The sequence below is a fragment of the Arvicola amphibius genome, chromosome 15 (genome assembly GCF_903992535.2).
Source record: "Arvicola amphibius chromosome 15, mArvAmp1.2, whole genome shotgun sequence".
Taxonomy (NCBI): Eukaryota; Metazoa; Chordata; class Mammalia; order Rodentia; family Cricetidae; genus Arvicola; species Arvicola amphibius.
In genome coordinates, this window is record NC_052061.1 from 12170069 (window position 1) to 12242157 (window position 72089).

Consider the following 72089-nt stretch of genomic DNA (forward strand, 5'->3'; position numbering starts at 1 on the left):
ATGGGCAGCAGGGGGCTGTGATGCCACTCTGGACAATGGCTCCTCAGAGTCATGGCACGGTGCTGTTGGTACTGGGGGTGGCATGTATCAGGAAGACCCTGTGACTACAAGAATGGCAGAAAAGTAGTGGAGCTAAGGTCAGGAGGCCAGGAGTTGAACCACACTGCCAGAGAGGAGTAGGGGAGGCTTGGTACTATTTTAAGTTAACCTCATTAAAAAAAATCTCACCATTAATTGCATCTAATATATATATATATATATATATATATATATATATATATATATATATCCTCCTCTTTTTTCTCTTCCCCAAAAAAGGTTGGGCTCACAGTGTCTTTCACACACTACAAACTTAGAATGATTTACACTTCATCTTAAACATGCCAGCCTATACCTTTAACAGAAAAATCACAATTGCTAAATTTATTTTTAAAACAACCGAAAAGACGAGTCTAACTTGGAGACTCGGTGTTCCTGAAACCAATTCATTCATTGAGCGCTCTCTAGGTGTGGCGTCCTATGCGGGGGCGTGGGGTTAGAGAGATGGGTGAGACCTCCTGGAAATGGACTCATGCTTTTAGACACTTTGCCAAAGGTGTTATATGGATGGTATGGTGTCTGTGTGTACGCAACAAAGGAATCAAACTCAAGGAAGCCAGGCAGGTGAGAAACACCTGGGGGGTAAGCTGTGTGCCCAGTCCTGCCCTTCCCCACCCAAGGGGAGCAGCCACGCATTGTATCCACCCTCCCCTGACACCCAGTAGGAAGCACACATGAGGGCCATGCAGTGTGCTGTGAGTGGGCCACTTGCTCTCCTCTTGCTGCTCTGTCTTTTCCATTCCTCTGTGAGCACCCCGAAGGCAGACACATCCTCCCCGTCTAACACCCTCATGGCACTAAGCACGGGGAGGAACACCACAGGCCAGCACAAAGCATTGTTTCCAGAGAGCAGTGCTAGAAGGGTCTTCAGAGGTGTGGGTTTGGGAGATGGCCACATCACGTGAGTGCTAACCTCCATAACCCAAACCGTTAAGAAAGGCGTGACTCTCAGGCACTGTGCACAGCACTGAAAATGTTGCAAGTATTCAGAGCAGCGAGCTCTTATTCCATGCCTATAGCTGGTGTGTGTGTGTGTGTGTGTGTGTGTGTGTGTGTGTATGTGTACGTGTGTGTAGGCCAGAAGTTGGCAGCAGGTATCTTTCTCAATCACGTCTCCATCTTATTTTTTGAGACAAGGTCTCTCACCGAACCTAGACCATTCGTATTGGCTCGACTAGCTGGCCAGTACATCTTTGAGGTCTTCTTGCCTCAGCCTCCCCAGTGCTTGGATTACAGGTGCACTACTGAGCCTGACCTTTCCGTGGGTACTGTTGATCCAACTCAGGTCCCCTTGCCAGTCATCTCCCTAGCTATATGGTTACAATAATATTATCCATTTGGGAAGAAGCAGTTTGGATTTTGAGACTTTCGGTTTGGTTTTGAGTTGGGCTCTCACTGTGTTGCTCAGGCTGGCACAATCCTCAGGCCTCAGCCTTAGTCCGCCAGGAGTTGACTGCATGTGCCAGAAAACCCAGCAAGTGAGAACGCTCGCTCTGTGGAGGAGTCTGAAGCCCCCACAGACTCTGCCCTTCCCTGATTTACATGGTCCAGAGACCTGCCCCACCCTTCTCTTATTCCAGCCGAGAAATTCCTGCTCTATGATCAAGAAAAATATGCTAGAGAGTAGCCTTGCCCACACGAGGGGACTCTGTTGTCCAATCAGCAAATTCCTCTCCTCCAGGATTCAAGGTAACAGCTCATGTCTGCACTGTTGCCATGGCGCCATTGGATTGCTTGGCATTCGGTGAGAGCATTTCCAACCTCAGACCCCCGGTGTTTAAGAAGTGTTCTATTATCTACTTGGGAGCTGGAGAAGAGGCCATGGCTGAGCACTGAGAGCCCCAGTGAATGGAACGAACAGACAGGGGAATGCCAATCCAAGGTCACCACACAACTCATTGGTATACGTGGATTCTGATCCTAGAGGTCAATTTCTTATGGGCTGCGCCATCAATTATAATTCAGTTTCAAAGGAGGTTAGAGGTGAAATTAATTCCTTATACAATTGTCTAGATGGTGTCTTAGTTAAGAATCTTTTGACTAGAAATAATACACACCAACTCAGGAACAGAGAAAGGAATTTGCTGGAAGGCTGGCGGGGCCCTCTCAGGGAATCCTAGAAGGACAGTGCCAACGTCATTTGGAAAAGGCTGCAACAGAGGATCTCTAGCCACGCTGCATGTTCCTGATTTCGGCTGCCCAGCATCAGTCACCCTGTATGTCATTACTTCGATTTCCTCCTGAAGGAGCAGCATTTCCTTTTGACTACAATATAACCTGGTAAAACTATAGAGAAGCCCCCCCACCACCCACCAGTTAAGGAAAGCCACATCACAAAGGCCATCTTGGTATTGGCTCCCTAAGGTGTGAGTCTTGGTCACAGTTTCGGGTAGTCAGGACTCACGTGCTCTGGCTTCGGCTCCCACACCAGTTTGATCCTGCTCTAAGACTAGTTATAGCCTTAGCACTCCTAAAAGCTCCAAGGCTATCCTAGCTCTACAGATTTCAAGTTGGTGGGGTCTTTGCTTTGTTTTTATTTCCAACAACTTTTTGGGACGCTCACACGGGACAAGCACCAATTCTAGTAAATAATTATAGTTTGATTTTTGCTGAGCCCTCATAGCCCCCTGGCCCCCACTCTGGGAAGCTGGTCCCCTTTGGCATGCACCAGCCATGCTCTATATCTCATAGGCAAAGTGTTCAGACGAGAGAACCTGACAGGTTTAGAGTCAGGTGTGCACTGGGAAAAGTCAGGGCCATGGACTAGGGACTCTCCTGCTAGAGGCTAATGCCCTCCCCCGAGGGGGGATGGATGGGTAAGGCAGTTCTTTAAAAATAAAAATGACCAGCATTGTGGACTGGACTATAGAGAGCCCTCTGCCAACCAGAGAACACGGCAGGTCATGCTGAAGCAGATCTGTGGTTGAATCTAGGGTGGGCATGTGTCCTCATGAGGCCAGATGGCTTGGATCTAAAGAAGGTCAGGCAGCCATGGTGGCTGAATTTGGGCTCAAGCGAAACCACCCTAAAGGCTCTGGTGGGAGCCACACTTTGCTGTGATAAGAACCATAGCACCCTTCAGTTAAGCCTCCAGGAATCCAGTGCACAGGCGCACGTCAGCTAGGAGTAATAACCAAGTGTCAGATTTCAGAGCCGTGGTGTCTTTCCTATTGTTGCTTTGTTCCTTTCATATGCCAAGCCAGCCGTGTGACAGCAAATACGAATGATTTAGACATTTATTTTGTTCAATTCTGTTATTTCCATGAGAATAGGAACCAGTTATTTTCTTCCAGGGACATTCATTGCCCCAGTCATTGTTGGGATTATTACCGGAAAGAGCCTTGAAAGTCAAAATTCCCAGTCTGTTTGCCTGCTCACATTTGTTTCGCTCAAATATTTGCTCTCACCGCTAACAAATAAAGATCTTTGGCATGGTTGGATCACACATGTTTAAGAGGCTAGAATTCTAATATCCTTAGGCTCACAGGTTACAGAACAACTACTCAGAAGCGGGAGTCCCATGTGTCTCTGAGACAAAATGCTCAGGGCACGTCCCTCAACCAGCTGGAACTTAACTGCCCAACCTCTCTATTTCACCAAGATCAACACTTAGAGGATGCAACATACAATCTCAAAGGCAGTTTTGATTCTTGCATTTTCCAAAGGATCAAGTTGAGCTCATGTCATGGCTTGGTGGCTGCAGGTGGTCCCTGTGGCACTCTAGGTCCTTGGATTTCTCGTTCTGCTGATCAAGGAACAGGATTCCTTTTGTGTCGTGCACAAGTCATACAGTAGTGCGTGTGCTGTTGTTAGGACAGGGTTAGCTCAGTGGTGGAGCATGCCTAGCATGTGGTGCCGTACACTCCCCCCTCAGATATGCAGCTTAACTTTTAAACATCCTTAAAGTCATACTCAGTGTTTTACATGGAGGAGTCCAGTAATGAGCAGTGCCCTACGGCTACCCCGTGAGTGTGGGAGAGATGGAGGAGGTCTAGACCTGGCGCTCCCATCACCATCTGTGTTCACCCCGTGTGAGCACTGTGGCCTGACTGACTCTCTCGTGTTCTACTCACCGTGAAGAAACCGAAGCTTGAAGGTCCAGTAACACACAAGGGACGATAACCCAGTTTCATGGCCAAGTTCATGCTTTTCCAGAAATGCAAGGAACAACTGGAATAAGATAGGAGGCTCGGGGAATCTAGGGTGGAGTAGGATGCAGAGCAATAGTGGTGGAGGGGGAAGAAGAGACGCTGCACCCAACTAGGAAAAGAGAGAAGGACCAGGACAACCTAGGGAAGACCTGACTTTCTGAGGAGGAAGTAGAGAATTCTGTCTCTTTTTTCTTTTTCTTTGAAAAAAAAAACTTAATGGACAAAACTTACAAGTAAGATTCATCAAGACCGATGATGACTCTGTCTTAGCCCATTTTGGAGGCTATTGCAAAATATATCAGCCTTGGTAGCCCATAAACAACCTTTGAAGGCTGTGGAGTCAAAGATCTAGGTGCCCGCAGTGTAGTGAGGCTTCTGGACTTCAACCTGAGTCAGGAGCAGGAAGCAGACATTCAGATTATAGCTGGCATTAAGCCTGCTTGCACACAAATACATGCATGCATGCATGTATGCACGTACATGCACTTTCATTCATAAATATCACATACTGGCATGTGTATACATGTACACATACATGCAAATGCATACACACACACACACACACACACACACACACACATCTACATGGTGACAATTTGTTGTCCTGAATGGAAGTTCTGGCTTGGAATGGAGTGGCCATTAGAGCTCTTGAGAGTAATGGTCTAATAAGAGAGGCATCAGTGAGGAACCTGGCCCTCCCATCACTTCAGCTGATAACAAACACAGTCCATACTTTTTGCCCTTTGCCATTCCACCATGTGAGGACAAGGTAAGAGGATGCTGACTTAGAAGCAGAGAGCAACCCTCGTTAGACACTGAGTCTGACAGTTCCTTTATCTTGATCTCAGCCTCCGCAGATGAGACAAATGTATGTTCCTGGTGAACTGTATAGTCTTCCCCATTTTGTTATCAGTCTGGATATTTTGTTACAACAGCATAAACAGACTAGGAGGTGAGCAGGATCAGTTGATGAGGGACAAAGTGGCAGCTTTTGCCTCTGACTAGAGGAATTCCTTACCTTGAGCAAGAATGTCTGAGTGACCACCTCAAGGATGACCAAGAGTAAGGTCAAACAGATCAAGATGAATGGTCTTCATTATTATCTAAGAAATCAAGCATATGCCAGCCCGAAACTCTTATTTTGACAACAAATGGGCTGCCATGGATTTGCCTGTGGAATAAATCTGTGTGAATTTGGCCAGCTGACCTACGCTATCCAATAGCAGCAGTGCAGCAAGCCCACCGTAATTATCAGAATAATAATCAGAGCCTCAGGCACTCTTTACTGAGCACTTATAACATGTTGGCGTGGCTTAATGCTTTGCATAAATATTATCCCATTTAGTATACTAGGTTAAGAAATATAGCTGGGAAGTCACAGAGTTAAAACCAGACCCAACTCTGAGTCCATAGTTCATGCTTTTAAAATGATACATGTCTGTAGACAGAGGCTGCTCCTTTGTTCCCAGCCACCTAGACCTGAAATAATCACACAGAAATTATAATAATTGCAATACTGCTTGGCCAATAGCTTAAGCATATTGCTAGCTAGCTCTTACATCTTAAATTAACCCATTTCCATGATTTTATATTTTACCACAGTGCTTGTGGTTTACTGGTAAGGTTCCAGGCATGTCTGCCTTCTTCAGCAGCTACATGGCATCTCTCTGACTCCACCTTCTTTTCTCTTCTGTCTCTGCTTGGAATTCCCGCCTTGCTCCATTCTGCTAAGCCATTGGCCAAAAAGCAGCTTCTTTATTAACCAATAGCAATAAGATATATTTCCAGCATACAGAGGAGAATCCCACATGACAGGTCACTCTTAGTGTGTGGCCACCACGTCCTGCTTCGGAACCGGCTAGAGCAGCTCAACCAAAATAGGCTCTGGGCTCCATCCTGGATCAACATTTCTGCAGATCCACTGGGGATTCCTCAATGTTCACCAAGTTTGAGGCACTTGGGTACCTGTGCCTCTGCTCTCATGCACCTTTTGCCTTTGGGAGGGCCAGTTCTGCTCCTGGCTCCTCTCTATCCAAGCTAGGCAGACTGACAAGTTATTGACCTTGTTCTGTAAGATTGGAAGGAACCTACTAGGGCATGACCTTCATCTCCTTGTTTGTTAGGGGGTGAATGACTGAGACTTGGGGACGATGCCAACAAGACCCAGGATTTGTAAACCTCCATGAGTGTGTCTTAGCCTTGTGTTCTATCTCCCCAAAGTGGTAGGACCCCACTTCCTTCTGCTGGTCCTTTCCCCTTCCCAGGACCACATGTGCTCCTTATCACTACAAGGTAAGCTGAGCCTTAGCTTTGGGGTCATGTGGAAGGACATATGAACACCCACAACCAGATAATATAACCTGCATTTTCAAAGGCATCATGGTCTGTCTTGCACTTACAGAAGAAAATTGTCCCCTGAAGCACACACAGGCAGCCATATCATTTGCTTTGGGGCCAATGAGCACAGACTCCCTCTTCATCTGAAAATAAGTACCTACACCGATCAGGCCTCCTTTCTCTACTTCCATGGTAGTCCTGGGCTCCTCCATCTGTATATTCATGGTCTCCCATGATGTAAACCTTTGCACACCAGCAATCTCCAGGTGTCACTTCCTCCTGGCTTTGTGGTTGCTTGCTTCCTCCCTCTCATTTTTTTCTTTTTTTCAGCCATCTTCAAAACAGCAAAGAGAAGCCTCTATTTGGCTCTGACAGCATGATCTCCCAGTGCCCCCTTGCCTTGTGTCTTCTGTCCTTAATCAATATATTCAAATGCCAGGCCTCCACCACCACTGCTGACTTGGATCTCTAAACTGTCCTGGACCAACAAGATTGTGAGGCTGAGAGATGTCATGGAGAGTGAGGGCTGTGGGCAGTCTGTGAAGGGGAATCAGTGATAACTAACTCAAACACTCTCTAGTCACCCTGTGAGCCAGAGGGAAACCCAGGCTGGAACTCCTTCCTACCTTGGGTGGCTTGCAATGCAGGACAAGCCCATCATAGATCAAGCACAGAATGGTCTCCCCAAGAGCCCATGGCAACCAAGTCCATTGATTTGTGTACCATGAAATCCTCAAAGGAAACATTGACATTCACAGGGACTTCCAATATGTCTTTGGTAACTTGGATCAGCAGGGGCAGTCACCCAGAGGGTATCTTTTGGCTTCTAATGTGGTTTAGATGTGTGTTCCACCAAGGCTGGCTTCTGGAAGCTCTGCACCCAGGGTTGGCCACCAGGAGGTGGTACAACAAATATGAGTCTCTGCAATACATCCTTGGGTTGCTGGACATGTGCCCTTGGGGAACTCAAGCCTCTTCTTTCCTCTCTGCTTCTTAGCTCATGAGATGAGAGGCTCGTTGAACACACACACACGCACACACACACACACACACACACACACACACACACACACTATGATATGCTACCTTAGAGATCCAAAGGCGGGGCCACTTCATTGCTTAAAACCACGAACTAAAATATACCTTTTCTCTTTATAAACTGTCTTGAGTATTTTTGTCAATGGCTGAAAGCTGACTAGTACTATGTCCACAACCTTGTCTCAGCCTGTTTCCGCAGCTCTACGGCAGCACGCCCTCCTCCTCACAGTCGGAGACTAGGAAGGAAGTGCTAGGGTGCTTTGAAAAGTCTCCCCTAAGAGCTCAGCCTAGGCCACTCCTAACCTCACTAAAGCTAGCAGCAGTTCTGTCTTTGTCCTCGAATTGCCACTCTGTGGAGACCCGTGCAGCGCTGTGCTGTTTGCAGAGCAATTTTCATGTACTAACATACTGAGAAAGTTAAAATTACAGGTGGATGTGAGAGAGACGGCCTGGGCGGCTGGTAACTATTCACAGGTGTAGTGAGGAGCAGTGGGCTGCGTTCCTGCCGCCCGGCTCCCAGCCGCCTGGCTATCTTATGCCCCGAAATAACAACACACAAATTGTATTCATTTAAACACTGCCTGACCCATTAGTTTCAGCCTCTTATTAGCTAACTCACATCTTGATTAACCTATTTCTAATAATCTGTGTAGCACCACAAGGTGGTGGCTTACCGGGAAAGATTCAGCATGTCTGACCTGGTGGCTGGATCCATGGCGTCTGACCCAGAGAGGAGAGGCATGGCGATTGCCTCACTTCCCTCTTCCTCCCAGCATTCTGTTCTGTCTACTCCACCCACCTAAGGGCTGGCCTATCAAATGGCCAAGGCAGTTTCTTTATTAACCAATGAAATCAACACAAAACAGAAGACCCCTCCCCACATCACACAGGCTCTCCATTCACAGGTATCACTTCTACTGGTCACACATGGGTCCAAAGGTTTTGTTCCCAAGAGTTCCCTGCTCACAGGTGGTCCAGGACTTGCGAGGAAGGTGGAGTGGGTTGTGGGTAACCCTGTCTCTTTTTCTTGCTTGCAAAGTAGGTTCTTTTACTCTATTTTCTTTGCTAAACAGAGCGTGGGTTCTCAGCTGGTGGAGACCGCCACTTCTACTCAGATTTTATTAGAGTCAAACCCCACAACCAAAAGCTCTGATGCCTGGTATGGAGTCACAGTCTGGATTATGAGGCTGTCTGCTTTTCCTTAGCACATAGCCCTGTGTCTGTATCTTAGTGAGGGTTCTGTTGCTGTGATGAAACACCCCAGCAAGAAGGAACTCCGAAGGGAAGGGTTTATTTGGCTTATATATTCTAGGTCAAAGTCCCTTGAAGGAAGCCAAGGAAGGAACCTGGAAGCAGGAACTGAAGCAAAAGCCATGGAGGAGTGCTGCTTACCAGTTAGCTTCTCATGACTTGCTCAGCCTGCTTTCTTAAACAACCAAAGGCCAAGCCAAGCTCACCCACAGTGACCTTTTCCCTCCCATACAAATGTTCATTTTTAAAAAAATGCCCTACAGGCATGCCTATAGGCCAATCTTATGAAGGCATTTTCTCCTTTGAGAACTCCTCTTCCCAAATGACTCTAGCCTGTGTCAAGCTGATATAAAAGTAACCAACACCTTTGGCCCCTTGTCAACTTGTCATAAAATTTCCTTTTTTTTGCTTATCCGCATTAATATTACTATCACAATATAAAACATCCCAGCTTTTAAAGTCCCAGTCTTTAACAACTCTAACAGTTTAAAAGTACAGTTCTTTAAAAGTCCAAAGTCTCTCTAATTCTCCAAAGCCTCTTAACTGTGGGATATGCTAAGAATTAAAAAAAAAGAAAAGGCAAGTTAAGTGCTTTCTTTTCAAGAGGGAAGAACAATGCACAGTTATAATCAAACCCAAACAAAACCGAAGTCCAACAGTGTGAAGAAAAGCTCAGGGCCAGACACCCAGAACTCATGATCTGCTGGACACTGAAGGACCCAGGCAGCTCTCCTTCTCCAGTTCTGCCCCTCACAGCACACAAAACTAGTCTAGGCTCAGGGAGGCTCCATGCCATCCCTGTTGCTGTCCTTGTTACTGGCATCCCATATATGCTGGGGCCTTCCTGGTAGCTGAGGCTACGTCCTCACCAAGCCTTAACTACTCTTCCTGACTCCTCCAATCCAGAGGCTTCTACTGCAGTGAAGGCTGAACCTTCGCTAATGGCCTCTCACAGTGCAAGCCTTAGTCACTCTCTGTGACTCCCGGATGCTTTCCAAACTAGCACTACCTGGGAAATTCTTACATATTACCAAGTTTGACTGCCAGCACCAGGTACAACCTTGGTCCCTATGGACCACAATCTCTGTGTGCTGATACTGAGGAAACAATTCCCAGGAGATTCTGACTAAGAGATGCTGGCCTTTTTTTTTTTTTTTAACTGACATCTGATTCTTCAGCCTTTGCTGACCAGTATCAATTGTCCCAGCAAGGCAAGGACTTCACTGCAGGGGTTGTGATTTCGTGTTAATCACAACCTGTTCTTCACCCCCAGCTAACCACACCACAGATTCGTCACCCAAATTATTACATAAATTCCCTTGATACAGTCTTTGCTTCCTTTTGAAATGTCACAAGCCAGGCTTCCATCATCCGTGTTGCTTCTGGCATTATCTTCCCAGCTACTACTACAGCCCACTAAGCTTTGAACCATCAATGTCTTTTCTAGACTAAAGATCCAAATTCCTCCCACAACCCTCCCCAAAGCAACGTAGTCAGGCTTGTCACAGCTATGGCCCATTCTCTGGTACCAGTCTCTGTACTGGTTAGCTTTCTTTTCCTTTCTTTCTTTCTTTCTTTCTTTCTTTCTTCCTTCCTTCCTTCCTTCCTTCCTTCCTTTCTTCCTCTTTTCTTTATTTTTTTGAGAGTTTTTGAGACAGGGTTTCTCTGTAGCTTTGGGACCTATCCCGGTATTTGTTCTTGTAGACCAGGCTGGTCTCAAACTCACAGAAATCCGCCTGCCTCTGCCTCCCAAATGTTGGGATTAAAAGTGTGAGCCACCAGTGCCCAGCCCTAGTTAGGTTTCAATTGCTATGGTAAAACACCATGGCCAGAAGCAACTTGATGAACAAAGGGTTTATTTGGATTACACATCCCGTGTCCCAGTCCTCTGAGGGAAACCAAGGAAGGAACCTGAAGGCAAGATCTGAGACAGAAGCCATGGAGGAGCGCTGCTTACTTGCTTCCTCAGCCTGCTTTCTTATATAATCTAAGACCACCAGGTCAGGGGTGGCACCGCCAAGAGTGGGATAGGCCCTCCCACATCAATCACTAATCAAGAAAATGCCTGACAGATTTGTCTACAGGCAAATCTTATGAAGTAATTTTCTCCATCAAGAATCCCTCTGCCCAAATGACTTTAGCATGTGTCAGGTTGGCACAAAACTGACCATCAGTCTGTCTGCAGTCAGAGCTGCACTATGGGGTGTTTTTAAAGACCGCTTCTGCCTGCCCAAATACCCACGTACCTGGTGGTAGAAGGCCCCATATAAGGGACATGTTGGTAGGGAAGATGAGTCACCTGGATGAGGGGGTTCACTCTGAAGCAGAAGGTGCCCCTCCCAAAGTCCCAGCCCATTTCTGTCACAGTGGTTTAGCCAAGAACTGTTAGGTCTTCTGATACCCCAAGAGAAGATTAGAATACGAGCTCTGATGTTAAGGTCATCAAGCTTCCAAAAGAATCAAACCGGGAGTGATGGAGGAGTAGCTTGAGAGAAAACGTACCCATCAAGAGCACTTGTTGCTCTTGTGGAGGACCCAAATTCAGTGCTCTGCACCCATGCAGTGGCTCACAATCAATCCTACTTTCAATTCTCTAGAATCTGAATTCTTCAGTTACTAGGCATGCGTGTGGCTCACATTCACACATACGAGTAAAACATCACACATGCAAAAATATAAAAAAGGAATTAATTAAAAAATCAAAAAGTGTGTGTGGGGTCATCAGCATGATACTTTGGGGGACTCACGGCTGTCCATGTAACAGCATTGCGCACACTCAGGCCCCAGGGCAAACGTTTGCCGTAGCTGGAAGCTCACACTGTAAGTCATGGGGGTGGAGTGGGGTGGGGCCGTGTTGCTGTGTTTTTCTGCAGCATCCCAGTCATCTGAGCCTAGAGCAGTGGAGCTGCAGAAAGAGCCACCAAAATGATTTTAGAAAATCTACCTATGAGTCAAGGAAGTGAGGGTTGTTCTCCTAAGTTCCTCTGGCCCACAAATAGACGGTCGCCTTTATTATTTCTTTGTGTGTATGTTTGAGTGTGCATACAGGTGTGTGTGTGTGAAAATGTGTTTATGTGTGTGTACCTGTGTGTATGTGTGTACATGTGTGTTTGCGTACGTGTGTGTGCACGTGTGTGTTTGTGCATGTGTATACGTGTGTACATGTGTATGTGTACATGTGTGTGTGTGTACATGTGTGTTTGTGTGTGTGTGTGTGTGTAGGTCAGAGGTCAGCCTCAGGTGCCATTCCTCAGGAGCAGTTCATCATGTCTTTGAGGCAGGATTTCTCAGTGGACTTGGGCCTGTCTATTAGGCTAGGCTGGCCAGCCAGTAGACCCTAGGGCCCCACCTGTCTGCCTCCCCTGCCCTGGGATTAAAGGCATATGCTATAGGGCCTACTTTTTCCATTCCACCCATCACTCCTCTCTCCACCATCAATACACCTAGGCTTTGTGGGACGCTTGAATGTAAATTGTGGGTATTTGTACATTTCTCCTAAACCAATCAGCCCAGATGCCGTTCCGGGGGTTCAGCGAGGATGTTGTTCACTGGGGTGCAGCGGGGATGTTGTTCACTGGGATTCAATGAGGATGCTGTTTATTGGAATTCAGTGTGGATGTTGTGCACTGCGGTTCAGTGGGGATACTGTCCATTGGGGTTCAGCAGGGATGCTGTTCCCTACAGTTCAGTCCTTTTCCTTGAATGGCTAACTGTGTATGAAAGGCGTAGATCCTGTGTTACCCTTGAAGCAGTTTTGACAAGTGTACACACCTGTATAACCCTAAGCCCTCTCAAGATACAGAGCTTTCTCCCCTAGAAGCTCCCGTTCCAAGGCAACCTGTGCCCCCACTGATCAGAGGTAATTTTCTGATTTTCCCTCAAGTTTCATTTTTTTTTTGCTGTAATAAAAATAGTCCTTGAAAGGCCAAATAATGAAAACTGTTCCCAGCTAACTCATATCCAAATCTCCAATATTTTATTTATTGAAGAATTTTATTATTTTACAAAGAATTAGGTTTTTGTCTTGTCATTTTTTTAAACATTGTGTTGTTGTGTCCCCTGCTCTGCCATCCCAGCCTTGTGCTCTCCCACTCTGGGGAGCCTCCTTCCACTTTTGTGTCACCTGTGACCTTTTGCCACCTCCACCCCTCTGTCCCCTCTTATCTAATTTCAAAGTCTATACTCCCAATCACAAGCTATTTACATAGCAACATTAAAAGCTAGGATCCACACACTAAGAAAGGAGGATTTTTGTCTTTCTGAGACTGGACCGCCTCACATCCTATAATTCCTTCTTTGTTACCCACTTTCCTGCAAATCTCTTGATTTCATTTTTAACAGCTGAGATTTTACCCAGTATTTGACTTCATTAAGGTGACACTGTGTGTAGAGGAGGATGGGCTGAGGGCTGATGCCTGAGGATATTGAGTAGCCTGCAGTGTCTCTGTTACCCCGCCCTCCAAGAAAAGCCACTTGAAGCTGCTGTCTTGCGGTCCTGCTTTGGCCAGCAGGAAACTGCTTCAGTTTGGAAAATTTGCTTTCCTCTGTGAAAGGAAAGAGTATTGTAGGTTCTGAGCTACCATTAACTAGAAGGAAAAAAAAACTCAGTTACTGTTTGTTTGTTTATTTATTTATTTATTTATTTTTTTCAGGAGAGGAGGGTGGTTCATATCAGACATGTGGATAGTCCAGTTTCATCTCACAATTCTCAATAAACCTAGCAGGTCCTGATTGTCTCAGCAACCTCTGGCTACTTCCCCTGCATGAGGCCTGTAATAAAAGTCTGTAATTTTCACCATGCAGCGGGGGCAGGCTTTATGGGCTGAGGGGACACCGAGAGTTTCATCTCACTGCCTGGTTGCCACAGGCTGCTAGCCTGGAACAGCGCTCACCTGCAAAAATGTCAGAAAGAATGAGAGACCTGGCCCCCATCTGAAGAAGAGCCACTGGTCCCCAGAGATTGGGGTTGTGAGCTTCCTGCTTGAGCTGTCTCTCCAGGCTGTCCATCAGAGCCGTACAACTCATTTTCAGCCTTCCAGACTCCCCAGACACTCAGCTGCTGCCTGGGGTCCCAGGATGAAGGGAAGCCTCCCAGCACAGCTTCTCTTGGTTCCACAGTTGATTCTGCAAAGCATGCAGCCAAGTCACAGATGGGAGCTGAAGAGCAGGGGTGAGCGGGTGAGCAAACCAGTCCTGTGCTAAAGCCAGGGAGGCTTAGGGTCCAAACCAAACCAATTCTGAGGATGCAAGGGCTGCTAATTATTATGCTGATATAATTGCAGAATTGGGACAGAGTGTCACCCTATCTGGTAACTGGAGGATGTGACCAGATCCTTGTCAGGCCAGGAGTCTGATCCTGTTTTGATTTTATTGGTTCATCTCTTTGCTTAATTGACCAGCCCGAGGCTTTTCTTCAACTTCTGGCTATATGAGTAGGAGCCGATTTGTCAGTGGGAGAGGGAAGCAGCCAATGTTGTGATTCGGAGTGCTCAGGAGTGAAGGCAACTTAGATTCTAGCTAGCCGCGGATCCCATTTGCTCAGCTGTGACACTCTAAAGAAGACACTAAACCTCCATGAACCTCAGTCTCCACATTCCCTAATGTGGCGGTGATTGAACACCCACACAGCAGAATTGTAAGAGGCACCAATGAGATCCCGTGCGCTGGAACTTGACGGTGGGTGAGTTAGTGGACAGTAATTGCCTCTGACCGCTTGTGATGCCAACTCCTTGTGTTCTACTGTGCATCTCCACCCTGAGCTGTCCCCTCTCCTGCTTTCCTCATACTATCTATAAACAAGTTCTCAGTGGTCCTTTGCTGAATTCCCAGACAGTAGATTCACTGTGACCTTGTTTCCCAACATTCTTCTTCTGCAGCCCTGCACCCGAGCGTGGCCATTAGTTTCAGACAGCCAGTTACTGCTCCCAGAACTGACACCAAGGCTGTCTTGACCTCAACCAGCCACAGCAGAAGTCATTACCACCCTAAGCAAATGACTGTCTGCTTTTGGACAGAGGGCATAAAAGTGGGCATGTGGTAAGAGCCAGGGGCGGGTCAAGGGTTCCCTTCTCTGCTGTGAATAATGCTTTTTGTTAGGCTATGGAATAGGCTATGATTATAATTACCCATCCGTAGAAGTATTGACTGAGCCTGAGTCCCTGCCGTGAAATTCAAGTGTATTTGCTGCATTGAATAGGGATGAGACTCAGTCCACTCCACAGGTGGCTGAGAGCAGGAACTGTCTATTCTTCATATGGCTTGAATCCAGAGTTCCTGCCCCACTAGGCTAGCTTGGATTCAGGGTCAGCCAAGACAGGATGGATCCCCAGCCTCCAGAGTCTGCCGAGCTGCTGATCCTTCCCTCGGTGAAACAGTCTCCATCCTTGCTTCCTGAGTGTTCCGCTCCTCGCTCACCTTTCTGGATCACAGTGTGATGTTACTTCCGAAGTCTCTTCCAATTGAGTGGCAACGGAAGTAAAATACAAGGGAAGAGTAGACAGCAGGGACTGCCAAGAAGTCTTAGGTGGCAGCCATGAAGCTGCAGGGAGGATTCTGGGAATCTGATCCTTTGCTCCGCACTCCACCTCCTTTCTCCCGGAACCCAGGGTCTTAGGCATGCTGGGTAAATATGCTGCTACTGACCGAGCTACAGCTCCAGTCCAGAATCTTAATCCTGTCTGATTTTTGGTCCAAGAGAAAAAACCCAGCAGCCTCACACTGAAGGCAAAGGCTGTGTAAGATGGAGCAGGAAGACAGGGGACAATGGGGACAACTGAAGCGCTGGCCCTACAGAGCACCACTGGGGACAGGGCTTGGACAAGTCACTTAGCCCTCCTCAGTCATGCATGGTTTTCCCTGAAGAAGGGAAGCAAGAACCGCATGAGAATTCCATAAAGCTCCCTGAAAAGCACCTGCAGGCAGGCCACTGTGGCCTCAAAGTGGCCCCTCACATGTCCTAGCAGGGGCAGGTGGCATTCGGCTCTAGACAACTGATGCTTCTCCTCAACATCTGCCAGGTTCTCTGCAGAGAGATGTCAGCACACAGAAGCAAGTAAGACATTTGCTGGAAGGGAGGCCAGCAGCTGCAGAAAACACACTGCTTCTCAGAGTCGGGTCTGTTATTTCAATGAACCGCTAAATGTCAAGCGAATGTTTTCCTCCGGCTTTTCGACCTCACCAAGATCATCTCTCTGTAATCCCAGGGAGAAGGATTTGGCAGTCTTGACTCACAGGCTGCACAAGAAAACTTGGGGGGGGGATGGGAGTTAAAGCTAACCAGGCCCATGTGAAGACAGACAAATCTCTGTCTTATTAAATACGTATATGTATTTATTCATTCAGATGTTTATCAAGTCGCTGATATTCTCCAGGAATCTAAGGACACCTGGATAAACACAGGAGATAAGCAGCCCATCCTGGGAATTCGCATCTAGAGGGGGCACAGATGACACCAAGGGGAAGTAAATAGGAAGCCGGAGAGCAGCAAATGCTAAGGAGAAGGACTGAAGCCGGAGCGAGGAAAGGAGCCATGAAAGTGAGGCGGAAGAGTAGGCAGGGCAGCCGGGGAGATGGAAACTTGCAGTTACCCTGCCTTTCTATAGGCACACAAAGCTGAATGCTTGTCACACAGGCCAGTGCGTGCAAGGCGGTGTGTGCAGTTTTTACACCACTTCTATTGCTAGACACCAATCAGCCTGTGATGAAGGTCCAGGGATTTGGGCATCGGGAGAAGGACCCCACTTGTGCTCAGCACACCAGAGGGAAAGGGTTTGGGATGCCTCAGCCTACCCAGAGAGAAAGGGTTTGGGATGCTGGCACCTAGGAAACACGGGGAAGGGAGGCAGCAGGGTCCGCGTTCACACACTGTGTCACCCTGTGGGAACTCGAAGTGTGTCTCTGCGGAGCTGTTAACAGCGTTTGTTTCTGGTAAACACCTTTGTTCCTCGGATTGACTATTTTTAAACTCTTCAAGCTGAGCTAACTTCAGGTGTGACATTGCGAAGCAGTTGCCCAGTTTTCTTAGTTGAGTAGGGGAGGAGGGGCAAACGAGTGAATTCGGAAAGTGAGTGCATTTCTAGAAAGTTGACGGCACAGTAAGCTGGAGGTTGTGTTGGCGTGTGAGACACCCTGGTACTCCTCTGGGAAGACTTAAGAACGACAGAGAGAAAAGGATGGGTGAAGTGGCAGGTGGTACCTTCTCGGTCTTCTTTCCTCAATGTGTGACCACTCTTCACTCAAGCGCCTGCAGGATGTAGTCCCACCAAGATGCCTATTGCCCCACTGGAATCACACTTTAGGATGTGCAATCATTGCGTTTGCATCTCAGTTTCCTATTACATTTTGAATCTCAAAGATGACTCTCTGAGATGAGGTGACAGCTGGATTTTTAAGAAGCATATTTTCAAAACCCAAACATTGCCAGACTAGCTACTGTGAACCCTCACTGCAGCTTCTTGTGTAGCTATGGGCACAGAAACTTCTGGAGCAGATACAAAGATGCTCATTGGGAAGGAAGTGACAGGGGCAGTCCTGGGAAGGTCACACAAGCAGAGAGACAAGATCAGATGCTCCTTAGGTTGAGGAACTACAGAGGCATGGCTGATCGGGGGTACTCCCCTGCGTTTGGAACTCTTCCGAGTGAAGGAACTTGCTTCTTTCCCCTTAGGACACAGTTTGGAAAATATTGTGAGTTCCTGAAAAAAAAAAAAAAAGTCCTCATGTGAACACTTTGCACAGGACGTAGTTTGGACCTGGAATAGAGATGATGTAAGAAGCACGAAGGTTGTCACCCCTGCCTCTTCTTGATGCCAGCGGGTCATGGAAGAAGCATAGCTCTCTTGTTCCTTCGTGGGATGGGCTGGTTATTGGGTTGCATGGTAAGGATCTCTAGAGCTTGGGGGGAGCTGTGCCAGCTAGGAGCAGGAAAGGCTCTCTGGGGACATGCTTCACCACCTTGACTTCAGTAGTATGTGTCAGAATTTGATAACTCTAAAGTCAAAAGGCTGGCAAGCCAACCTGGGGTCCACTTCATCAACTCTACCCTTCCAGGCTCCCCTACCATTGACCTCAGCATCGAGTGTTAAGGAACCCTTGATGCTGAGGTGCCTGTAAGGAGGTGTAAACCCTTACACCTATGATCATTTGTCAGGATGTGACTTTTTTTATACTTTTGAGGGAAGCTGCAGAATTGTTCTTACACTTTAATTGGGAGAGGGAGTTCAGACATGAAACAGAAAGAAAGGAAGGAAGGAAGGAAGGAAGGAAGGAAGGAAGGAAGGAAGGAAGGAAGGAAGGAAAGCAAAACAGGAAAAAGATAGGAGGTCCCAAATGAGCGGGGTGGAGCAGCCAGTGAACATGTGGAGAGGTGAGGGGTTAGCGCTTGGCACAGTGGAGGCAAAGAAAGGGCTTGGGCCAGAGGGATAAGGTGCATACGGAAAAAGGCTATGAAGGACCTTCTTCCTGCTCTGTGACAGGTGTGGAGGACAGCTCTGTCCTGATGGTTTTTACAGTTCAATTCTAGAAACAAATAGTGTCATGTTCTGAGGACCTTTATCTGACTCTTACAGAAAAGAACATTTTCCTGGAAGCATTGTCACCCTGGTTTTACACGACAGCCTTGCTTCCACAATCCTAAGGGGCACAGAGGAGAAGGCGGAAGAGGAGACCAGGAGGGTTTTCTCAGCAGTCCCTGGCCTCTTGTCACCATTTTACAAATTAAGAGAATGTCAAAACATGAAGGACCGAGAAGATCCACTTAACCACCTTGCAGTCACCCCCAGGTATCCGTGCCGGACTTACGACAAGCATTGAAGGCAAAGTACAGCCTGCCCTTTAAAATCTCCTAACTCCGTACTTCTGCCGAGTGGAGTTCCGGGAAGTTTGTGTGCGCTCTTCCGGCGTCTCTGCCGTGCACGGTGCAGACAAAGGCAGAGGAGCAGCTCGTGTGTTTTTATGGTTGCTTTTCTCAGGTTAGAGCCTCCTTTGCACTCAGGGTGAATTCATGTTCGGTTAGATTGCCGCAGGGAGAGTCATCCTCCCCTCAGTGCGTATGTTGAAGCCCTGACTCCTAGTACCTCAGAGTGTAGCGCTCTTTGGAGATAGAATCACTAGAGCGTTTGAGTTAAACAGTAACCAGGCTGTACTCCAGGACGTTCAGTGACCTTATAAGAAGAGGGGACTGCATCATAGACTTACCAGAAGGGAAGACATAGTAAAGCACACAGCCCTCGTCTTAAAGGGAATTAAAGACAGTTTATTTTAGAGTCAGATTCGAATGATGCTGGCCCAAGAGCACAGATTTAGATTACCTTAAATTTCATGTTCCAATGTGGAAAGTTTTAAACTATAAAACTTTCATGAAGTTTTATAGTTTAACTGAACAGTGGAAGTCCTAAAGCAGGGCAGGTTTAAAATACACCATGGGTATGTACACCAGCAAAATGGTTAGAGCAGGACGGGGGAAGCTTCGCTAGGGGCCTCGGAGGCTGTCTCATGACTTGCTGAGCTTTTGAGTTGGTGGAAGCTAGCAGTCTGCTGAGTTAATAGATTTTGAAAGATTTTAATCTGCTAGTTGCAAGATGTTATTTCTGACCAGGAGGTGAGTGAGGAATTCAGGTGTGTGGGGTGGGGGCTGCCACCTAGCACCTCCAATATTTCAGTCTCTACATATTACTTCAGTTCTCACCAGCCATCGGTCCCTGCAGAGCCAGGGTCTCCCTGGGAGTTCTTCACAACATGAAAATATGGAGCACAGAAAATTATCCATAAGCCTTGAGAAGCCTGGAGCTCCTCCCTCCCCACCAGCTCCCGAAGCAAGCAGTACTGTGAGCACTTTTACCCTAGACTTCCAGACCCCTGGCTGGGTCTGTGAGGATAGTTTCCCTTGTTCTTACCCACTCACTCTAGTGCTTGTGACCGCAGTCTGAGCAAGTGAGCCACAGCTCCATCCCCCAGCAGCCCCTGCCTGGAAGCTGCAGGCTAGCCTGTACTCCAAGGGTGTGGCTTCTCCCTGGGTTTGTGGGTTTCATCAGAGGAAGCTGCAACATCTTTAAACCGAATGACTTTTAGAGTTAGGAAATGTTAACCTGTCCCCAAATTCTCTCTTATGCTGAGTACATAGCCGGCCTGAAATGAGAGACCACTCTACATCAGCAAGATCCAGAAAGCCTCGGCTACAGATTCTACCCCCTCATCAGTCTGGGCCTGAGAGATGCTCCATTCCAGAGAGTTCTCAGAGGCTCCCGTTAACCCAGAGCCTGTCCTCAGGTCCCAGGGAAGCACGTGTGACGACATCACACAGCCAGGCTGTGCTGGCTCGTGTCACTCTTAATGAGGCACCTGTGGGGTTTTGCCTGTACTCCTAACATCAGGCATAATTTGAAGAAAACATCTGGATCCGTTCCACCTAGGAAAAGGCCAGCAGATCAGTAAGGCCTTGATTTGCTTTACAGCAAAGATGACCCCTTAGCCCATGTTCTGAGGGTGGAATCAAATGGCAGCTGACACGACAGTGTTCTGCGTGCCTGCAGTCGGCCAACAACTCGTAGAATTGGCAGGAAGACTAAGCATGCTGCTGGCTCCAGGGTATTTAAAAACGCTCAGAGGAAAAGGCAGCTTGTGCTCCCTTTGGGAAGCACTTGGGAGGCACCACGGACGATGGTGAAAATTGGAAATACCCCGAGTGCCCACAGAAAAAGATCTTTAAGAGAGGAATGTATTAGATTAAGCAAACCGCTGCATTCTTATGTCGATACAGCCGTTAGGAACGATATGGACGGATGTTGAAAAGAGAAGCCAAGTGGCTTGGTGGAAAAGGTCACTTCTTTTAAGTAACCGGAACTCCATCTCTCCTGTAAAATATTTATAAGGCAAAGAGCAAGTGCTTAGGAAAGCGACAGCTGGGGCTCTGGGTGCCAGGCTTATACACTGTTTTCGTCATGTTTCTGGTGCTTGCGGTATCTCTAAGTGATAATACATAAATCCCATAATATCATAATTGCATGTGCCTTGGAGGAGGCTTTACTCACGCTAGCCTTCAGCCCTTCGTCATCGAGCAAGAAGATCCACACTGTCTTTCAGATTTCCATCAGGTGTAAGTTTCCAAGAGAGTGGTTCTGAAGACTGAGGTAGCAGTGGGGTTTATGGACATAAAACACGGTTTTTGGAAGGACAGTCGCATGATTAAAAATGAAGAAACCACCTGGGTGTGATGGTGAGCTCCATTAGTCCTGGCACTTTGGGGAGGGGCAAAGCGGGAAGATCCTGAGTTCCAGGCCAGCCTGGGCTACCTAACAAGACCAGGTTCAAACCCAAACAAACAAAAAGTGTCAGGAGAACCTGGGGCTGGTGGTTGCGTATACACAATCTCTCACCACGCCATTGCTGCTTGGGTTAGCATGGTAACTTGATGGTAATTTGCAGCTGCTAAATACCCTGCACACTTGATTCTAGGCTGCTTCAAGGAATCGCTTATTTAACTCTCATGATTAACTTATCAGGCAGGCATAACCGTTGCCTACCCCTTTTCGGTGAAGAGTCTGTGACCACAGAGGTCCTTAGAGTCAAAGTCAGTAACCAGAGGACAGTAGCCAGTGTATTGGAAGCCCAAGGCCAGAGCTGGTTGGCAGCCTCCAGCTTCCTGTCTGCTGCCCTCTGTGGAGTGCTTCTCTCTGCTTTGAAGGGTCCAGAACTGCCCCCCTTGTAGCAGCCCAGGAGGAAAAGGGAGGCCATGGGTCAGTGAGCTTGAGCAGAGAATGGTAGTGTGAGCCTCTCAGGTGAAGGGAACCCCTCATGAAACCCAGAGCTGAGCTTGGTCAAAAAGGAGGCACAAGCCTCATCTCAGAGAACATCCAAAGTGTTTTCCTTTCATGAAGATTCCAGCAGACTGGAGCTCAGCAAAGAATCTCGAAGCAGAGAAAGGACAAGAGCAGTAGCTATACCTAGGTGTTTACATTTCCTTAAAAGTGTTATGTAAAGATTCGTGCTTGAGCTGTGTGAGTGAATCGTCACCATCGGCAAGTGTTCTGATTGTAGATACATCCAGCAGGCACTATCTGGGCGGTGCTTCCCATACCAGCCCTGCTCTGCTTTGCATCCCTAGGTAGAGGGTTCTGGTGCCCACCTGACTTTTGTTCAGCTGAAGGTGCAGCCCTCAGGGGAAATCAGCTGGTGGTGGTGGTGGGGGAAGACGGAAGCAGCATCCGCCCCTCCACAGCTCTGATGACAAGCCACACCTCTTCACCTGCTCCACTGCTGCCCACTTCTGCTAGGGCAATCCAAGGTTCTGGTGTAGCCTCATGTCCCCCACTCTTTCCAAGAAGTGTGGCTTCTTGCTGTTGCTAAACTTTGGCTAGCTTGCTGTCCTTTGCAGACTTTCTCTGCTCCTCCATTGCCAGGTAAATGATTAAGATGTCAGATCTTAAAGGGAGATTTTGTGATTGGATTATGCTTGGCATGTCCCCTTTGTAATATACTTCCAATAATCCAAGGGATGAGGTAGAATGTAGCACGAGGGAGCTTCCAGAAAGTTCCTCTGTGGCAGCAGAGATGAGAGAGAGTAACTCCAACAGGGTGTAGCAAGGATGACATTGATTTGGTCATTATAAACCAAGGAAACTTCAATAGGTTCAGGGTACAACTGCATAAGAGGAACACCTTCCAATATTCTGTGGCAACATGGAAAATAAACAGTTGAACGTCTCAAAATAGCTACTGTTTATAGGACTTTGCATGCTCCCAAGTGCAAAGAAACGATCAGGATCTGAGGTCACACATGATCAGGTCATCACGTGTATACTCATAGTGCAACGTCACTTTGTACCCTGTAAAGAGGTGCGGTTACCGTGTCTTAATTGAACACATATTTCAAAAAGGGGGAGAAAAGGAATGCAGGAGATGGAGTGGAGGGGAATGTTGTTGATGGGAGAGTCTGGCTCCCGATTGGAAGTCAAGAGCCAGAAGAACTCGTGAGTGATGTGTGGGCCGAAAACTGATCAGAAGGAAGGTGTTACACAGCGTGCATAAAGTTTCCTTGTGTTTTTTGAGATTATTTAGTGTTTCTTTTGTGTGTGTGTGTGTGTGTGTGTGTGTGTTGTCATGTGTCCGTGCACTGAATGTGTGTCGTATCCTAAGAGGCCAGAAGAGTGTATTGGGTTTCCTGAAACTCAAGTTACAGGTACTTGTGAGCTGCCGTGTGAGTGCTGGGAATTGAACCAGGATCCTCTGCCAGAGCAGCCAGTTCTCTTGATTACTGAGCCATTTCTTCGTTAAGGTGTATGAAGAGATGAGGCTATACATATAGAGTAAGGGCACGTGAGGGAAATGACCCAGAGGACAGGTCTGGAAAGAGTCAGAAGAGGTAACCCAAGAGGTCACAGTGAGCTGTGGCTGGGTAGCAGAAGCGGGCTTGATTATAAGGCCACCTTCCTTGTCACTGGCTCTCCATGCCTAAGACAGAGATGCTGTTTAGTTATTAGTGTTGAATAAGCCAACTCTTGAAAACTGTGGCAAAGAGAAAGGTTTGCATCAAACCCATGCTGTCTCGCTGCTCTGGTAGACCCTATCAAGGGCTGGCTTGGAGTGGGCAAGGATGGTCCAATTAGAAGGTTATTATAATCCATTGTGTGTGCAAGAAAGACTTAGTGTTGTAAACTCTTCATGTCTGGAACTTCAGAGAAAGGGTACCGTAAAAATTTCCACGAGGCCCAACACCCAAGTGATTGCCTGATAGAAACACTGCCATATTTGACCACTGTGGCACCCACCTGTGATTAGCATCATGGAAGCTGCAGGAAGACGATGCTGGGTGTGAAGCCCAGCCTAGGTTATGTAGCAAGATTCTGTCTCAATACACAAATGAAAACAGGAGGAAACGAAAGAAAATCTCTGCGAACACATCCACTCCCATCAAGCAGGGACCAAAGACGGATGCAAGTGAAGAGCTGGGTTGGATGCATATTTAGTGCGGACAATTATTTAATAACCACCCTTGCATTTTCTGGCCCTTTCTCCCTGTTATTGTAAAGACATTCATTCCTCTTCAAACCCAATAAATTATTCTCTGTCAGCAAGCTGGGGGGAGGAGTGGAGAAGGAGCTGCGTTTGCTCTTGGCTTTGCCTCTGTCTAGTCCAAACACTGGAAATGTCAAGTTTGCTCACTAATTAAACATGTCTGTCTTGGACTGCACTTGTATCTTTCACTGAGAAGGTGTAGATTTCCAGGGAGACATTACACATTCATGTTTCCAAATACAGCATTTTGAAATCTTCCCGTGTGACACAAATACCAACTTGGTGGAACTGTCTCCGGGGAGGACAGATGCCGGAGTCAGGCAGCCCAGGCCGGGGAGAGAGCAAGGACAGGGTTGGTGCACGCCCTTTTGTTATTTGCCGGGAGAGCTGATGAGCATGGCCAGCCATGGACCTTCCTGCATTTTCCAAAGTCTTGCTCCCTGGCAGAATTGCAACAGCCCCTGTCATTGTCCCTGTATCTGGATGACAAGAACATACAGTTTGCAAGTTCATCTGTGCCTATAATGTTGCAAAGCTTTCTGGGATCTTTGCCCTTATTTTCATAAAGAAGAGACTGATGTTTGGGTTTGAAATCACCATAGACTAAGAGTCACCCTTTCTGTATTTTCTGGGAAGCAAGAGGTGTGCCGAGCATTGGGTTGGGTGCTGCAGGTACATATGCCAGACAGATCAGCATTGACCTTGCCCATAGGGAGTTTAAGCAGCGTGGTATGCACGTAAGTACTCAAATATTGGGGTGTCATATGTTTAGAAACATTTCTAGGGACATGTTACTGCTGGTTAAGAGAGAGATCAGGCCCACTTGACTTCACTTCTCTGACTCATCTGGGCAAGAAAGCATAGACCTTACAACTATGATCTAGGGGCTGGAGAGATGACTCAGCAGTTAAGAGCACCGGCTGCTCTTCCAGAGGACCCGTGTTAAATTCCCAGCACCCACCTGGCAGCTCACAACTGTCTGTAACTCCATTTCTAGGGAATCCAACTCCCTAACACAGACATAAATGCAGTCAAAACGCCAATGCACATGAAATAAGAATAAATAGATTTTGAAAATGTGATCTGTGGCGGGAACTGCCGCTCAGCAGAGAGCACTTTGCCTAGCATGTGAGTTCAAATCCCAGCTAGCACTGGGGTTGGGGGCAGTCAAGGGAACAAAGAGCTGGGAGGGAGATAGCCTGATTCTTCCATATGTGAGGATCTGCTCTGCCATTTCTAGTGTTCCAGGCGAGTGGCCTGCTTGGAGAAAAGCAAACCAGGCAACTTCTCCCCAGGCCTCCAGTAGTTAAGTCAGAAGTTAGTTGTCAACCAACTGTGTTGGACGTATTATAAATCTCAGAGCCTGAGTTCCCCTCTGAACACGGCCGCTTTGACAAGCCGTTCATTAGTTCTGGAGCTGTCACTCTTTAGACATCCCACGGACCAATAAAGGTTTTCCAAGTTAGGGCACTGTATTCTGAAAGTGCATTTAGGGCGTGTCTTAATGCATTTTGTGTTGTTGTACTATAATACCAGGTGCTGGGTAATAGATAAAGAATTATCTATTATCTTGTTTTGTGGTTTAGTTTTGATTCTCATGGCTCTTCTAGTCCAAACATCTCTGAAGAAGAGTTCCGGTCACCTTCTAGCAAGCAGAAAAGCAAAGGCGGATATTGGCCACGCCCCTAAGAAGACTGGCTCTCTCTCTTTCAGCTCACAGAGGGGGCTCATGGGCACCACCCCCAGCGTCTGTGCTGCAATGCTGACCTGTTTTACGTCACACAGTCCACCACAGTGGCTGAGGTTGTGAGTTCGCTTGGCTGGTCCTGTTCAGAAGATGATTCACTCTGGTCCTCCCCGACCTCTGGCTCGTAAATCTTCTGACCCTGTTTTGAGGAAGATCCTGAGCCTGGGAAAGAGTAGAGGTGGTATAGATGTCCTCTATCATATTTAACCAGTTGTTAGTTTCTGCACAAAGGAACTTTTCAGGGGCCCGAGAGCGGCATTAATCTACAGATAGAATGATCTGAGAGCTTTTGGCACTATGCCCACTTGGTAGCATGCGGATAGTAAGTAACGTCTGTGCCTCTATTGTTCCTCTTGGCCTATCTTGCTACCTGGTCATTATCATGGTTCACGGGATTCACAGGTAGGTGAGACCATTACTAACTTTGCTTCCCCGCAGCCTGCATAGAATCTCCCAGTACGATGACAGCTAGCCAGCAGGGAGGAAGCTTTCTGGTCAGTACCAATCTGATTGCTCCGTGATCTGTGATTAGAGCATGTGGTGTCTTTAGCAATAGGGTCTTCCTGTCAAGTTCTGGAGGGCAATCCCTGGAAGACCAACCATGATCCAGTGGATGGCCTCACACCTATGCATTTATGGGAAACTGAAATTGAACTGTGGAGGGAGAGAGAGAAAGGAGGGACTGAGGAGAGGTAGAAGGATTGGCTGATAAAGGCGAGGTGAAGGCTGGGGTGTGAATTTGAGAGGAATTGGGGGAAGGGGAGGGATGTTTATATATCAAAATACATTGTCTGAATATATATAAAACTCAAAGAATTAATAAAAATACTTAAAATAAATACTATTATAACTTCAATAAAACCAGGTAAGGAAAACAATAGGGGATAGGCCAACTGTGGAAGAGGCCAACCACATGAGGTTCATGGGCTATCTTTATTACCATCTCTTCTTTCTAGACCCGCCCCATCCACAGGCCTGGATTTACCCCCATGATGTATTTAACTTCAATTACGTTCTACTCTTAAAGATTCTCCCTCCTCCACACTGCCATGCCAGTGACCAAGCTTCTAGCCCATTGCCGTCTGGGGGACAAATTCCAACCACCTCAAATCAACAGACACTGAATACACTTCCAGGAAAGCTATGCTGCAAGCAAGAACCATGTTTTCTCAAAGAAAAGCATTCTTTCAAATTAGAATGAAGTGATACAAAATTCAAAACAGCTCTGAATTATTTTAGCTTTAAAAAAATATGGCTTCCTTGTCATATCCCTCCTTTTGCTGCAGACGGAGAAACAGTCACACCATGCATGAGGCCTGTCTTTGGAACCAAGCCGAGCAGCTGGGAAGATGGTCCCTAGGTCCCTTTCAATTGTGTAAGTTCTCTGTGTGAACGTCCACTTGGCAGGCTGGGGTCTAGAGCTATCCTCCTTGGAAGCTGCCGAGGCCTGGCTCTGTGCCATCCTTGGGTGGCATCTGGAGGCCTTCATCTGCCTGCGGTCATGGAGTTGGTAGCATCCTGTCAGAAACGCTTCCTCCAAGTCTTGCCATATGGGGGCTACCCTTCCACTGGGTCTGGCAGCGCTCTTGCTCGGAACATCAGTCCCCACTGATAGATTCGTCCCTGTCACGCTATTTACTGAAAGTAGGCCACTTAATTAAAAGCAAAGCTTTTGCACAAACTCCAACAGTGGCTTTATAAATTCCAAGCATTGTAAAGGGACCAGATGGAAGAATGGGGTAATTAACATGGGGCCCAATATTCCCACCCTCTCCTCAGTGCTCCTTAATTCTGGAGGCGCCTGCTGTCCTTGGGGAGTGAGCAGGTTGCTTCCCTTGTCAGCTCACCATGAACATGGGAAGAGTCAACCCTAGCACAATGGATTTTTATCAGAACCAATGGATCAAACGGCACTGTTAGACAGACTTGGAGCCAAATTATTGTGGGAAGGAGGGGGCAGGGTGGGGCTGTGCCCTAAAATGGGCACTTCAGGCAGGCCAGGGAACTAGGCAGCTTTCGGAACATTAGCAGACAAGGTCCTGGAGTCAGGCAGCAGCGTTGGGGCTTGAACTGTGTCCCACTGTCTCCCGGTGGGACCTCTGCAAGGCGATTCCTTAGCCTCTCCAAACTGATTCTCCACCTTGCATGCTGCTCCATGTCCCTGTGTTGGCCTCTATGAATGGCATCATCAGGTGCCCTTGCCTCTGGCTTCTGGTTGAACCTGGTCAAGGGAGCTGCCAGTGAGATGTGAGGAAAAGCCAGACTTTTATTGCCCAGTTCTTGCCCCATGTGTCACTTTGGGTTGGCCCTGCAGGTCACAGCTACCTCCAGGTGGTCCTTCCCTGTGTTCCTGCCTCCACTCTGGAAGGTCCCTTGTTCCCTCTGCTCTGCCTGTTGGATGGGGACATTAGCCCCATGCTGGGGCTGGCCCTGGGCACTGTGTTGTTCTTCTATAGCCTCTTTGTCTTTTCTGTTTCTTTTTGAGACAGGGTCTTACTTGTAGTCTAGGTTGACCCTGAGTTTCTGATCCTTGGTTCCCAGAGTCCTGAGATTATGAGCAAACATGATCAATTCCTCAATAGCTTCTTTTAATCTTGTAAATCAATCCCTTTGTTAATATTTCCCTGATTGCCCAGCCTAAGTGAGCCATTTCTCAACCTCCAGGCCCCAGCTGAGGCAAGAGTCCCTCGGATGTCAGAGATGGGTAGCATACAGCTCTGTCCTCTGGGAGTTGACAGCGGATGAAAGAATACAAAGCCCAAACAGAAAAGGAACAGGTTGTCCTATCAAGCAAGTCTTCTATGAGGCCAACTGTGATGCTTCTCTCCAGAGAAAGGGACAAAACAGGCTAGAGCACCATGGAGGAGAATCAGTGACTTTCTAACCAAGTGTTTGGCAGACAGCATAAGGGCAGGAGAGGTAATTTCTTTTTTCTTTTGGTTTTTCGAGACAGGGTTTCCCTGTAGTTTCTAGAGCCTGTCCTGGAACTAGCTCTTGTAGACCAGGCTGGCCTCGAACTCAGAGATCCGCCTGCCTCTGCCTCCCGAGTGCTGGGATTAAAGGCGTGCGCCACCACCGCCCGGCTGGGAGAGGTAATTTCTGCTTTCAGGTTAGAAGTGACTGTCTCTCATGACAGCTGCAGAGCTCACTCTGTAGTGGTAAAAGCTTTGAGCGGAGCTTGTTCACATCTTGAAGGCTCAGAAAAAGAGGAAGTCCTGCAGAACCAGGAAATACCACCTTCGAGGCTTGCCCTCAGCAACCTACTTCTCCCCAGTGTTCCACAACAGCCCAAAACAGCGCCGCCATCTCAAGAGCAAGTGCTCAGACGCATGAGCCTGTGGGTGGGGACCTTTCCACCCAAATGACAGCAGGAAGCTTCCCAGGAAGAAAAGGGTGACTTGAAATGGGTCTCAGTATGGACCGTGTTTGGGAAGTAGAGAGGGCAGGGAGACTTGAACCTAAGCACAGGAGAAGCTTTAAGACCCTGAAGCCTGAGACTCTAGCCCTGAGCCAACCAGGAAAGAGGACGAGACAGACAGGCACTTGAGAAGGCTGGAGAAGCAGGGTCAGCCTGGGACTTAGGGGGGATATACCCAGGTCTGTTCACATTCTCCCCGACACCTGTCCAAGACATAGCCACTTCACTTAGGCACATTGTCTGAAAGAACTGGTGACCAATGGGAGACACGAACATCAAACGGGCCATCTTTGGAGAAGCCTTTGGTGGCACTAGGCCTCAACTGCACTCCAATGGACCCCATGATACCCGCTTCTTAGGAGTCACTGTCTTGTGCTGGCCTTTTTGAGTGACTGGGTAAGGTGGAATGCTGTCCTACCAACATAACATACCCATTGCCACAATCAGCAACTATGATGACCTCTTTGAGATCTGCACATGACTGAATCCATTAATATTACATCAGGGGGTGGGGCTTATGAGGCCCTTCCTTCACGTGAGTCATACAGTCAATTAACGATTACTGGGGAAGAAAGACTGTTCTTCAGTGATAAGCTATTTAATCTTCCCTAAGTAAACTTTTATGTATACTCCCCATTTAACCCATCCACTCAGCTAGTTTGGGGTGGCTTCATTTCTTTGGTCTATTAGTGCCCTGCCTGTGATAAATAAGCTTTTGTTCATTTTCCAGGGAAAAAAAAAGCTCATATAAACTTGGGTCTAAGGAAAAGAATAGTGTACACATGTATACATGCCTCAGTTATAAGACGCAAACTGGTGTATGAGCCTCCACAGATTCCCCTGAGCTGGAGACAGCCAGGGGCCCTGTTGTTGCCTGCACAAGCTTTAGAAGAGCAGCCTCAGGGGGTTCCAGCGGGTTCAGTGGGTGAAGCCCAGCTGTCAGTTGACTGGAAATGTGTCAAACTTTTGAAGTAGACCTTCCAGAGCCCTGACACACAGGCACCAAGAAAGAAGTAGCTGTGGGTGCAAGCTTGCCACACCCAAGTAGACAACCAACCCAGCTCCTCTGACCACAAAAATCGCAGGAGTGTGTCTGCCCTGTACCCACCCTTCCCAATGCTATCACGTCCAGCCCAGCCCTGGCTGAGAAGTCCCACTTCAATTGACTCTTGTCATCTTCGCAGTCTCCTTTGGTCCCACTCTGTCCCTCCTCGTTCTGGCCTTGCTGCTTTTTGGACATGGGACACATGAGGCATGCTCTTAACCCAATGCCTCTGTGCCACCATCCTTTCTTTCGAAAACATTCTTTCCCAGTTATGGGCATAGCTTGCTTTCTCTCTTCCCGCATGCATTTTCTCCCACAAGTTTGTTTCCTGTAAGCTTTCTCACGAGTGTCGCGTGTGCTTATCCTTCTGCTCTATCACAGCCCCATTCCTGCTTTATTATATTTTTGCATAGCATATGCCAACACTTGATGCAATATATATTTTATTAGAACATATCCATTGTACAAAGTAAGAGTTACACCAAGACACTTATGTACATGAATTGTTATTGTATTCACATACTCACACCTTCTCGTCTCTCTTCCCCGCTTTCTTCTTCCCCTTCCTCGACCAGAGGACTTCCCACCCTTCATTCCACAGCCTTCACTACGATTCCCGTCCCCGGGGCTTGGCTTTCTCTCACATGTGAGAGGAACTGCACGGTGTTTGCTTTATGGAGCTGCTTTATTTCACTTCACGTCATGATTTCCAGTTCTGGCCATTCTACAAATGTCAGGATAGTGTTTTCCTTTGCAGCTAAATAAACGTCGTGTGTGTGTGTGTGTGTGTGTGTGTGTGTGTGTGTGTGTATGGTGTGTGTGTGTGTATGGTATGTGTGTGTGTATGGTGTTTGTGTTTGTGTGTGTGTATGTGTGTGTGTGTATGTCTGTGTGTGGTGTGTGTGTGTGTATGTGTGTGTGTGTGGTGTGTGTGTATGGTGTGTGTGTGTGTGGTGTGTGTGTATGGTGTGTGTGTGTGTGTGTGTATGTATGGTGTGTGTGTGTATGGTGTGTGTGTATGGTGTTTGTGTGTGTGTGTGTGTGGTGTGTGTGTGTATGTGTGTGTGTGTATGTATGGTGTGTGTGTGTATGGTGTGTGTGTATGGTGTTTGTGTTTGTGTGTGTGTATGTGTGTATGTGGTGTGTGTGTGGTGTGTGTGTGTGTGTGTGTGTGTGTACGACACAATTCCTTTTTGCCTTCATTTCATCGGTATCTTTTTCTTACTAAAATGTAAGTTCCCAGAGGCCAGGGATGTGGTCAGTTTTGTTGACTGTACCGTAGCCAACACTTAGACCAGAGCCTGTCGGCACTGACCAGGTCCATGAGTGCCTTCCACCGTGTGCTTAGAGAATGGCTATTTAGGGTGATCAGATAGACACAATGCTCTCCTAAGCTCTTGAAACAGAGTAGTAGGCAGGAGAGTCAGAGCTCGAGAAGGAGCAGGGTACAAAAGAGAGGGTACAGGCAGCCCCAAGAAAAGCATCAAAAACTGGGTTTTGTATTGCCTCAGTGAGCTGAACCCTCCAGAAGAGCCAGCTAGGTGACATTTTGATGTTGGCCTGTGTGAGTCTGAGCAGGAAACCAGGTGAGCCTTCCTGGACCTCTCACCCACGGGACTGTGAACTGGCAGGCGTTTCTCATAGTTAAATTTGTAGCTATGTGCTATGGTAGCAATATACTATAAATAGAGGCCTTTTAATAATGAGATTGTGTTCGTCTGTTTAGCATGAGAATAGAGCTGCTGTCTTCCTTTAGCACCCGAGTATGCAACGAACAGCAATGTACTGAGTGTCTGCTATGGAAACAGTTGAATGAATGCATACCTTCCCCTCCCTGGTTTTCAGTAAGGTGGAGCATCAGCTGACTGGCCTGGAGAGCCACTGGGCTGAGAGACTGGCAGAGGCAAAGCCAGTCACATCCAGACACAACAAGCCGATCCCCGGAGCCTTGGATGGTGCTGCATGTACGGAAGAGCCTGGCTCTATGTGCAGTATGTTTTCCCACTACTCAGAAGTTGAGCTGACTGTACTGAACAAAACCATAAGGCAGAGTTTGGTGTCAGGGCAAAAGCCGGCTGAGATTACAACAGCAGTTTGCCATGGGATAAAAGATATCACTGCTCTGGGCCCCAATCTCCTTATCTGTTGAATGGGCACAATCACAACACTCACCCCCCCACCCCTAATATTTCCTAGTGAGGATCACCGAGGCTGTGCAAGTAAAGACTTCTCAGGAAGTAGCTGCCCAATAAATGCTTGTTATTACTTCCCTTGGTAAGTGCAATGCTTTGGGGTTTTCCAGGGGAAAGTGCTGGGTGCACGTGTGGTGAGAAGTCCCTTTGCGGCAGACACAGATCTGATCAGTGGCCTTGCCTCGCTCCCATGGCGACCTACCAATGCCAGTCTAACTCGGCCTTTGCTTCACCTTCCCCCAAACAGCTTTGACTCCTCAGGCTACGTCATCCAGTGGCCAGATTTATACACAGCCAATGTAACTGACGTTGCTTACAAAACACACGAGAGAGATGGCACGGGGAGGGAGCTGCTTTGGAAATGACAGAAGTAAATAAGTAGCTAGTGTTACTAAAAATATACATGCCCCCCAACACACACACACACACACACACACACACACCACTCTGAAAAGGTTAGACAGTTAAGCTATCATGGGAACAGACACAAAATATTGCATGGGGAGTTAGAGGCAAGAACCACACAGAGACATAATGTACTGCAAATTAAAGTCATTTATAAAGAGCAACAGGCACCCCATAGAAAGAAAATGATTAGTCAGCAGAAGTGGGTGTCCTGTTACCTCTTCACAGGGTATTTCCACAGGACGAGAGGGCCGGTATTTGTTAAGGACTTGCTGATGTACAAATATATTAATGCCAGGCACCGAGGACGCGAGGCTAAATTATTTGCCTGAAAATCATCTTGTTTGTTTTCTCATAGCCCTGAGGTCCCCTCTGGCATTCTCTAGCAAGTGTGCCCTCCCACGTGATAGAATCATCAGCTCCAGGACTGCCCTTGCTGTCTGTGTGGACACACAGGGCAGAAGAGCTTTCTTGCAGAGGTCACTACAATCCCCTGGAGCTCACACAGCATGGCCACCTCTGCTTCACAGAGCTAATAGGGTCTATGTTGGGCTTTGCCTTGCCTGTTCACGATGGCAGAAGCCCAAGGAGCTTGGGATGTTCCATCCTTCTCTTAATCCTAAAGAAGGGAGGAGGTGTCAGCAAGATGCTGCTGCTGAATGACTGGGTGCGTCTGAAAAGAAAAGTGAGCAAAGAAGCCGAGAAGGTATTGGACAAGATGGTGCTCAGTTGGGAAAAGTGAACAGGGTGCAGTGTGGGTGGGGAGGGATGGAGGGAGAGACAGGGACCTTCCCTGCCTAGACTGTAGACAGCACATGGGAGGTGCCAAGGGGTATAGTGAGACAGAGTTCAGGGTATTCAACATGATACCTGGCACCCAGGAAACACTTCAAGGAGAAGTTAGTTATTGTTACCATTGTTTTATGAGAAATACTGACAATTGTACATTTTAGTCTCCTTCTCATTAGATAGGCAGCTTTTCTGCATTTTAGAAGCATCCAGAAAGTTTGCTGTCACCAAGAGCATGCTTTCTAAAATTGCACTATCAGTTAAAAAATACAAAAGCCCAACCAAGCTCCATCGGAGGGACCACGGCAGCACAAACTGAAACCACCACCTCCCTGGGTTCCCTGAGATCAACGGGCACGAGCTGATGGCAGGGAACTTGAAAGTGTCATGACATCTACACCCCAGTTTAGTGCAAGCTACTTCAGAACTTCGCCATGGGTGACACAGTGCATCTCTGGGAAGTATCTGAATGGAACAAGAATCTTGAGGCTCCGAAGACAGAATTCCATAACAAACCCATATCAAAAAAGAAAAATGACTTACCTGAGTCCCTAGAAATGATTAAATCTGGGAGGAGATACCAGACCCAAGCTCATCAAATCCCAAGCACAATGACACCTTCCTTCCTTCCTTCCTTCCTTCCTTCCTTCCTTCCTCCCTCCCTCCCTCCCTCCCTCCCTCTCTCCCTCCCTCTTTCCCTCCCTCCCTCCCTTCCTTCTTTTCTCCTTCCCTCCCACCCCTTCCCTACCTGCTCTCTCTTTCTTTCTTTTTGTACCTAGCCAGTTTCCCTTGTCCTCTTTGTTAACGGAATTACCCAGCACTCCTTTCAGAGGCAGGTTTTTCTCATTTATAGACCATGTGTTTCAAATGCAACTGTCTGCTCCTAGCCCATAGCATGGGACTCAGGCCTACTCTGATGGTACTGACTGCAGAAAAGCCGGAAGAAGATACGACCCAAGCAGATTCAGTTACGGGGATTCTGCTGAAACTGCCTAACACAGAGAGTTTCACTTTCCGTGTTTTATGCTTTCTGGTGGCCACCAGGAAAAGAGGTTCTGCTTGAGGGAAGTCTTGCTTAGGTCTTGAGTAGGTCACTGTAAGGTCAGGTTCTCAGTCAGTCATTCAAGAGTCTTGGACCTAGCCGACCTTGAAACCAGTCATCTTACCAGAGTATGAAATAATATAGAGGTAGACAATAGAGAAATGGATAGATACAGATATGGATGGACAGTGGGAGATGATAAAGAAGAATAACAGAGGCAGACAAACAATAGGCAGATGTATATTTATAAATTAGTAGCTAACGACAGCAATGTGGAGATATAGATACAGAAATAAATCAATAGATGGGATGGAGAAGGAGGGAAGCTGGATGGCAGACAAGTGCATAGACACAAAGATAGATCGGCTCAGGTGACTAGATGGATAACTTAAGTTGAGTTTGTCACAACTGAAATAAAGTTTGAGCTTTTTTTCTGCTAGTCTCCTCTGTCGTTTTGCTACTGTCCTTTGAGGAAGCAACTAAGTATGGTGATCACTAAATTCCTGAGTGCTTCTCCTCGGGTGTGTCCTCCATGTTAATCCAGTGGGTCCTTTGAGACTAGGCTATTGAGGGACCTTGGCCCTGTACAGACCTGGCTTTTGAGGAGAGGAGGGGTGAAGGGGATGAGGGCAGAGTGTGTCTAAGTCAGTAATCAACAGAGCTCCTTGCTCTGATGTTTTCTTGTGGAGGTTTTGGAAAATTCCACACGCATACACATGCCCAATCTGTACAATAGGAATAAATATACCTTCATACTTCTTGGGGCTTTCCAAGGCTCAATGGTAATTAGTGAGTCATAAAATGACACTCTTTGCTTATTAATGTGCTGGGCTCCGTATTCGGCACTGGCCCATCTTCCCTTGTGGACAGTCCCTAAAAGGTAAGTGATATTATGCACATTGTCAAAGAGACTGCAGAGCCCAAAGAAGCTCAGTGAGTTTCTTGAGCTCACATAGTATGTGAGTGGCAGAGGCAGAACTGAGACTCGCTGTGTCCCCGGGGCTGTGCCTGCTACTTTCTGCTGTAGCCTTGGCCATTCAGGCAACAGGAGCCAAATATTCAAAGCATGCTGGTCTCCGGGATTTTAACTTGTTATGGTTTCTCTAAGTAAAAACCCTTTCCAAAAGCCTTGGCACCCTTGGATAATCTACTCTTTTAGTCCAGGCAGGTAAATGTTTTAATAAATTATCTAGGTGACCCAACACATTGGAACTACATTGCCAACTCAAAGAACATTCTGAAAGTGTTGGGATGGTGGCCTTTCCATAGTGATCCGGAGTTCCAGGATCTTTCTAGCTTGCAATAGTACCATTCCTGGGGCCCTGGATGCCCTACTGCTTCCTTTATACACATGTGATAGGATTGCCCATGGAAAAGCGTCTGTGGTTCAGGACCAGAACTTAGCAACTAAACTTTAGGCATGTTCCTTGGCCAGAACTCTGCCACACCACACCCTGAAAATGAGGAGGAGGAGGGTGCAATCCCACCACATACTCAAAGAAAACAGGTTTTTTGAACACATAGGAGTCACTGCCCACAAAAAAAAAAATAGTCAGGATTTCCTGGTTTCACTCTTACAAGATCGAACGGAATTCATTTCTGCCTGTCTTCTGCCCAGAAAATCAGAGAAAAAAAATATCGCCAAACAGATATTTTGAGTATGACAGGATAAATGAAAAAGAGGAAAATAACTCATTTCCTCATCTGTAGTGTACCTGATAATCACGTGATACAATTACAGCACCCACACACCCATACTCCCTACCCCTGCTAATGGCATCAGCTAGCAGATCCACAGCCCTAGTGCTCTCCCAGAGCTGTGAAGACAAACGTCTCATTTGAGATCGTGACCTCATCATAGGCTAGTTACAGGGGAATGGTGGTGATGTACAGGAATAAAGGCCCAACTCTCTTGACTCAAGGTTGATCCCTCTGCAGAGCTCCCGTGGGAATCCACGGAGACGCTGTGACGGTCACAATTCAAGCTGTTCTTTTGTACAACCCTAGTCCTTCCCTCCTCAATAGATATGGTCCTGAAGACACTCCTCAATCAACTTCCTCTGGGCAAACTTCATCGTGGAGCCTGTTTCCTTGGAAACCAACCCAAGGAAATTGGTGCCAGGAGTGGTTTTAAAGAAGCAGACTACAAGGTGGGGCTCTCAGGCTGGACCACATGGTAAGTGGCTGACAATGTAAATACCACCCTGGTTGTTATGGAGAATAAATAACTCTCCAGATGTGGTGGCCATTAGCCCTCACCAGTGGTGGCCAGGAGTTGAGGTAGCCACGGAAGAGACAGGGGTAGGGATGGGGTTCTCTCTGGCCTTTAAGAGGTATGATGAGGTGATAATTATAAGGATTGTGGAATCAGAAGGCGCTATGGCAGTCCACACACTGGGGAAAAACAGGGAGTGACTGGGGGTGTTTAGTTATACATTATAGCTGAATTGAATGCCATATGGCATTTTTGGCTGTGCATAAGTCTCTTGATTTTTTGCAGCCTAACTAAAGGCAAGAAAATGCCAAGGACTAGGCCCCGTATTTAATTATGAGGTCTATAGGTGGCTGAGTTCTCTGTCTTGGAATATCTGAGTTGACCCCACAGATTCCCTTGGCATACGACTCGCTTAATAGACTCAGTGTATAGAGTCCCTCAGTGTTCTACTTCTCCCGTTACAGGCGAATGCTTTCTCAGTACCAAACTCTGTCTTAGTTCAAGCTTTCAGAGCCTGTGTGCATGGAGGTAATTTTCTCCATCGTGGAGGCTCCAAAGTTACAGAGCCAGCACCACCGGGTTCCAATGAGGGCTCTCTCTTCTTGTAGATGGCCACCTCTTACTACGTTCTCACCTGGCAGAGAGAGGGAATAGGAAGAGGGGAGAAGGAAAAAGGAGAGAGAGAGAGAGAGAGAGAGAGAGAGAGAGAGAGAGAGAGAGAGAGAGAGAGACTTCTCATTATGCAGATATCAGTACTATGAGATTAGGGTCCCAGACCTTTGACCTTGTTTAGTTTTGATTACTTCCTAAAATCTCCATCACTATACACAGCCATAATATAATTAGGATTTCAACATATATATTTATGAAACATAATTCAGTCCATAGCATCTCCTTCCTTGGTGACTGTATAAAGGTCTCTGCTTTGCATGAATTCATACATTGTTCCTGTCCCCTTATCTCCTTGACACCAAACAAGAGACTAGGGTTTGGTTACAAATGAAGGGGAAGTCCTGGACCTCCATGAGGGAATAGGAATGTGTTCGGAAGGTGCTGTGGGCCAGCATGTAAGTCCTGTAGGAGACTGGGCCATACACATGAGACTGAATAGAGGGTCCTGGACTAATGGCACAGTCAGCTAAGATGAGGGAGAACAATCTGAGGGCACGGAAGATGGTAACACATTGATAGGGTGGCTCTCAGAAGCATGAACAAAACTGTGATCCAAGGTAGGTAAAAACGGTAGGACTTCTAGTGCAACCTTGAATGAAGAGATTCAAAGGCTTTGAAGCTACATTACAGGAAGCCCAAAACATGCTAGCCAACTATGTTCTGCAGCTGGGACTGGGAGACAATATTTATCAAAGAAGCGAGCCACGGCTGGTGAGCAGGGCATGGACCTTGCTGACACTACAATGAAGGCCAACCTCAATGGTCCAAGATAACGACAGAAAACACTGTTTTGAATGGGGTTCCTTGAGAGTCGTGGGAATGACAGAGTCTCCAAACGACAGAGGAGGGATTTCAGTGCTCAGCCAGCCAGATGCAAGATAGATGTGAATCTTGTAAAAGGTGTCAAGGTCGGAGCGGCAGCCAAGGGGGCCTGGTACTCAGGAAATTCTGGGAAAACTTAATGGAATATGGCGTGACTGACGTTAGTCAGAAGGATAGTCAAAGATGATCTCTGAGAACCTAAAAAAATAGCAGAATGGACAATCAGAAGGCTGAAGCAGTTGTCCCAAGGGGGAAAAAATACAGTCCATAGGACAGGTTTACCTCTGCCCTGTTCTTAGATCCATCCATCCATATAAGAGATCAGGTTTATAGCAAAAATGATCCTATACTATGTAGCAGGTGTATATGGAATAATTTATCCAGATCTTCTATAAAGGGACCTATAGTCACTGAACAGAATGCTGAGGAGAAATAATATCAAATATTGAGGCTATGGTCCCATACACCAGCATGATCTCCTCATTGAAGTGGGAGAGCAGGGTGGTCGGGTATTAAATGGAGTCCTAACCTAGCTGTATTATACTAGGCCACTGGATTCACAGTCCTACACAAAAGTCATTTTCCTACCTCACCCCTGATATCCTAGGAACTGGGATGTTTGCTAATTGGAAAAAAAAAAACCACCATATGTATTCCCAGGCTTGTAGGCAAGAGCTTTCATAGTGGAAAGGCCACTGGAAGTTTCTACACTATTCCTCCACCTGGCACACAAGACTATAAATCAGTGGTTCCCAACTTGTGTGTCACGACCCCTTTGGGGGTACCTTCCACAGGGGTCGCCTAACACCATCAGAAAACACAGACATTTACATTGCAATTCATAACAATAAGCAACATTACAGTTATGAAGTAGCAACTAAAACAATTTTATGGCTGGGGTCGCCACAACCTGAGGAACTGTATTAAAGGGTCACAGTACTGGGAAGATTGAGAACCACTGCTATAAATCAAATATGGTCACCTATGAGGTGAACGGGGGAATCAGTTCCATCCTTAGCATCCGAGCATGGAGACGTGTGGTCCCCTTCATATGTATAGGTCTGGCTCCTACAAAAGCCACCACAGTCTTGGAGAATAAAAACATTCAACGGTGCTCTCTGTCAGGGGGAAAAGCTCATGTTGCATCTTAGCCCCAGCAGGTCTACTTTATTTAGACCCAGGCTGGGTTGTAAATTTTCCGAATGAGCATAGCCTTCTCCATGTTTGTGAGTGAAACAAGTCAGAAAAAGTTCATGCTCACTGGACTGAGAACAGCTTCCCTAGGGTCATGTTATCAGTCATCCCTGGAAGATGGTGGATTATCAGGACCTTCAGGGAACAATCTATGCTGTAACGGCACAGGTGAACAGGAAGTGGCAACTGTGTTGGAGGTGCAGGAGCTCAGAAGGGTGGAAAATAATCCCATGGAGGCATACAAACTCTAATAACATTAAAAGATGTGAGGGGCTCAAGGCTTGAAGCAGATCGGGAGATGTATCCTGTCATAACAGACAAACATACATGTCCTTCACTTGTTATTAAGAAGAAAGCACAGACCCTGGGTAGTTCTCTGGGTCATGAGCAAAGCCTGTTCCCCACTGGGCATGATGCTATGACTCATCCATCAGGTGACATGGAAGATTGCTGTGAGTGGAGCCAAGCCCAGGAAATGCTCTTCAGTAGCTCCAGACTGCTTTGTGAGGAGCCCTGCTGCTTGGACCATATGGCCTAGCAGACCCCAAGGTACCCGAGTGAATCCTAGTGTTCCCAGGGGATTTTATGCCACATTCTTAGACTTCTAGAATTCTAGAACACCACTATGGTATCTCTAGCAAAGAAACACTGTCCAAAAAACCCTGGCATGCTACCAGGGTTAGGTAGGGATGGAGAGCCCGATTGTAGGATCTTAAGCATATGGCCAGGATGGATAACCATAAACTGAGCTGTTACCCCTAGAGAATGTAAGGTGTGGCAGACTCTGGAACATTCCCTTGCAGCATGACAGCAGACATCTAGCCATGGTTAGGGACAGGGGGATCAGGAAGCTGCATCATGTGATCCAGACTCCCCCCAGCACAAACTTTGTACAGGTATTTCTCCGTCAACCACATGGGAGCTGATGGCAGAGATGAGGCTAAGTTGTGTTAAAGTTAACTTCAGTTGTTAACTTGGCAGGCCTGTGTGATGGTTTGAAGGAAAATGGTCCCCAAAAGGAATGGCACAATTTAGAAGTGTGGCTTTGTTGGAGGAAGTGTGTCACTGTGGGGGCAGGTCTTGAGGTCTTATATATGTTTAAGCCACACCAGTGAGACAGACCACTTCCTATTGCCTATGAGTCAAGATGTAAGAACTCGCAGCTCCTTCTCCAGCACACTGCCTTGCTTTGCACCATGATGATAATGGTCTGAACTTCTGAAAGTGTAATCCAGCCCCCTCAATTAAATGTTTTCCTTGTAAGAGTTGCTGTGATCATGGTGTCTCTTCACAGCAATAGAAACCCTAACTAAGACAGAAGTTGGTACCAGGGACTGGGATATTTCTGTGATAGGCCTGACAATGTGCTTGCTTGGAGGAATTTGGACTTTAGTGCTTTGGGCTTGGAAAGAGGTAAACTGCTTTAAGCACTGCTTAATGGGCCACATTAGTAGGAGCATGGAAGACAGTGTTGCTAAGAGTAATTTGAACTATGGGGGCTGCTCACTCAAGAGGTTTCAGAGGAGTAGAATTTTAGTATGTTACCTAGAGATTGTTCTTGTGATATTTTGGTGACGAAAACGACTGCTTTCTGCCCTCATCCAAAGAGTCTGAGGCTAAAGTGAAGAGTTGTGGACTAATTCAGTTAGCAGAGAAAATCTCAAAGCAGCCTACTATAGACTCTGTTTTGTGGTTACTAGTATTAACTCTAATAAAGATATATAATTAAAAAGAATAAGCTGAGCGAGGAAAAATATGTGAGAAGGAAAAGAGCACCAGAAAGTGGAATGAAGCTAAATTTTTTGTTCAAGGAGATGAACAGATTAAGAGTTAGAATAAAGGAAGTGGTAACCTCAGGACAAGATCCCACCCAGCTGAGTTTCCTGCTTGTGAAAAGGAGTTAAAGAAAAGTTTAGAGCCAGGTGTGGCGGGGCACACCTTTAATCCCAGCACTGGGAAGACAGAGGCTGACAATCTCTGAGTTTGAGGCCAGCCTGGTCTAAAGAGCAAGTTCAAGGACAGCCAAGTTTAGCCAGGGAAGGAAAACAGAAAACTGATGAAGATTAAACAGGAAAGCCATCTTCCAGCCCTAGTAAGTAGCAGAACGTGACAGCTTTGGCCATGTGGTTCTAGCTTTAAAGGAAAGAAGAAAGGTGATTTGAGATTCACCTCTGAGGCTAAAGAAAGCTGCCGAGGCCAGGCATGCGACAGAGGTGTCCCTGCATGGAGACCTAGTAGAGAGGCCATTGTGTGAGGCTGTGGTGTTGAACGCCTGGTTTTCAGTCTTGCTTTGGCTCAGTATTTCCTCACCATGCTCTCTTCCCTGCGTTTTGGGAGGCTAATGTAATATACTGTGCCATTATATGTTGGAAGCATGGGATCTGCTTTTTTATTTTTATTTTTTTATAGGGGAATTACAATTAAAAGATTGCCATGAGTCTCAGAAGAGACTTTGGACTTTGAAACCATTTTGAGACTTGTTACAGACTATGGGAATTTTTGAACTTGGATTGAATGCATTTTTTTTTAGCCCATGATATAGCTATAAGCTTTTGGGGACCAGGGAGTAGAATATGGTGGTTTGAAAGAAAATGGCCCTGAAGGGAGTGGCACTATTAGGACATGTGGCCTTGTTAGAGGAGGTGTGTCACTGTGGCAATGGGCTTTGAGGACGTTTTTACTCAAACTTCCCTCAGGGTGACAGTCTACTTCTCGTTGCCTGCAAGATAGAAACCTCTCAGTTATTACCCCACCACCATGTCTGCCTGCATGCTGCCATGTTTCCTGCCATGATGATAATGGACTGAACCTCTGAAACTACAAGTGAGCCCCCTCAATTAAATGTTTTCCTTATAAGAGTTGCTGTGGTCATGGTGATTCTTCATAGCAAGAGAAAACTCAGCTAAGATACCTGGGAAGAGGGAATCTCAACGGAAGAACTGCCCCCCTTCAGTTTGACTTATGGGCCTATTAATGGACGTTAGCTTGGTTGTCATTTGCTACAGGAAGGTCCAGTTCATTGTGGATGGTACCACTTCTGAGCAGCTGGGCCTAGGCTGTATATGAAAGACAGCTATGCAAACTAGAGGAATCAAGTCAGGGAGTTAGCATTTTACCATGGTCTCTGCTTCAAGCTCTGCCTCCAGATTCCTGCCTTGTGTTCCTGCCTTGACTTCCCTCCATGCCAAGTCAAATAAACCTTTCTTTCCCCAATGTGCTTTTAGTCTGTGTTTAATCACAGCAACAGAGACGCGAACTATGGCAGCTTGACTCATGGATGTCCTTACGTAGTGAGTCGGCTTGACTCCAAATGATGGCCGCTAAAGTACAGCCCCATTTATGAGAGTTGCTACAAGACAGACATGAGGGGAATGTTGAACCTTGCATTGGGCTGTCCACTTTGTATGGAAAGAGAAGTGGCTTGAATTAAGAATGGACATGCACAGGTATCCTCCAGGGTTTTATATGGACTCAGACGGCGGTAGATGGTTGTGTTGGGGAACCGGAAGCAGAATAAATTAAAACATTGGTCAAGGAAGTTGAGGAAGGAGAAATGTGCGTGGAAAATGTAAAGATGGAGTGTGAAGTTTATCATCGAGAGTCCACCCTAAATCATGCAGGGCCTGTCCATCAGCAGTGTGGTCACTCCTATCCTGAGACAGAACAACTCTGAAGAGCTAACCTGAACCACAGCTCTGTGGAGGGATTCAGCACCTTGCTTGCCCTGCAGGGTCCCACTGCCAGCAGGAGCTGGTCCTAAGGAGATGCAAGTGGACAACACTTCCCTGCCATGGCATTGCCCTCAGCATGTGAACAGGCCCTTCTGAGTTCTCTCTCCCTCTCCATTCCTCCCTCCCCCTCCCTCTCATCCCCCCTTCCTTTCTTTCTTTGAAACAGGGTCTTATTATGTAGCTCTGGTTGTCCTGGAACTCACTATGTAGACCAGGGTGGCCTTGAACCCAGAGATGTGCCTGCCTCTGCCTCTGGAGTGCTGGAATTAAAGGCCTGTGCCACCATGCCCAGCTAGACCCTTCTTTTTTCACCCTGTGAGCTCAGCATCTCATGGGATTTTAGCAGCACACTCAGAGATGATGAAGGCATTCCTGAAAACCTGGACACCCAAAGCATGCCTTGTCTCTTTCTCCTTGTGTCTAACATCAACAGAAAGAACTGAGAAAATTCTCTAAATCTAATATCAACCAAAGAAAGGAGAAAGACAAATTTTCAAAGTGAAAAAAAATTGGATAGTGTTAGTTAGAGAGTGGCAAGCAATGTTAACTTCTGGAGTTCACATGAATAATAAAGAGATTGGATTCATCCTAATCCATAACTTCCCATCTCACTTCTGATGGAAGATTAACTCTAAATGTTCTGATTTGAGAACATATCTCCTTTGCTTAGATAATTACTTTAGTTTTGAGACCAGCCTTTTCATCCTAGGGTAGCATCCTGGGATTTGGCATAGAAATGGTCACTCAGAAGACTGTGACTTAGGGTTCCTATTGCTATGATTAAACAATGTGACCAAAAGGTTTAAGTCAGTTTACAGCTCCATATCACGGCCAGTCATTGAGGGAAGTCAGGGCAGAAACTCAGTTCAGGAATCTGGAAGCAGGAGTTGATGCACTACAACCTTATAACCTCTCTCTCTCTCTCTCTCTCTCTCTCTCTCTCTCTCTCTCTCTCTCTCTCTCTCTGTCTATCTATCATCTATCTATCTATCATCTATCTATCTATCTATCTATCTATCTATCTATCTATCTATCTATTTATCTATCTATCATCTCTTATCTATCATCTATTATATGTCAGTGATCTATGGTTCTACCCCTGTTCCCTGCTTCTTTGTCAGACTGAGATACCAAGTTGAGTAATAGCTTTGTTATGGAAAAGATGCTGCCTAGTGGGAATTGTGTCTTCATGTACTACAGGCTTGAAGACCCTCTGTTCCCTGTCTGTAGAGAATATGTTCTGCAGGATTACTCAATTCTTGGTGAGTCTTTGAAGGTAGAAAACTGAGTAAACCCATGGACCCTTTGGGGCTCATAGTTCCCTTAGTTCAGTTTCAGAACTGCTCTTGGGGTTCATATTGCTCTAACCTGGGAGAGTAAAAGAACTGTAGAAGCCCAATATTCCCCTGTTCATCTTCTTTCCACACAGTCACAGACCCTAGCGGTGAAGATTGCCTCCCACCCAGGCCCAGGTGTCATCAGGCCCTGTGTGGGTTGTTAGGATGTTCTGCAGTGTGGTTAAGACAGACAAGTGGCTATATCTTCATTTTATTTATGCTTTAATGACAAATTTTAGCCTGAAAGGGAAATAATGCCCCGTGTGACTATGAAATCTAGAACACAGGCTGAACAGAGGCCAGACCTTGGGACTTATTAGGAATGGATCTCTCCTTGTCTCCTTCCCTTCTATCTCAGCACTGCCTAGATCTGCCTGAGCTCCATCCCCAGGCAAGCCTCCCCAACTGGCAGGCAAGAGTGGCCCTGGGAACTCTCACTGGCAAGATTCATGGTGTCCATGATTCCTCTCTCTACCACTGCCTCATAGAGCACCCTGGCTTCTTTTCAATAGCTACCATCTTGTCATTCTTTCCCATCCCAGCTCTCAAAATCTCCCTGGATCTTCTGAAGTAACCAGTGACTCCCAGACTATGTCGGTTAGGGCAATGGGTCTCAGTTGCATTTATATGCCGTAGGTTAGGTACGGTACCTTGATAAAGACGGTTGTCCCTCCTTGCAGAGAATCCCACCTTGTTCCTTAACCATGCTTGCCCAGTGTGAGAATCAGATCTGCAGTGGAAACGGGAGGCGCGTCTGAAGGCAGAGACTGGCACTGCATAGGTGCTGCCCTGGTCTTTGCTCTCTGGCGGCATGCCCTTTCCGGCATGAAAGGACTCCTTGTCTGCTGGTTGGCAGATCAATGGGTGACATTGTGCTGGCATTGGTATTTGTCTAGAAAAATCTCCCCGACTGACCCAATTCCTGTAATGCATAAAAAAAAATGACAGAAGTAATATTTTTGTTCTTGTTTCACTTTCATTCATTTTATTTGATCAGGGCTGAGCAAAACTGACATCTCATCAAACTCCAAAGTGTGTTTCAGCACCGGGTTCATCGGAGGGTGGCATTTAAAACACAGACGTGGCAGGAACAAATGTATTTGCCAATCCCGTCCAGCCATGTAAACCTGACCTTTCTCCTGTAGATTTATTGACATGGGCCTGTTTTGTATCATATTTCATTATTGTGCGTGGAAGGATTGAAAGTTCTTCTCCTGGAAAACAACTCAGTTGGGGCCAGAGTGGCCCATAAACCTTTCCTAGGTGGAGAGAAGGGGGAATCAGGAAGTCAGGTACTGGCAGGATTAACACAATTCCTCAAAGAATGTCTTTAATTAAAAATGCCTGGTGGCAGCAGCGGAGGCATCTGGCATCTGTTGAGACTGAGAAACTGCATCCAAGGCAAATGTGGTTTCCTTCCTGTGGGGTCCACAGCCAGAACCACGGCACAGAACCTGTCTCTAATGAAAGTACACGCTGTCTGCGCTGAGACCCACTGGACATGCTCAGTATCAAAAGCCCACCACCATACAAGCCTTATGGAAGCAGGACACATCAGCTGGCGTGCTTGTGTGACAAAATATTTGAGTCTTCGGATTCTCTTGAGCAGTGGGGACATGGCACTGAACAAGAAACACGGGATTCCCGCTTCCCAGGCCCTTCGGTGATCAGGGAGGAAATAACCTATAAGTTAAGAGTTAAGTCAATGCAATAATTAGGAAGTGAAGACTGATACCTTGTCTAACAGGAAATAGAGGAAGCATGTGGGGTGGAGGGTGGGGGTGACAGGTGTAACTGCACACAGGCCCCTTGGAGACGCCCCCTGCTGAGACGGGGAGAGTAGAATTTGAGCTGAGAGCTGAGCACTGAGATGGAGCTAGGGGTGTGAGACCTGGACCAGAGACCAGTTCGGGAAGCGCCCTTGTGAGTGCAAAGGCCCTGGGAAAGGCATGCATGCTGCGTGTTCAAGAAATGGAGAGAAATGTTTGTGTCTAGAGCTTCAAATAGAGCAGAAGTCGACTCCATCGGAGATCAGGAGTGATCAGGCAGATCCGGATGGCTGCAGTGTGTGGAGGCAGGGAAGGGAAGAGGCTTGCTCTGGATGTGGGGTAGGGAAAGTTGTGTCACAGCTGGATCTAGCATGGGTTTACAGCAGCTAGCCCTCGTGTGATGCACTGAACCAAGAATCTATGATCATTTAAGTCAGTAATTCGCCTTCCTCCATCATCACCTTCCCCAGCACCTCTGGCTCCGGATTGACCAGCAACACTCCAGTCTGTTTTTGTCTTTCCTATGGAGGCCTCCCTCTTTTTCATATGATAATATGGCGAGGGGATTTTTTTTGATGAGGTTTCTAGTCCTCCTTACCATCTCCCCTTTCTCCCTGGCTTTGCTCTAGCTCCCGTGTCTCTCCATCAGCAAAGAGTACAAATTGGAGCAAGAGGTCTTGGGTGGAGCGCTTTACAACTGAAATCTGCCCCGAGAAGTTTCCTTGAGCCCCAGGCCTCTGGTAGACGGGATTTCACCCATTTGAGAAGCCCAAGCCAACCAGAGCTCCTCCTCCCCTCTGTTGATACAGGAATGCAGGGCTTTCTGGACCAGCGGGAGGGAAGAGGACTGCCTGGGAGGAATGCTGAAGCAGGATTCAGAGTACTTTGTTTGTGTTTTGAGACAGAGTCTTACTATGTAGCCTTAGAGCTCTCTATGTAGACCAGGCTGGTCACAGATCACAGAGATCTGCCTGTCTTTGTCTCCCAAGGGCTGAGATTAAAGGCATGTGCCACCAGACATGGCTAGAGGTTTACCAGCTTAAGGCTAGGCTGGGCTTCCAAGTAAGAAGCCAGCTCAAAGGCATTGATAACCAACTACAAGCCATAAAGGAAGACCTCTCACAGTACTCAGTAAAACTCGGTGGGACTTCACGCTGATCCCAACCCAGTCATTTCTGTCTCGTGGTGCTTTGATATTGTGAGGTCACGGATTAGTTAACTCAGAGAACGTAAGCCTCTCACTGGGGGAGGGTGGATCCACACCCCATTCTCCTTCTCTGTCTTTCTTTCTCACTTCTGCTTATTTATCGTGTATGCATGCACATGCCCATGCACCATGGCATGGGTGTCAGAAGTCAGAAGACAAACTGGGCAGTCTCTCTCCTTCTGCCACATGTGTTCTGAAGACTGTACTCAGGTCCCTGTGCTTGGGATCTCAGCGGCCACCCACCCACCTTCTTTATCAAGACCTCACCCTTTGGGTCACTTCTAACCGATCACTCGGGACTGAGTATCAGGCAAGTAAGGACTAAGTAGCAGGCCTAAGTACCAGGACTCAGTCCCACGCCTGTTGACACTGTTAACGTCTTCATTTTAAACGACTGATCTTCCGTTGACTTTTCCTGCTGCGGAGTCCTCAAACAAGGCCCTTGTCACCCTTTTCCTTTCTGCCTCCTGACCCACCGGACACCTGTCCTTGTCGTCTTGTATCATAGTGTAGCTCCTTCCTCTTAGGAACAATTTTTTTCCACGCTGCCCTTGCCATGAATCAAAATTTCTATTAGCATACAGTATTTCAGAAGGTAAGTGGTAATTGTTTGCACAATTAATAGTAAACAGATACAAGTTATTGCCCTTCTCCCTGAGCAAAGAAACAATACACAACGTGTGTCCATATTTTCACTTAGTCCCACCGTTTTTACTATACTTCATATCATACTATACTTCATATAGGCAGGACTCAAAAGACTCCCGAGGTTCATCTGAGTTGCAGTTGGAACATGCCATTTTCTGAGCTTCATTTCTGATCTTAAAGTGTCTCTTCTGGCTTCTGCCCAAGAAGGAGTGGAGGGGCCACTCTGTTAAAAGCTCCATTCTAGAAGGAATGGGAGAACAAACAATTCAAAGGCAAAGTCCTCCCTTTGTTTCTGGCCACGGTGCCTCTACTGTGTCTCAAGGAGATTTTTCTCTATCTAACATTCTTTTTATCCCACACCAGCCTCTCTTCGTGTATTAACTCATTCCCAGCTCATTTTTTAATATAGAGAGGAAGACCTGGCCTTTAAATGACACTGCCTTCATTTTGCAGTGGCCTAGGTCAATATTTCTTCTTGTTCCAAATGTAACTTGTCCTCTGCTATCTTCCCTGTTGCCTTTGGACCTCTCTCACTGCAGTTGACAGAGGCAGCTTGTCAGGCTCAGATGGAACTCCTGGGTCAGGATCTACCCATGGCAGAGGCACACCCCATGATTTGGGACTGCTCCACTGCAGATGGATCATACAGCACTGGAGTGCAAGCACGGTGGGTGCTCCGGGCAATTATGTTCCAACAGAAGGCATGCTGCCATCAGCAGAGGTAGACAAAAGATGTGCTTGAGCAGCTTGAAAGGTCTTAGGTCTCCAGAATAGCGCAAAGGCTGCTGTATCACATTGTCCAAACAATTGCCACCCACAAAATAGCAGCCTAATATTTAGTGTCCGAAGGTAATGACAGAGAGGTTGATGGCTTTGCCTGTCCTGTGTCTTCTCAGTGGCCTCAGCAGCCAACTCTTGCTCTTGAGGCACCACTTCAAGGCTGTGCTTCTAGTGGGGTTGACACCATCTCCTCTCCCAACCGTCAGACTGAGGAACTGAACTGTAGTGGCCCAATTTCTTTGGGTTGGGATGCAGCCAAGATAAGCCAATGAGGAATACTACTGTGACTGTAAATGGAGCCACTAGGAAAGCAGTACCTGTTCACTGGGGAAGCTCAGCAGGTGAGAAGGTGCCCCTGGGCTTGCTAGTGGCCAAATTGGTAGCACCTGAGAACAAAGCCAGACAGGAACTGTGAACTGAGAGGCGAGGGAAGATGGGAGATAACCGCCCTGCTGCCCTAGTTTACACCCAGATAGAGTGAGCCTCAAATTAGTTCCCGACTGGACTCCCAGCTGTGTAAGCCAGTGTTGTCTCTTCTGCCACTCAGGCAGACCCTGCATTTGCTCCACCAGGCTGCCCCTGTTTTTCTTCTGGTCTTGTTTCTCGAAGTTGCCTTGGTTGGGAATTCTTTCCTCCTCTTCTGTTCTGCCTGGGTAAATGCTATTCATTTTCCAGAGCTCATATCCATGACTACCACCTCCTTTCAGCTCCCACTACCCATCCCACCACCCTCCAGACTTTGTTTAATAACTCTATGAATCCAAACAGTGCTGACCAAATGGGTCTGGGGCTCCCCACCAGGGCACTGGTAACCTAAGGGGGGCATGTCCCCAAAGGAGAGTGACTTTCCCTCTCTCAGCGATCACCAGCTACGAATGGCTCCTCAGAAGACACCCATTTACACTAGAAGTTGGACTGCCAAGTCCTTTCATATTCAGTATCAATAAGAGGGTAAAGTCTCATGCCCTTCACGGCACCCGTTAAGTGCCGCCTCCTCTCCATCCCTTCTGCATGGGGAATATTGTAGTGTGGATTTTAAGCAAACTAAGGACTGGGTTCTCAGCTAATGCCACTTTGGGGAGGGACATTAGGAGGTGGTGGCCTTTAGGAGGTGATGCCTAGTAGGAAGGAATTAAATCACAGAGGAACTGTTCTTGAAATGGACATTGGTCAACTATTTCCTGGTTGCCATAGAGTGAGTAGGTTTTTTTTTCCCTGAGTTTCCAATCTGTAAACGGAGACTGTACTTTTATTTCCTGCCTGCCCAAACCCGAATAATCACACAGGTTTTTCTTTTTTTTTTTCTGTCTAAATCTGTCTTTAGTGTATATAACTTTTTTTAACCAATGGTAATAAAACATACTCATAGCATACAGATGGGAATCCCACATCATCTTCCCTTTTCTATCTAAACAAAAAGGAAGGTTTTAACTTAAACATAGTAAAATTACATATAACAAAACAGGTTCAAGCAAGAATTACAGTTACAACATTTATTTGTGAGTCTAAAGTTTTATATCTAATTTGTCTTTTATCATAACTAAGAAAAGCTATAATTATAACTATTTGTCTTCAACTCCATCAAAGACCCCAGAAGGATATAATATTACTTACATAAACCTGAAGTACATTGTAGGCAACTTCAAAGTTCTAGAAATGACAGAGATATCTCACTACCTGAACAATCACCCAAGCATACAGGCCCATAGTATCTGGCAGACTTTTCAGTGAAGTAGAAAATTTGTTCCGCTGTGTGATTGCAAAGTTTGTCAGTTGTTTTCTTCTGTGTCCTGCAGAATGTTTGGATGTTGCTTCTGTGAAGCAGGAACACTGAAGGATCATCTCATCTTTTGGAAAGTTCAGCAGTCACTTTTCTGTGGGTCCTGCATGTCCATTTCATACCATCAAGTAGTCCAAGCAAGAGCAGTTTCTTTCCAAGATGGTTAGCCTTGTCAAATTGAAGGCAAATTCCATACAAGTTTCTTCGATGCCCATCAACATCTCTAAACTAATTGGTGTTGCCAGAAGTAGACATGTCTCACTGTTGAGAAAAGTTTAAGTTTTTAAAACATTTACATGCCATATTCTGTAGGTCTTTGAAAGGGTTGAAGAATGTCTATCTATCTAAACTATATCTCTGTACATCTGAAAAACTTAACTAACATAGTACAAGTTTGACTATTAAAGATGACTATCTATGAATCCATAATTTTAAATTATACATTAGATTTTTAAATGAGCTATATAAACAAAATACATTGAACAAGAATAGAAATATACATATAACAAAATTGACCTTAAATTTGTATCAATAAACCTCGATCCATACCAATGTAGTATTCATTTCTATACCATATCCTCTTTTTTTTTTTTTGAGAGACCTTGGCTATGACCATTAATTATTTCTAATCAACCTCTTTTAAATGAAACAAAAATTTAAAAGTAATATTTGGGAACTTGGGCATAGTTCTATAGACTACTTACTGCTGATTGGGGGTGCTATTAATTGGGTCTTTTAGGGGTATTTTGTGTGGTTGGTCCATCTCAGTCAGCAGTCCTGAAGCTGTCATGAATGTTGCTTCAGGGCGTCTTGTTTGATCTAACTGTATTATCCTGTAAGGAATCCACAGCTTTCTATCCTCTGTGGAAACAAAAGCAGAACCTCTTTTCCAAAGTAATATGTCGTTAGACTTAAGTTTTGAAGTCAAGATACCTTATAATATATATTTTGGTTTAGCTTAGTAGACTGAAAATATCTCTCCATACTTACTTCATTCACAGTCAAAACAAAACTCAAAGAAAAGACAAAAATATACATAGTCCAGACTCTTTGTGTATTTTCCATCTTTATGTGGCTTTTTAAAACTCTATTTCTTTTACTTTTGTTTTTTAAAGTTTTGTGTTTTTTGAGACACAGTTTCTCTGTGTATCTTTGGCTGTCCTAGATCTCACTCTGCAGAGGAGGCTGTCCTTGATCTCACAGAGATCTGTGAGACCAGGCAGAGGTCTAGATCACAAACACCACCTTAGAAAGTTACTAGCAACAGACAAGAGATGGGCTGAGCTCCAGACTCCAGCAGCAGGCCTCTTTGCTTACACGAGAGAACACAACAGCCCTAACTGTTCTCTGTCTGTTACTATTTCCATCATGACCACTGAGGTTATCCATAAGAAGGGCTATACCACACTCTTTCTTTTTCGGAGTCCTCCCAGAATGCTGTTACTTTCCACTCATGGCAATATGGTCTCTTTGTGAACTTTACCCTTTCAAACTCGCCATTGTGACTCATGACTGGCTTGAGTCCACAGCTACCTCTTCATTTTCAGGTATGTGTTCTGGGCACCAATTTCTCTTAGTCCATTTTCTGCTGCTGCAACAGAATACCTAGGGGTGGGTAACTTATAAAGAGGTTAGCCTTGCCATTTTAGAAGCTGGGAAGTCTAAGATCAAGGTCCTTTTACCAGAGGAGTATTCTTCCTATATTATTCCATGAAAGCAGGAAAGACCAGAAGGGAGGGGGACAGAGGAACTGAAGGATGAAGGGGGAGAGGAGAGGAGGGGAGAGGGAAGGAGAGGAGGAGTAAGGAAAGGAGGGGAAGAAGGGAAGAGGAGGTAGAGATGAGAGCAGAAGAGAGTTCACTCCGGGTTACTAGCCCTTTAATAATCAGCTATTAACTGCCATTAATACACACATAAGGGTGGAATCTTCATAACTTAAACATCTCCTACCAGGCTCCACCCTCTAGCACTTTTACATCAGGAATATAATTTATTAACAGGGCATGGTGATCCAAGCCTTTAATCCCAGCACTCAGGAGGCAGAGGCAGGCAGAGCTCTGAGTTCAAGGATAGCCTGGTCTACAGAGAGAGTTACAGGACATCCAGGTCTACAAGAGAAACCCTGCCTGGAAAAACAAAAACAAAATGAAACAAAACAAAAAAAAATCTAATCTATGAACTTTGAAGGAATTTTCAAAACACGGTAATCCAGGAATGACTGGGAGCCAGCTGGGAAACTCTGAAGATTGTTTCTATATAATTTTATGTGTTAATACTTATTACAACTCTTACACTGTTGGGTTGTACAGGCTTTTTGCTGTATTTGAAGATATAGGTTCTTTACTTCATGGGATTATGGAGAGTTCTCAACTGCCTTCCTTTTTTCAGAGCATGACTCCAGTGGTGGCCTTCTGCAAGGACAGACCCTGTGATGAGGACCCACCCACAACCCCATCTAAAGCAAAGGTCCTACTCTACTCTTCCCCTGAGATTGTTGCCTTCTGAGAAACTTGGAATTATGCCTTCTCAGCCTTCTGACTGCCTCTCCTTAGTCTACAAGCCACAGTGAGTCTGTATTCTAAATAGTATGAGATGAGAGACATTGTTGGTAAATAAAGAAGGGCTTCTGGCAAACCAGCAAATATCTTGGCTTCCACTAGGGCCTTGCTACTTCCACGCAGATGACTCCAATGAGATAAATTACATTCCTGCCAGTATAAACATGACTGCAATCAATACAGCCAGTAAATAACACGATTTTTCGAAGAAGAGAAAATGCCAATATTAAATACGTTTCTATTGACACAAAGCCAAATTGGTCTGAGGAATATAAGTGCATACACCCAGTCCTGTAGCCCTGGGAGAGAGAATCCATAGTTGAGTGCCTGCCTGTGTCCCCTGAATGGCTGAAAGTGGGATCATGCCGAGGAGACTTGGCTTCTCACTGAAAACCTTCTTCAGAAGAATTGGCTCTTCTTCTGTTGGACATTTGAGTTCCCTTCCTGACATTTCTCAGGCTGTGAAATCTTCTGTCAAGCATTTGGTTTCTCTGGGGTTTCATCTGCACCATTTATGAAAGAAAGGCCTTTTAGAGGCACCTTCTAGGTAAAGCTGTATGGACCTCATGGTCCATTGGAATGGCCCTGGACATCACAAGGACTCGGCTCTTGTGAGGTGGTCTTTCTATCTTGGTTGCCCCTTGCCTCCTTCCTTTTCCTTTTCCTTTTCCTTTGGTTTCTGTGAAAGGAAATTAAAGCCGGGTCTTGCACATGTGGGGCAAGTGTTCTACCACTGAGCTGCATCCACAGGCTTTCGTTCTCACTATAGAACTCTGCTGTAGAGGAGCCCCAGTTTAAGTATGCTGTGAACCCCTTGGAATTAGATTTGGCCAGAGCAGAAACTGCAAAATGAGGGTGGCTAGAGGAATAGAGTATAATAGCATCAACACTATTAAATATTTATTAAGTACTCATTATAGACTGGCCTTGTGTTAGGCATTTTATATCAATTACTTCATTTAATTCTTGCAGCCATTATGTACTATTAAGATCCCTAATGCACAGATGAATAAACACGGGCTACGGTGGGTAAAAGACAGCAGACCGTGCTCTTTTAGAAGGGCGGACTGGGAAAGCCTTAGTAAAGAAACTAAATTTCAACCCAGGAGTGTAAGAGCTGAAATGTGGTGGAAGTGTACTCCATGCTAAGGTAGCACATGTCCAGAGAGGCTGGGGTCAGAAGCTGCTCACCGTGTTTGGCAAACCCTAGAAGGAAGTGTCCTGCAAAGGTATGGGGCAGGGAAGAGAACGTTGGCCAAGATCCCAAGAACTATGGTGAAAATTTTGATTTAAGAGTGAAACGTGAGTCTACAGTGGTTTGTGAAATGCAAAGTACTAACCTGTTAATTCTGATTGACAGCTTAAAGGGACTAAGAAACATCTATGGAGTTAGCTAAGCACACCTCTGGATGTGCCTGTGAGGCTCTCTGTATGGACCATATGTCACAACGGCTCTGATTTTGTAAGCAGTAGACTGATCCAATGATGGATTTATCCCATGGCAGGTGTGAAAAGTAGGAGGCAGGCCTGGTTGGAGGATGCAGTTCATCAAGGTGTGGCCTTGGGCTGGCTCTTGCCTTAGCCTTTTCCTGTATGCTCCTCTCTGCTTCCTAACTGTATGAGATGTAGAGCCTCCTCCACAACAGGCTCCAGCGACTGTGATGTTCTGTAAAAGCACCTGGGGCCAAGAGATGGTGGACTGAATGATTTAAAACCGTGGGTCACATGCCCTCCCAAGTTGTTCATGTGGGTGATTTTAATCACAACAGTGAGAATAGTAACTGATATACATCATTGTAACATTTTATTCATTCAGACTTTCCCAGTGTTGGTTCACATCCACCATGCTTTATTCCAGGAGCTCAGATAAAAAAAAAAAATCTATCTGCTTCCTGTTAATGAATCAACCCTGTCTTCCTAAGAGTTGCATGTTAAGAACTGACCAGGCAAGTGAAACCCAGTGTAAAGCCGTGCCCGGGCATCATCTTTGATTCTGTCCCATATAAACCTGGCACTGAAGGAAGACCTGCTTCCGTGCATGGAGAGTAGGTAATGGGCCATAGCAAGATGAGTCATGGCCACTCTGGAGATGAGCTTGAAGGAGTTCAGAGAGAAAAGCTCATTTCGAATAACCCAGAGACAACTTCTTGAAAGTTAGTATAGCCTGCGAGGAAATTGCATTAAATATCCCTCCCTCGAACCAAAGGGAAAATGTGTAACCCAGAATTCCGAAGCTTGCATGGCCCCACATTGCTTTGCAGGCCTCTGTGAATACATACATGAGATGAAGCGATAAGAGCACGCAGACTCATGGAGTGATTGACGGATGGTGTGCCCATCATGGCCTAGCTGTGATGAAATGATTGGTCAGCCCCTATTCTGGAATCATCTATACTTTAAAAAGTGTGTAGGGGGGGAGAGAAATGTTGTTATTATGGTTACTATGAGACTTCTGTATCTCTGAGCACTGAACTTAGATCGTCTGGGGTGAGTTATGAACCTGACGTTTCATTCTAGCCTGGGTCACCTTGTAGAGATCACTAAAAAACATGGGTAAGTCTCAGTTGAGTGTAAGGAGAAACTTGGATTCTTAAGATTGTCAAAAACCATGGGGACTTCTGAAGTTGGAATGAATGCATTTTGCATTATGATATGGATACAAGCCTTTGGGGGCCAGGGAGTGGAATGTGGTGGTTTGGATGAGAACGGCCCCCATCGGGTCATATGTCTGAATATTTGGTTTCTAGTTGGTGTAACTATTTGGGAAGAATTAAGAGGTGTAGTTTTCTGGAGAAGGTGTGTTATTAGGTACAGGCTTTTGAGTTTCAAAAGTCCATGAAGGTCATCAACTCTAACACTCTGGAACTGGAAGCTCCAAATTAAATGCTTTCTTTTATAATTCGCTTTGGTCATAGTGTCTTGTCACAGAAGTAGGAAAGTAAGACAGATGGTGAGCAGAGGGAGAACCCAGACCGCTCTACACAGAGGCAATCCACAGGCACACTTCTCCTTTGTGTCTTCACGGATGGTCCTAAAATCAAGCTGGCCTTGTTCTGCCATGGTTCTGCCATGGGGAAGGTAGTTTGAAGTCTTTCTGGGCCCTACATTGCCCCTCTGTGAAATGGGCCATTCACAATCATTGTCGCCAGCTCTGTTGCTTCAGTGTGTGCAGTGTTGGAGTGGAGAGGCCCACCGTCCCTGTAAAAGCAGCATATGCACAATGAGACCCAGGATAGGCATCTGGGGACTTAGCCAAGGGGAAGAGCACCCTCGTCTCACCGTGACATAGAACAGTCAGGGTCGTCTTCAGGACTGAACTCGTGTCTCTCAGGGGATTCTAGATGGAAATTCCTGGGTCACAACCCAAGCCAACAAGTAGAATCTCATCTCTAAGTGACCTCCAAACAACCTCCAGATGACCTCCAAATGACCTAGCAACTTCCTGGGCAGCAGACTTACTTTGGCTTCTGGGTACTGGGTCCAGACAAGGCAGAACAGAGGTCTCTGAGAGAAGGGCACCCCCAAGGAGAAAGACCCATGCTTGCAGGCTTCCCACTCAGAGGGCAGACCAGAGAGGACTGCCTCAGGAGGGGTTCAACAGTCCACTGAGCAGAACTGAGATGGGGCTGCTGGAGGAACTGGAAATGTGGGATAGGATAGCTGTAGAGAGAAGAATGGTGTGTATGCGGCCCTGATGCAATTCCCAGTGTGACAAAAGAAGAACAGGGAGGGAAAGAAAAGAGTAGAGAAGGGAGGGGAGAGGAAGGGAGGGCAGAGCTGAGTGTGATCTCCATACCTGTAGTTCCAATTCCAGAGGCTGAGACGTGAGGAGCAGAGGTTTGTAGCCAGCCAGCTCTGCATAGAACCATCTTATCTCTTCTCCCCACCCCAAGTAAAAATGGCGGCATGAAGGCTGTGCATTGGGAGTAAGGACAGTGCCCAGGGGCAAGAAGTATCCTGTCGCGCCCCCCCCCCCCCCCCCCCGGGCTTCTCAAACTCAGCACTGCAGGCAATTTGCGGATGATTGCTTTGTTGGGGTGGGGGTGTCTGCGCTTTGCAGCAGTTTAGCTTCAGCCCTGTGTTCTACTCATTAGCGACCAATAGCATGGGTATGCCTTTAGGACAGCCTAAGGTCTCCAGAACATGCAAAATGCCATAGGAGGCAGCAAGTCACCCTCTGGTGCAAGTCACTGCTGAGAGCCAGGGCCATAGCTTATGACCAGAGATGAATTTGAAATAGACCAGTCCTAGAAAAAAAAAATAAAGGCATAATAGGATTTGAATAGGCACCAGCATTTCAGATGACCACAAAAGCAAAACTCACAGCCTTTAAAGGAGCACAACACGATACAAACTCCCTGCCAGGTATCATTCACAATACCCACCCCAGCATAAAACACCAACAGATGAGGGAGGCAGGAAATGTGACCTGTAATCTAGACAACAGCGGTCAACAGAAGCCAGGTGCTCAGGTGGTGCAGACATCGGAATTAACAAAAGGCCCCTAAAATAGCTATTACAAACGTGCTCAAGGACTTGCAAGAGCAGAGATGCATGATGGGAAAGAGAGGGGTAATTCCAGGGGAGAGATGGAAACAAAAAAAAAAAAAAAAAAAAAAAAAAAAACCGAATTGAATGAAAATGATGAACCCAAAATTACTCTACCATAATGAAGACCTCATAGCTGGGCAAACAGCAGGCTGGAATTCAGAGTCAAGGGTCAGCAAACACGAAGATGACCAATAGAAAATGTCCAATCAGCGGAAGAGTGAGTATAAAAAGTGTTGTTTGTTTTTTTTTAATTAATACAACTAATATTTAGACAACCAATTGGCTTTAGACTAATGGGTAAAGATTTTCAGTGAGAGTGGAGTACTGGTCGCACATAGACAGAAACAAGTAGATGCAATGTGTGTGGGGGAAACAACCACACTCTATAAAATTTAAAACGATCCCAGGGAGAGGGGGGCAAAGCCAACATGATGTGGGTACTTTGGGGGGTTCTTAAGTGGGTCACAAAGAGCAATGAAAGTGTGATAAGCTGAACGCTGACAAAATGAGAAGTTCTGATCATTCAAAGGCACTATTTAAAAAGGAATTTTAAAAAGCCAAAATTGCAGGAAGACCATTTTAAAGCACATATTCCACAAAAGAGTGGTAGCCAAGTATAAAAATATTGATGACAACTTGATTACTTAAAAAAAAGCCAAAGCTTTTGGTAAGAGATTTTAAAGGATATTTTATGAAAGGAGATGCTTAATTAGCCAGTTAGCCCATGAAGCTTGCTCACCATTAAAAATTAAAACTATGATATGTACAAATACCTCAAGGGAGGAGTATGCTGGCACTCAACTGTGGAAGCATATAGAGTAGCTGGGACTCATATATGATTGATTAGTAATAACATAAAATAGAAATGTTATAGTAACTTTGAAAAAAGTTCCAGAAACTTCTTGTGAAATTAAACAAAAACAAACAAACAACAAAAAAAAAAACCACCTAAGCTTTTTGTTCTGTGACTAAACAGTTCTACTCCTAAATATTTACCAATGGAAATGAAACTAAAATTTATATAGCAAGATTCATAGCAGCCTGATTGACAGTACCTACAAATGGAAAGAGCCCAGATGTTATTAGTGGTTCAAACCAACCCTCCGTTGAACTCCTCTCTTTCTATTGCCCGCTTAAATTTGCTCCGCAACAAGAGCATAAACTTCTCTTACTTGTAATATTAAGTATAACTTTCAAAAAGCATTAAGCTAACTGAGGGTGGTGTTGAGTGCAAGAAGGAAAACAAGGAAATTATTATGGGGACATGGAAAGCAAAAAGAGCCGTACACTCCCAAGTTCTTAAAAGGCCTTTGTCCGATGAGAATCAAGAGTTCCAGCTCACGGGAATGAGAGACCTTGGAGCACTCACTCTTCATGGTTCAGGGAACTATGGTTCAGGGAAGAGGAGGCTAAATGATTTTTAGGAGCCAGAAGGGATGAATGACAGTAGTTGGATTTTTCTTTGGGCCACCAGCTGACAAATAATGCCATGGAGACTTATTAATTATGAAAGCTTGGCCTTAGCTTAGGCTTTTTTAAACTAGATCTTATAACTTAATTAACCCATTTCTGTTCATCTATGTTCTGTTATGTACAGCTCATCTGGCTTCCTCCGTGTCTGCTTGCATCTTTCTCATGCACCTAGATTGTTCCTCCTCTCCCTCCCCAGAAACCCCTCCCATACCTCCTCCCTAGCTATTGGTCATTCAGCTTTTTAATTATACCAATCACAGCAAACACATCTTCACACAGTGTACAAATATCCCACAACATATGACAGCAAGGAAAGCAATGTCCTCTGGACACAACAGGACTGATATGAGCTCACAGAGACTACTACAGGGCCTGCACAGGTTCCTCATGCTGAGCCAGGAGTGGACACGGGCTTCCACTCCTAACCTAGCAAGTTATATTCAATTGGTATCCACTTGCAAAGGAAAAGTTAGTTTTCTCTGTTGGAATTTCACTGTGTGTGTTTAACCACACTTCACAGTAGGCCTCATCCTCAACAGTAGAAGGCCAATAAAAAATGAACTCAAAGTCTCTCTTCGATTTGATGATTTTCTTATCTTATTGGTCTTTTTGTTTATATGGTATGGTTTCTGATTTTTTGGTTTTTTTGACTTTATTTATTTATAGTGTGTGTGTGTGTGTCTGTGTGTGTGTGTGTGTGTATGAGAGAGAGAGAGAGAGAGAGAGAGAGAGAGAGAGAGAGAGAGAGAGAGAGAGAGAGAGATTCTTATAGGATTTTTTTGGTTGATTTTTAAAGAGAGACAGAAAGGGTGTAGAGTTGGAAAGGTAGATGGGATCTGGGATGAGTTGGGGGAAGGAAAAATCATGATCAGATTATACTGTATGAAAAATAACTTTCAATTAAAAAAAGAACTCTGGCACATTTAACATTTCCCATGAAGATAGCTTACATAGAAATAACATTCCTTCTATATGGAGATATTTTGAATATTCAGAAACCATTGCTTAAGGCCTGACTGTGTCTGACCTTGGAATGTGACCTTACTCTTTTCCCTGATGTGAACCTGTAACTTCCTCAGAATCTTATAAGACAATGTCCATCTATTTTTAGTAAAAGCATCTTAACTTCTCATGCTAGCCCTATGACCTAGGATTTGGCTTCTTTATGGGCCACCCGTTCTAAAGCACCTCAGGAACTATCCTATGAACCACATCTACAAAAAAAAAAAAAGAAAGAGAATTGCATAAAATGGCCACCAAAATCACATGTCTGGCTATTGTCAAGACACTTAAGCTCAATTGTCTCTTGAAAAGCCTATACCCACCCTTGGGTAAGCTCAACTCTCTCTCTTGAGAAGCCTACACCCACCTTTGGGTTAGCTCAACTCTTTCTTGAAAAGCCTAAACCCATCCCAGTGTAAGCTCAACTCTCTCTCTTAAGAAGCCTACATCCACCCTTGGGTTAGCTCAATCCTCTCTCTTAAGAAGCCTACACCCACCCTTGGGTAAGCTCAGTCCTCTCTCTTGGGAAGCCTACAGCTATCCTTGGGTAAGCTCAACTCTCTTGAGAAGCCTACACCCACCCCTGGGTTAGCTCAATCCTCTCTCTTGAGAAACCTACACCCACCCTTGGGTAAGCTCAACTCTCTCTTGAGAAGCCTACACCCACCCTTGGGTAAGCTCAACTCTCTCTTGAGAAGCCTACACCCACCCTTGGGTAAGCTCAACTCTCTCTTGAGAAGCCTACACCCACCCTTGGGTAAGCTCAATCCTCTCTCTTGAGAAGCCTGCACCTACCCTTGGGTGTATGATATCCTTATTGAACATTCTGCTTACCCACTCCAATCTATGCTAAAAACCCTTTCTTGATAAACTACAACTCTGTTTCAGACTGAGTTGTCCTGAATTTTTTTTCAGTAGCAAAAGTCATAAATCCTTCTTTATATGAATGAAGACCTCTGCAAAGATCCTTCTGGGCTGCTTCAGGCAGAGCTGAGTGTCTGGCTCCTGCCCACTGCCATTGCCACAAGTTCCAAGAAATAGGTAAAGAGAGTAACATCAAAGAATGCACAATAAATGTAGAAAAACCTTCAGGAAACAACTGGGAAATTACATTTAAGAATGATTTCATTTGAAAAACATGTTGCAACACACTTTGCATAAAACCTAGCCTTTAGTTAATGGTCAGCAAATGTTCCTGAGATAAACCGAAGGTTTAAATAGATGGAGATACACAATGTTCATAAACTCTATCTATCTATCTATCTATCTATCTATCTATCTATCTATCTATCTATCTATCTTCATTCCTTCCTACATACCTACCTACCTATATCTCATGCAGCTCAGGGTGTTCTTGAAGTCATTATGATCTGTCTGGGTTTGCAGGCATGGGCCACCAAGTCCAGTTTGGATCCTCAGGGTTGAACCCAGGGCTTCATGCACTAGCCAAGCCTCTATCAACAGAGATGTAGCCCCAGTCCTGGAAGACTTAATATTCTTAACATGACAATTGGAGATATATATATATATATATATATATGTATGTATATATGTATATGTGTGTGTGTGTGAAACCCAGCAAAAACACCAACTTCTTTAAGAAAGTAGCAATTTCATCCTGAAATTTATATGACAATACAACAGATCAATAGTGCTAAAACATTTTTTTAAGTTGGAGGGTTCATACCATCTAATTTAAAGATTCACTAGAAAGCTAAAAAGTCAAGACAGTGTAATATTAGCATAAGGACAGATATGTAGAACAATTAAATACAAGTAAGAATTTACATACCCAAGGATAACTGAATTTTTTTACATGTCTCAGGAAATTCAGAGTGGCAACAGAGACTTCAACAAATTGTGTTAGGGTAGCTAGATAACTCTGGGGAAACTCTAAGTCCTACCTCTCACTGTACAGGATTCAGTTAATCTGTGTAAGACCTAAGGAGGCCTAAATGTAGACAAGAAAACTCTCGAACTCAGGACTACCTTCATGGTTCTGAGCTGGGAGGAGTTTCTTGAACAAGATCTTGAAAGCACAAATCACCAACACTTGATAGATTAGATTTTACCTAAATTAAAAGTCAAAAAATATTTTTTAAAAAAATAGAAAAAGAAAAGGAAGCCACACACTTAGAAGATATTAATTATTAAATAATTAAAAGAAGCACCTCTCCCATGAGCCAAAGACTCAGAAATGGCATATCACAAAGGGAGACACCCGGAGAAGCTGGTGCAAAGGTGTTCAGCATCATTTGTTATTAGAGAAACTCAAATTACAAGGATGGTAAGAGCCTACTGAAATGGCTAACATTCAAAACGAGTCATGACTAAATGTCAAAAACAACGTGAAGCAATGGGAACTGTCATGCTTCGCTGGTGGGAGTGTAAATGTTACCGGCACTTGGGAAAACTCCGGCAGTTCCTTACGAAATTAACCAGATGACCCAGCGTCCTACCCCAGAGATAGCTCATGCTACCATGAAACGGCAAAGAATACGCCATCAATCCCAGAATACAGATGTGGCCCCACGATGTTTGAAACATTCTTAGCAAGGTGGTTGTGGTGGCGGCTGCCATTAGTTTTACCAGTCCTGAGACCCTGGAGGCCTGAGGTGTTTCTGAAGCTGGCCTCGCCTCTGGCACAGTCACTGCAAGACAGTAAGGCAGTGTTTTGCTGGAAAGCTGAGTGGGAAGGGATAAGTGAGCTGGAAGAAAAGATTGGAAGTCACTGGGCTCTCGAATCTACACTTCAGAGAAACATGTAGACAAGATTGTGGTGGCGCACACCTGTAGGGCGGCACTCGGGGTAGAAACAGAAGGAGCCTGAATTTGAGGACGGTCCAGGTCAGTGTTAGCTACATTTGCAAGACCCTTCTCACCAGCTCACAAAGAAAAGAGTGAAGGAAGGAAGGAGGAGAGCCAGCAAACAAATAAATGAACCACACTACATGAGATTCTATTGATGTGAGCATTTCGGGGGAAGGAGGCAGGAAGCTGAGGCTTTCCTAGGGGTCGTGAGCCGTGAACTGGTTCAGAGATCAGTGAACCAGGCAGGCAGGATAGAGACTGATCAGAAGGGGGATATGATGCAGGGAGGCCTTGATAGAGCCAGCCTGTGCTCATTCAGGGAGGCCTTGATAGAGCCAGCCTGTGCTCATTCAGGGAGGCCTTGATAGAGCCACTATCTATGTAGACAGGTGACTTAGAAAGCATGGCTGACAGTTGTGGGACAATATGGGACAAGAAAGTCTCAATGAAGCTGCCAAGTGCCAACTAACCACCACGTCTGCATGTGTTAGGCCACTATGTCACACCAGGCTCGCTAGTCAGGACTCAGGTCAGTGTTGCTACAGTCTGGCAGTGGCGGGGTGGGGTGCAGACAGCGAACACCCTTGTCTAAGCACAGCCAAATGCCTAGAGAGAGCACTGAGCCGTGGGACAGTGGCTGAAGCCGAGGCTCAGGCCCTGGGTTCGGATCCAATCTCTTCTCTTTACTGACCTTCTTGTTGAGCCTGTTACATCATCACCCAGTCTCATCTGTAAGACCCAGTAGTTTTGATTCAGGAAGGACAAGGAAGGCCGAGAGTCACACGTTCTTTAGAAGAGGGACAATGTGCAAATAAATCATGCCATTCAGAGAGCTGGGCACCCGATGGTGACAACTCGGGAACTCTGACAGGTGAAATTGAACACTTAGAACAGAACATTTCATCTGATACCTTTCAGACAGAGACAGCCATACCTTGACAGGGCCCTTAATTGGTCACACTTGAGAAGCATGCTGTTTACACTTGACCCAGAGTTAATAAACAGCCGGAGTCTTCACTCTCGCAAGGCACATATTTAGGAAGAGGTTTGCTGGGTGCCTGCAACTATTTGCTGGAACTTGAGGTGAAATTGCCCAGCTACTAAATGCTCCTTGGCTAGGAGGTGGGTCAGGCTGTGCTGACTAGCATAAACAGATAAAAGTTCCCACTTTGCCCAAAGGCCCCCAGCTGCTTCCATTTTCTTGCCTTCCTCTCTTCCCCAGACCCATCTCCCTCTGCCTGGCCTGGCACCGTGCTGTATTCTCAGTCTCCTCTCTGCCACGCCCCTCCCTTCCTCCCCATCTTCAGTTAAAACCTGGACGATTCTGAAATCTCTCTCCACCCCATTCCCCCGGCCCTGGACCTCACTGTGCACTAATGAGACACCTGCTATTGTCTCCCAGCTGCTCCCCCTGCCAAGGTCCTCATTCCTTTTAAGCTATTCTCCACGTGGCTGCAGAAGAGAGGCTTCTAAAATGCAAATCCAGTCCCACAGTGCTCCTGGGCTCCTGATGAAAACTTTCCAAAGGCTCCCTTCCCTGTTAACTTGGGAATAAAGCACCCAGAGATCTTCAGGATCCTGAGACTGCCTGCCTGACACCCTCCCCCATCCTGCCTCCCACCTCCAACTTCTTCCTTTCTGCCTGCTCTCCTCTATCTCCTGGCTCTGGCTTGGCTGCCTAGCACCTGGGCTTTAGGAAGACCAAAGCAGCTAAGGCCTCGGCAGACTTTCCATCCTGCCCAGCTAGCTACACAGGTGTGTGTGTGTGTGTGTGTGTGTGTGTGTGTGTGTGGCTTCCATTCCAACACGTGTCCAATCCTTATAAACCAGGAAAACTGCCCCTCCCCCTCCTTTGATGCTCAGCTACATGCACAAAGCCTTCCTGGATGCTCACGGGAAAGTTTCTCCTGCAATAGCTGGAGTGTATTCCAATAGCTGATTGCATCTCAATGGTTTAAAATTTCCAGTGTTGATATCTATTCTTTCTTTCCAATTGGGAACAAGTCGATGTCAGGGTCTTGACATTCCTGTCAAACGTCAGGCACGGGGGATGTGTTAGCTGCTTCCTCTTAAATATCACCCTACGTGACTGAAGTGACGAAGAGGAGGAGGGGCTAATTTGGCTCACTGTTTCAGAGAGGTTGACTTTATAATGGTAGGTGAAGCAAAGCAGAATGGCTCACACCTCAGTGAAAACAGGAGCCTGTGGCAAAGTTCTCCACACAGAGGCCAGACCAAGAACCAGGGAGAACTGGACTAGATCCAGAGGCCTGTTCCCAGTGACCCACTTTAGCCAGCGGTGCCCCAACTGTTTAAACGTCCCGCGGCTTCCCATAATAGGGCTGGAGTTGAGAGACTTCAAACCTTCAGCCTGTGGGACATTTCAGACTCAGGCCTTCACAGCAGATGCCATGGGGACAGTCTCGCCTTGCCAACATATCTGGACGAGGTAAGCACCATTACTGTTCCCATCTTTATAGAACAGGAAATCGGCCCTCAGCTTACCCAGCAGGCACCAGGTCACACAATGTCACAAACAGACTTGACCTCTGATCTAACAGACTTGAGCTCTATGAGGTCCTTACTCCAGAATTGTTTTCTGTACCGATGTTGGCCAAAGGCTTATCCGTTTGAATCACCACCCTTTCCCATCCTGAAAAGATGCGTGCTGTCTGTATTATTTATGGAGAAGAGTCATTTACTTCTCAAAGCTCTGGGGACAAAGGGAGTTTCCAAGACAGAGAGATTGACACCTTGTAGTTTTTATTGCTCCAACCCATGGTGAAAAACAGAAGAGCAAAAAGACAGAAAGGACAGAGAGAGAGAGGGAGAGAGAGAGAGAGAGAGAGAGAGAGAGAGAGAGAGAGAGAGAACCAAGCCCACCAGCACATGGGACCCACACTGTGGAAATGGACCCACATGCATGCTAACCCTATAAATGATTCAGCAGGGCTCTGACCCCTTTTGCGCCCCTGCTGCACTGGGAATTCCAGCATCAGGGGACCATGAAGTTAGGAAGCCTGAACTTTATACCAGTTCGGATTATCAGCTTCTGCTGTCCCCTTCCTCAAACTCAGAGTTTCAGGAGCCAGCCATTGGTGGCACGTCAAAGGAGCCAGCCCCTGGTGGCACACCAAAGGAGCCAGCCCCTGGTGGCACACCAAAGGAGCCAGCCCCTGGTGGCATGTCAAAGGAGCCAGCCCCTGGTGGCACGCCAAAGGAGCCAGCCCCTGGTGGCATGCCAAAGGACCTCATCTGCTACAAAACAGTAGTCAAGTGTCTCTGCATTGAAGGCTGATGATGTCTGCTCGGTGCTGGCCACTGGAAACTTGCCTCTCCAGTCACTCATTGCCACGTGTGCTAAGGCCAGGGACCATGTCTCTATCAGTCCCTTCTATCATGCTGCTGATTATTGTGATCTACACATTCTAACCTGGGTCTGTGTGGACGTCAATGAGTGTGGAACTGTGAAGTCAACCAGCACCAGGTAACCAGGATCCAGATACTCGTCTCGGTATCATATCTGGTCTCCTTGAGTTAAAATTTCATTCTGTATCCACTGAGGATGTGTAGAATGGCCCTAAGTGTTCCACGAAGTGGAGGTAACAAAGAAATCAAACCAGCAGGAAGCTCCAGCATCCTCGAGCATGCTCCCATCACCCGCCCTCCCCCTCCCTCTCCCTCCCTCCCTCCCTCCCTCCCTCTCCCTCCCTCCCTCCCTCCCCCCCCCTCTCTCCAGTCTTTTCCTTTTGCAGCACTGAAAGAGTTAACTCGAAACTGCTTCCATGATGAATGGCTCTAATACTGTCTACGTAATGGGTTTCCTATTTAAATTTTGTGAGGATTTAATCAGTTGGGCGCAGCTGTGCAAGATGCACCATAAACTATGTTGAAAAATATGTAGACATATACATTTATCTGCTACAAATTAAGCTCACTTAGAGGTGGTCTTAATGGCCCATGTAGCCATCATTATAAGCATAAATTCTAAACTGTCTGTTTCCAGTGAATTTGCTTTGAGAAAAAAAATTAATGCTCACCCTTAGTGGAGCATGGTAATAAATGAAAGCACCCTTAATTTGCAAAGCACTAATAGCCCGGCCATTTTTCATTAGGCACCCCACACTGGATCATCAGTGGCAGGTGCTTTCGTGGGGATTCCAGTGCCCGGTTCCAGAGGATGAGTGCTGGCTTCCCGACCCCTCTGGGCTTGACCACATCTCCTCAGGGGACGGGTGAGATCCCATGCCAAAGCTTGAAGGTACACCTGCCTGTCCTTGGGGTTTGGTCACACCTTTTTATCCTGAGACGCACCAGCTGTGTGTGGTCATCGTAGCAAACTCACTGAGCCCGGGACACAGAGGTGACTAAGCCTTTTGCTGTTCACAGGCGCTCACAGCATCTGGACACACCCCTGCTTTCTCTTAGGTTCTTGTACTCGAGCAGAAAAGGACGCCAGGTCTGAGCTTCAGCTGGAATGTCACATTCCCTTCTGTGGGGAGCAAGGAGCCAGCAGCTTGTAGAAATACTGGTGTGTATCTGCCCCATCTCAGGGAATTCTGATGTGACAGCCTCTGAAGTGACAGCCATAAGAGGCAGGTACAGTGCAGGGTGGGGCTGGAGCTAAGAGAGGCCTATTTAGGCACGTGGGATGCAAAAGTAAAGGAAGGAGGTACTTATTCTTGAGGTCATACTAGTGTCAACTCCACGTTTTTATGACTTTAACAGTGGAAACCTCCTTAAATTTTGCTCCCATCTTGCCTCTGGTGGCACACTTTAGTCTACAACAGAATAGGGAAGTCGAGGCACAAAGGTATTCAGTATTTTCACACTGGTGTTTAGTACTAAAAAGGAAAGAATCCAACTCATATCTAACTCCAAATGCCACCACCTTCCCTTAAGACCTGGTGGAATCAATTTGAGTAGGAAAGTTTGACTTGGTTCAGGCCAAGTTGACCACTTACTATGAATTGAACTATGGCAGAACATCTAAATATATCGTCTCATTTTCTAATCAACACCTTTTGCTTTCAAGAATATTATCAGTTCATTTCTTAAATTTGTGGCCTGTAGAGCCTACTGGATATTGACTGCTTATTCCGTGGCTAGAATAGCGCATGGCACTAAGTAAATTTTTATTGAAGAAAATATCATCGTCAAGAGACATTGAAACACGAAGGTGTATGGGTGTGCTTGGGTTCCCATGCCTTTTCCCACGCAGCCAAGAAGGGACTTTATCTGATTCAAGGGCTTGGTGCATTCTATACCTCCGGATACCATGTGTTTGCACAAGGAGCTGTCCCAAGAGCAGGAACAGAAGTTGGAAAAGCCAACCAGACATATCTTAAAATCAGAAATGTTGGAAAAGCACTGCAAAGACTCTGGGGCAAGAGTTAGGGTGTACTAGAAGGAAGTAGAAAGATAAAGAGATGGGAAACTGGAATCCTCAAAAACAATCAGATACCAGGTGGTGGTGGTACATGCCTCATAATCGAGGCCAGCCTGCTTTGCAGAGTGAGTTCCAGGACCTCCAGGGACACACAGAGAAACCTAGTCTTGAAAAAACAAAAATAACAAGACAAAAAGAAAAAAACAATCTTTCAAACCTGACCAGTTGCAAAGACCCAGAGGTTTCTCAGGAAGCTCATGGCATTATTTCCAGGTCATGAGACAGGCTTCCGGAGCACCCTCCGTCCGTGTCAGGCTAGCACACCTTCCCCATCCTAGGCATACCCCAGTACCCACCCTTCCTCTAGGCAGACTCTTCCTACAGGTTCCCCAGTGCATCCCAGTGACATTCTCAGAGCAGAATTCTGCTCCTGCCACCCTGCCGCCTTCAGCCTTCCAGCCTGCTGGGTGCAATCTGTGATGCTTCATTGGTTGCTAACTCTTCTCCCCAGCTCAACTGTCAGGATGAAGGATCTGGCAGCAATAGCATCTATGTGGAGGCATCTCCAGACCATGGTGTGTAAGGATCCTGGGGAAGCTTGTGACAGTGTGCATTCTAGCCCATTGGTCTGGTATTTGTTTCTGTACCAAGTTTCCCAGACAGGTCTATACTGCTGGTCTTGAGACCACACTTGAAACAGTGAGAGTCTGTTACTGTATCAGACAGGTACATGGATTAGCCCTAGCTCCTACTTAATGAGGTGAGGTAGTCAGGCAACCTGGTGTCTTCTTCATACTCATAATTTTTTCAGAGCACATGGGCAGGCAATGAGCAGACTGGCCCCTCAATAAGCAGCGTTTTGCTAGGTGCACTATGTGTATGGTAAGTTACACCTCTTAAATGGAAGGCTGCCATTTCAAACATTCCTGCTACATAGTTGGGGCCAGGCTGCCCTGAGCATGGGAGCAGCATAGTCCTGCCACAACATCCCCCAAACCGACTCACATGGTTCAACCTGCTAACTTTACCGCAAACAACCTGGGGGCCTTGGGTCAGATATGCAACCTCCCTATGGCTTGGATGCCACGTCTTTAACATGGAGATGAATTTAATGCTCGCCTAGGTGCAGCGCACAACGCCCGTCTGCACTCTATGCACCGCCATACCGTTTGTGAACCAGGCAAGGGGCTGGAGATTGAAACACACAAACACACAGACAGAGAGACAGAGACACAGGTCAACCTTGAAGCCAGAATGCCCCAAGAATGCCCCCTTTATTGTGTTCAGGGGCAGCATATATATAGAGATAGCCATGCCCCCAGCCAAACGCACCAGAAACCACTCTCCTGCCATCAGGAACTCCTGAGGGTCTCGTGCTCAGAGCAGCTGTAGGCACTCAGATCCGGGGAAAACAAGTTGTTTACAAGAAATTCAGGATCTGGGGGCTCACTGCTCCCAACACCTAGGAGTGTAGTAAGGGCTGGATGAAAGCTGCTCTGGGCAAGTCCCGGGTACTGGACCAGTGTCTTTGTCTTTCTGTATCTCCATCCATCTATTCCTGTTCTTTCTCTTTCTTTCTGTCTCTCTCTGTCTCTGTCTCTGTCTCTGTCTCTCTCTCTCTCTCTCTCTGTGTGTGTGTGTGTGTGTATTACACGTGTATGTGGTATATGCATGTGAGTATATGGGCTTAGACTACCAGGCATATTCATATAGAAGCCAAATAAAGACATCAAATGTCTTCCTCTATTGCTCTCTGCCTTGAGACATGGTTTCTCACTGAGCAGGAAGCTTTTAGCTGGGCTGGCTAGCCAGCCAGCTCTTGGGATCCACATGTGTCATTCTCTAATCCTGAGGTTACAAACCCTTACAGCCATGGCTGGCTTTTTACTTGGGGATTCAAACTCAGGTCTGCAGAGCAAGTGCTCTTACCTGCTAGACAATCTCACCAGCTTTTCTTAACAGAAGCTTAAAGCTATACAGGCAGTGTATGTTAGTGTACTTCTGTTATACCAGCACTATGAAAGCAGAGGCAAGAGGGTCTTGTGTTCAAGGGTAGCCAGGACCACATAGCCAGACTTTATCTCAGGGGACAAAGAGAAAGAAAGAGAAAGGGGAGAGGGAGGGAGGGAAGGAGGGAGGGAGGGAGGGGAAAGAGAGAGAGAGAGAGAGAGAGAGAGAGAGAGAGAGAGAGAGAGAGAGAGAGAGAGAGAGAGAGAGAGAGAGAACTATGTCTCAGCCTGGCCTCAGCCTGGAACAGTAAAATAATTCCAGGGCAACTGCCTGCTCAATGCCACATCAGAGACATGGATGACTAAGAAAGATCTGCCGTCCAGGTTTTATGGGACAGTGCCTGCCTATAATATAATAATTTAAACAAGAGCCCTGCTCACTTGTAGACATATAAAGATGTATGAGTTTGAGTTGCAAACCCCTCTGAGCCGTGATGTCACAGCCCCCAGTCACTGCATAGACTCAGTGATGGTCCTGGAGACCCAGGACATCACCTCTCATCACGGCACCCCCTCACCCCACAGGCTCTGCTCCTTGTGCTTAGCAATGCGCAGCAGACAACTTGACGGAATGTTGCCAGGGGCCAGTGACACCGCAAAGTGGAGCTGACGCTCTTTTGCCAGAGATGAGCTGAGGTCACCCTGAACTAGATGCCACCAGGTCTGCCTTGGGACAAATGCAGCATCTTGCTTGACCTTGGGTAAGTTTCCTGCCCGGCCTTCCAGGGAAGGGCCCTGCCATTCCATAGTACCATGGGCTGGCTAGCTTCCCATTCCCAACTCTGGGCCCTCCTGTGCCTTCCCTGTCTGGATTCCCTTCACTGCCATTCTTGGAACATCATCTGAATGCTATCTTTCTAGAGAGGAGTTGATGCCTGAACCCGAGGGTGAGTTTCTCCACATCCATGGTAAGCACCATCAGGGCGAGGTCACACTTGTGTTACTTCATGCTCCATCCCAACATACAACCCATAGAGACTAAGATCTATTCACTACTCTGGGTGTGACAGAGGTCAGGGCAGAGTCCTGCTATGTGGCCCAGGCTGCCTTTGAACTGCCGTTCTTCCTTTCTCCACCTCCCAGGTATTGAGACTATAAGCCTGGGAAACAACTGGCTTATACTCTACTTTTTAAGAAATGGTCTTTGCCATGTCTCCTTTCCCCCTCTCCTGGGAGGCTTTAGTATTAAACTTAGTTTTCTAGACAAAACAAAACAGACAAACAAACAAAAAACCAGAGATAGTCAGTACTCTTTTCTGATCGCTCAGGAAGTAGGTCCACGGGCCTACTTGTTCTGGATGGAACCCAGAGATGGCCAGATTTGTATACTGCACTGTCACACATATGTTCAAAATACAGTTCTAAATGAAAGGATAATTCCAGGGAAGTCTATCCAACTCAGCTAATTAAATCCCACCTGTGCCCACTGGGTTCTTCGCAGAGAGTATGGGGGGCCTGTATCCTTAGGGAGTTACTGGTGGCCATGGTAACAGTAGCCTTCCTGTGAATAAAATTCCCAACCTCCTTGTTTCTCCCTCATGTGCCAAATTAACTCAGCAGCTCCCCTGGGATGCTAGCCTCTCAAGCAAGGTGCACATGTACACCACAGAATGGATAA